The following is a 57460-nucleotide window of genomic DNA, read 5'->3' on the forward strand; positions in this document are numbered from 1 at the left end:
GCTGCTCTGGTGGCGTCTGGTCTGATTCCCTAAAATAACTCTCTGGTGGCAGTTTGGGACAAACTGGAGTGATGGTTTGAAATGTTTCAAACTATAAAACAACTTTTAATTGTTTTTTTGTTTTTTTTCAGCTCAGTGTTACCATGTACACGCTGTGACCTCTGACCTTTTGTCTCAGTAACTGGTCATGAAGCTGATTTCAGGAATGAAAAAAAAACTGTAAAGTTAAGAACAAAACTCTGAGGAATTTGCTGAAAGTATGAAAACAAATCACAATAGAAATACTACCACAGTACCAGTTTTTTTTTTTACTAGTACAATGAATACCAGTGTTACAATAAAATACAGTATTAAAGTATCAATGAGAAGAATAAGTATTTCTGTATATGATACCTGTATGAAGCCAAATACATACAACAAATAAAAGTATCAGTACAAGCATGTAACAACCGCAGTACAACAATTTGTATTTATATATTTCATAGTTGTATGAGACAGAATATTTGTAGTATCAGTACTAATAGTAGTTGTAGCAGCAGGAGTTAAACTAAAACCAGAAGTAGTAGTATCAAGTAGTACTCAAAGTAATGATTGTGTTGTTAATGACAAGTATACGTCTGATACTACTACTGTTGTTGTTGTTAGTAGCAGTATTAGTAGTAATGGATGGAAGGCTGTCAATAGTATTATTCTTATTCTTTAATGTCTTCATTTGTCTTTTCAATAGAAGTAGTCATAACAAAAGTATTAGCATTAGTAGCATTAGTAGTAACAGTAGTAGTACTAGTAGTAGTAGTAATATGCACTTATACAGTACTTATATAATACCTGAGTTGTAATATCAGTACTACTAGTAGATGTACATGTGATAGTAAAATTAAAAGTAACAGTACTATTAGATGTGTATCAATATGAGTAGTACTGATATAGGGAAAAATATGAGTAGCACTAGTACTGTTAGTAGTAGCAGTAGTAACATGTATGTGGTACTTCTGTAAAATGTCATAATAATATGTAAGTACTGGTGGCCAAAACTGATATTCTTTGTATGAGTAGAAGTAGTAGTAAATATAAATATAACACATATAATGTTACCTATACGGCTAAACAATACACACAAATGTATCTACGAGCAAAACTACAAAGTTACGTTTTTAAACACAGCTTAGGAACTGGATGAACGTGTCCTATGATAGAATCAACATTTCTTTCCAAGCAACCTCTTTTTTTGAGCTAGCTACACGCTAACTCTGCCATCACTGTCTTTATGAGCTGTTATCTGAACTAGATTAGATTAGATTAGATTAGATTAGATTAGATTAGATTAGCCAGACCTTTATTGATCCCTTGGGAAGACTCCCTCAGGGAAAGTGAGGTTCCAGCAGCATTGTATAGCAGCACACAGGGTAAGATGCACACAGAGTATCAAAAGTGACTGCTCGCTATTGGTTTACTGCTTACTCCTGTTCCTCTCCTTCCCCTCCTCTGTCTTCCTGTTACTCCTCCTCCCCCTGAGTGAGGAGTTGTCCAGTCTGATGGCCTGAGGGACAAAGGAGTTTTTCAATCTGTTGGTCCTGCACTTTGGAAGGAGCAGTCTGTGGCTGAAGAGGCTCCTCTGGTTGCTGATGACGGTGTGCAGAGGCTGGCTGGCATCGTCCATAATGTCCAGCTGTTTGTCCAGTGTTCTTTTCTCTGCCACATCACCACAGAGCCAGCCCACCTGATCAGTTTGTCCAGCCTGGATGTGTCCTTCCTGGATGTGCTGCGCCCCCCCCAGCACACCGTGGTGTAAATGAGGACCCTGGCTACTAGGGACTGGTAGAACCTCCACAGGAGTTTCCTGCAGATGTTAAACGACTGCAGCCTTCTCAGGAAGTCCAGCCTGCTCTGTCCCTTCCTGTCCAGGTGGTTGGTGTGGGTTGTCCAGCCAAAGCCTGAGGTACTTGTAGGGATCCACAGCCTCCATCTCAGCTCCCTGGATCAGAACTGGTCACGGTCTTGATCTGGACTTCCCAAAGTCAATGATCAGCTCCTTTGTCTTTGAGGTGTTGAGCTGTAGATGGTTTGTGTCCCTCACTAGGCTCCTGTAGTCCTCCTCTCTGTCATCTCTGACTCATCCAACAATGGCTGTATCATCTGTAAACGTCTGAATGTGACACAGCTTAGAGTTGTAGCAGAAGTCTGAGGTGTACAGTGTGAAGAGAAGAGGGGCCAGCACCGTGCCCTGGGGTGCTAGGCAAGCTAGCTCCATTCCTGTTTCAACAATAAGATAATAATTACTGGAAGGGAATTAATTTTGTGTTTCAGCTGACATGTATTAGGAACAACTAGTACTCTGGAAGCTGAGAATTTTATTGCCGAGCTCGGCCCATGTGTGTCACTGTCCACGTGATTACAGTTACACGACATGTTTGTCATATTAAATCTGGAGTGATTAAAGCTGAAGGTTTTAGCCATGCTAATGCTCCCCAGAAGTGTTTACTGAAAAAGAAGTCTGAAGGACCTAAATGAGATGGTGAGATGCTGAGGAGCTTCACTCGTTCATGTCCCTGATATATTTGTATTAATAATAATAATAACTCTCGCCAACATCTTAGTTCTTATTATTATTAACGAGTGGATCTGGATCCAAATCCAGATCATCATCTGAACGGTTTCTCTTATGACGGCAAATATTTCCTGCAGGTTTCATCAAAATGAGATTAATAAATGTTGGAATAATCCGTCTGAAAAACAAAGTGTGGGAAGAAGAATGACAGTTTTAAAACCGAGCAGGGATCAGAGTCAGTGGGGCTGTTTCATTCATTCATTATTTAATATGTCACCAAATAACAACAACAACAGCAATAATAATGATAATATAATAATAATATTTCACTGAGGTTAATATTTCTGCTCTCTCTCTCTCTCTCTCTGTTTCTCTCTCTCTCTCTCTCTCTCTCTCTCTTTCTGTGGGTGTTGAACCTGCCTGTGTTTGGTATTCCGTGCAGAAAGCCTCCCACGCCCCGTGTGTCCGCCCACGCACAGATTTGCGTCACGCAGGGAGCAGCGTGGGCGAGAGAGAGAGACAGAGAGACAGAGAGAGAGAGCGAGAGAGAGAGAAAGAGAGAGAGAGAGAGGCTATCCTACAATATTCTGCAGCTGCGTCAAAGTGCACACACTTCAGCAAAGACGAAGCGGAAATGATGGAGAGGACCTCCAAAATAAATGTTAATTACAGACGTCATTAAAAACATTCTACACATAAAAGGTATTTTCACACTCTGTATAATTGTGTGTGTGTGTGTGTGTGTGTGCGTGCGTGTGTATATAAAAGACAATTTATAAAGTAATGTAAAAGTTTAAAAAGTATTAAAAGTATGAAAACGTGTAACAAATAGCAGTAACTGACATTACAGTGCAATTTACAGAACAAAAGAAAAAAATGTAAAACATTTCTAAAACATTTAAAATCATATGAGAGAGAAATTAGGAGAATTTAAATGTCTATTTTCCTTTGATCCTTTTTTTCCTTTTTGCTCTGACTCATGGTTTCATTTACAGACTTTTATGACATTTTTGTAATTTCTTGTGTTTGCATTTTAATTGAAACTATGAACCTTTAAGTTGGATCTGTGGAAATTTGTTTCCACCAAGGCAAAAAAAAAAAAAATAATAAAAAATATATATATATATATATATATATATATATATATATATATATATATATATATATATATATATATATATATATATATATATATATATATATATTACAGTAGTATCATAAATATAAAGTTAAGTCATTATTTGCAAAGTCATAACAGTAATATTTAAAAATTGAGAAAGCTATCTTATAATCGTATACTACAATTATTTTTGTAATATGACAAACAGCATATCATAATAATTTTGTCTCATAAATGTGTCTATCTCATGAATCTGGACAAGCATATTTCATAGTCATGTCAAAGATGTGATATTTCTTTGAAACTCTGACTTAGATGTCACAATTATGACATTTTTAACATGATTCAACATCCCGTTATAATGTGAAAACACTAAATGGCTTTAATTACTTCGCCCGCGTGGCATTGCTATACTGCGCGTGCTTTTATTTTGACAGGGTCTTCCTGAAGTGTCTTTGCTGTGGTGCGTGTGGTTTGAAAGTGGTGTGAGCGGACCCACACGCACGCTCACACATTCACACGCACGCACAGACTCACAGAGAGGAAAAAAACCCGCACCAAAAGACGCACGAAGGTCAGCGGCTTTTACCGACAAACTGCGCCTTTTTCTCTCTGACGGACAAAGAGAGAACAAGTTTCCAAAAAATAAGCAAAAGAATTTGGTTCTGTTCCGTCCGCGCACAGAACCGAGTGCGTTCCGGCTTTATTTTTTTTTTCATTGAATCCTAGAAATTAGTTATAAAATTGTAATTTGTCACTTTAAATAGAATTTTTCGGTTTGCGCACAGCCGCCGCGGATCTTTGAGGATTTGTGTGATTTTTGCGTTCAGGTTTGTGTGGACACGGAGAACCGGACCGGGACCAGAGGGGGCACAACCTCATCCAGGTAAGACCCAGAACCCGCCTGCTCTCATCCAGATCCGCGTTCCAGTCGAATTTAGTGGGAAAAAGTCAAAGTGACGCCGAGTGCGCGTCACATGTGCGCCGATAACAAACAAACAAACAAATTATTACAGTGAATTAGAGCTTTTACACACGTTAACCATACACGCGCACATGCACGCGCGTTTGCCTTCCTGCTGCTGCCACTAAGTGATGACTACATTATTTATAACATTATTTATTCCGTTTGTTTCTTGTGAATCACAGTGTTTTTGTACTGCTTTATGACGTACTACAGTATTAATACAGCTCGTGTGTATTTATACTGCACGTGGATATACATCTGTTAAAATAATCATCCTCTCAGTTTGTCAAATTAAAAAAGCTTTCAAGTTCTTCTGCAATGCAAAATAACAACTAAATGATCACTTTTACAGCCATTTGTCTTTAGAAATGTCTTTGGAAAGAACAACATCACTGGTTCAAATAATTCAGTCATAAAGAAACGCAGATAAAAGACAGAGCAGGCCTCAAAAGGTCAGTCAGAGTGCACGCAGGACAGCGGCGAGGAAGACATGAGACACCCACCCACAACCCGGACACACCCACAACCCGGAGACATCCACAACCCGGACACACCCACAACCCAGACACACCCACAACCCAGACACACCCACAACCCGGAGACATCCACAACCCGGAGACATCAACAACCCAGACACACCCACAACCCGGAGACATCCACAACCCAGACACACCCACAACCCGGAGACATCCACAACCCGGAGACATCAACAACCCAGACACACCCACAACCCGGAGACATCCACAACCCAGACACACCCACAACCCGGAGACATCCACAACCCGGAGACATCAACAACCCAGACACACCCACAACCCGGAGACATCCACAACCCAGACACACCCACAACCCGGAGACATCCACAACCCGGAGACATCCACAACCCAGACACACCCACAACCCGGAGACATCCACAACCCGGAGACATCAACAACCCAGACACACCCGCAACCCGGAGACATCCACAACCCGGAGACATCCACAACCCAGACATACCCACAACCCGGAGACATCCACAACCCAGACACACCCACAACCCGGAGACATCCACAACCCGGAGACATCCACAACCCAGACACACCCACAACCCGGAGACATCCAATACCCGGAGACATCCACAACCCAGACACACCCACAACCCGGAGACATCCACAACCCGGACACACCCACAACCCGGACACACCCACAACCCAGACACACCCACAACCCGGACACACCCACAACCCAGAGACACCCACAACCCGGGCACACCCACAACCCGGACACACCCACAAACCAGAGACACCCACAACCCGGAGACATCCACAACCCGGACACACCCACAACCCGGACACACCCACAATCCGGAGACATCCACAACCCGGACACACCCACAACCCGGAGACATCTACAACCCGGACACACCCACAAACCAGACACACCCACAAACCAGAGACACCCACAACCCGGGCACACCCACAACCCAGAGACATCCACAACCCGGGCACACCCACAAACCAGAGACATCCACAACCCGGGCACACCCACAAACCAGAGACACCCACAACCCGGGTACACCCACAAACCAGAGACATCCACAACCCAGGCACACCCACAAACCAGAGACATCCACAACCCGGGCACACCCACAAACCAGAGACACCCACAATCCCTGACACACCCACAATCCCTGACACACCCACAATCCCGAGACACCCACAACCCAGTGACACCGACATTCCTGATGCACCCACAACCCAAAGACACCCACAATCCTGAGACACCCACAACCCAAAGACACCCACAACCCAGTGACACCGACATTCCTGATACACTCACAACCCAGAGACACCCACAATCCCCAGACACCCACAACCCAGAAACACCCACAACCCCAACACACCCAAAACCTGAGACACCCACAACCCCAACACAACCACAACCCATAGACAGCTCCAAGCTCCAGTGGCTGTGACTGGAGAGACTGTGCAGATCAATTTTTTTGTGTTTGCAGAATGTATTACAGAAACACTTTATGATGAAAGAGAATAAGATGAGAAATCTACATTAGACTTTGCCAGAAGACACGACAAACAGAGTAAGTAATATCAGTTATCAAGTTGTTCACCAATGAATATGGCTTTATACAACCTGAAGAAAACATACGTGACACCGGTGGGAAATACACACATGGAACAAGAGGTGAAGCTCTTAACAGCCAGTATATTTTACGTCCACTAATGCTTCAGCTGAACTGTGCTGTTTCTTTTTTTTTCTCCCTTGTTTCAGAAGCCATAACTGGCAACTGTCTTCTAGTGTTAGCGGAGGTTAGCCTGTAAGCTCGCCGTTGTGCTGATAATCATTTGAGTACATTTGTTTAATGAAGCTGCTGTAAATGAAGAAATCATCAAAAATTCATCAAAATATCGACGTAAATTGCGAAGGTGTTTTGCTTCCAAGCGCTGTTTTCTAAGTGAGGCAGAAAGAATTGTACGTGACACCTGATTGGCTGATTACTCAGGTCAAATCAAATCAATCAAATCAATTTTATTTATATAGCGCCAAATCACAACAAACAGTTGCCCCAAGGCGCTTTATATTGTAAGGCAAAGCCATACAATAATTACAGAAAAACCCCAACGGTCAAAACGACCCCCTGTGAGCAAGCACTTGGCGACAGTGGGAAGGAAAAACTCCCTTTTAACAGGAAGAAACCTCCAGCAGAACCAGGCTCAGGGAGGGGCAATCTTCTGCTGGGACTGGTTGGGGCTGAGGGAGAGAACCAGGAAAAAGACATGCTGTGGAGGGGAGCAGAGATCAATCACTAATGATTAAATGCAGAGTGGTGCATACAGAGCAAAAAGAGAAAGAAACACTCAGTGCATCATGGGAACCCCCCAGTAGTCTAAGTCTATAGCAGCATAACTAAGGGATGGTTCAGGGTCACCTGATCCAGCCCTAACTATAAGCTTTAGCAAAAAGGAAAGTTTTAAGCCTAATCTTAAAAGTAGAGAGGGTGTCTGTCTGCCTGATCTGAATTGGGAGCTGGTTCCACAGGAGAGGAGCCTGAAAGCTGAAGGCTCTGCCTCCCATTCTACTCTTACAAACCCTAGGAACTACAAGTAAGCCTGCAGTCTGAGAGCGAAGCGCTCTATTGGGGTGATATGGTACTATGAGGTCCCTAAGATAAGATGGGACCTGATTATTCAAAACCTTATAAGTAAGAAGAAGAATTTTAAATTCTATTCTGGAATTAACAGGAAGCCAATGAAGAGAGGCCAATGTGGGTGAGATATGCTCTCTCCTTCTAGTCCCCGTCAGTACTCTAGCTGCAGCATTTTGAATTAACTGAAGGCTTTTCAGGGAACTTTTAGGACAACCTGATAATAATGAATTACAATAGTCCAGCCTAGAGGAAATAAATGCATGAATTAGTTTTTCAGCATCACTCTGAGACAAGACCTTTCTAATTTTAGAGATATTGTGCAAATGCAAAAAAGCAGTCCTACATATTTGTTTAATATTCGCATTGAATGACATATCCTGATCAGAAATGACTCCCAAGATTTCTCACAGTATTACTAGAGGTCAGGGTAATGCCATCCAGAGTAAGGATCTGGTTAGACACCATGTTTCTAAGATTTGTGGGGCCAAGTACAATAACTTCAGTTTTATCTGAGTTTAAAAGCAGGAAATTAGACATCATCCATGTCTTTATGTCTGTAAGACAATCCTGCAGTTTAGCTAATTGGTGTGTGTCCTCTGGCTTCATGGATAGATAAAGCTGGGTATCATCTGCGTAACAATGAAAATTTAAGCAATGCTGTATAATAATACTGCCTAAGGAAAGCATGTATAAAGTGAATAAAATTGGTCCTAGCACAGAACCTTGTGGAACTCCATAATTAACCTTAGTCTGTGAAGAAGATTCCCCATTTACATGAACAAATTGTAATCTATTAGATAAATATGATTCAAACCACCGCAGCGCAGTGCCTTTAATACCTATGGCATGCTCTAATCTCTAATAAAATTTTATGGTCAACAGTATCAAAAGCAGCACTGAGGTCTAACAGAACAAGCACAGAGATGAGTCCACTGTCTGAGGCCATAAGAAGATCATTTGTAACCTTCACTAATGCTGTTTCTGTACTATGATGAATTCTAAAACCTGACTGAAACTCTTCAAATAGACCATTCCTCTGCAGATGATCAGTTAGCTGTTTTACAACTACCCTTTCAAGAATTTTTGAGAGAAAGGAAGGTTGGAGATTGGCCTATAATTAGCTAAGATAGCTGGGTCAAGTGATGGCTTTTTAAGTAATGGTTTAATTACTGCCACCTTAAAAGCCTGTGGTACATAGCCAACTAATAAAGACAGATTGATCATATTTAAGATCGAAGCATTAATTAATGGTAGGGCTTCCTTGAGAAGCCTGGTAGGAATGGGGTCTAATAGACATGTTGATGGTTTGGAGGAAGTAACTAATGAAAATAACTCAGACAGAACAATCGGAGAGAAAGAGTCTAACCAAATACCGGCATCACTGAAAGCAGCCAAAGAGAACGATATGTCTTTGGGGTGGTTATGAGTAATTTTTTCTCTAATAGTTAAAATTTTATTAGCAAAGAAAGTCATGAAGTCATTACTAGTTAAAGTTAAAGGAATACTCGGCTCAATAGAGCTCTGACTCTTTGTCAGCCTGGCTACAGTGCTGAAAAGAAACCTGGAGTTGTTCTTATTTTCTTCAATTAGTGATGAGTAGTAAGATGTCCTAGCTTTACGGAGGGCTTTTTTATAGAGCAACAGACTCTTTTTCCAGGCTAAGTGAAGATCTTCTAAATTAGTGAGACGCCATTTCCTCTCCAACTTACGGGTTATCTGCTTTAAGCTGCGAGTTTGTGAGTTATACCACGGAGTCAGGCACTTCTGATTTAAAGCTCTCTTTTTCAGAGGAGCTACAGCATCCAAAGTTGTCCTCAATGAGGATATAAAACTATTGACGAGATAATCTATCTCACTCACAGAGTTTAGGTAGCTACTCTGCCCTGTGTTGGTATATGGCATTGGAGAACATAAAGAAGGAATCATATCCTTAAACCTAGTTACAGCGCTTTCTGAAAGACTTCTACTGTAATGAAACTTATTCCCCACTGCTGGGTAGTCCATCAGAGTAAATGTAAATGTTATTAAGAAATGATCAGACAGAAGGGGGTTTTCAGGGAATACTGTTAAGTCTTCAATTTCCATACCATAAGTCAGAACAAGATCTAAGGTATGATTAAAGTGGTGGGTGGACTCATTTACATTTGGTAAATGAGTCCACCCACCACCTGGTACAGGTGGTATGAAAAATATTACCCGTCCGCGAAAAGGGTGTATTGCTATTTATTCTTTAGTGTTTTATCCAATCATATTGGCGTATAATTTTAGGTATATGATAATGTGTTCATAATTTATACTGATCAAACTCAGAAATAGTCTTGTTTACATCTTCTGACATAGTTAAACACAACTGGCTGTAAAAGTGATCATTCATTTGTGTTATATTAATGGTGATTAGTGCCAAGGCCAAACATTACATTATAGTTTTTTGACTTTTTATTTATTTGATATGTTGTCAAAGTGAATGAGTTTTTGTCAACATTTATTTATACTGTACTTCTTTTTATGCTATATACACTATAAATGTATACTATATGTGTACACTTTATTTATTATTAATTTTATTTTTGCCACAGCTGCAGACTTTTCATTATCAATGAATCTGTATTTTCATTTTTCAGTTGAAACATCAAGCCTATAACATATCAAAGTCAATGTTTTTTTCAAAACTCAGTTTAACAGTTAAAAAACAAAAACTGTTGAATTATATAAAAGTTAGATTTGGTCTTCAGCAAAATCTTTGTAAACAAGGGCTTTACAAAGGATTCAAAACTCCGTTCCTCGGTGTTTTGAGTATTCTGTCAGTAATTTACAATACAGACAAAAAGATTGATCCATTCATTAATTCTGGTTTTCCTTATCCACATGTATAGTTCGTCATGTGTTTGGCCACGTAATGAGCATCATGTTTCTCCCTGCAGTTGATATCTTGTTAGCTGATGCTAATGTGAAGACAGACACGTCTGTTGCGTTTTTGTTTTTTGGCTGATCTGGTGCATCAAAGTTAGCCAGAGTCTAACCTGTTCATCATCATTATCTGCTCTGTTAATCTGGTGAGTTACAAGATGAAAATCCTTATTGGTTTTGAGTCACTCTTTACACAAAGCTGAAATGGACTCACTCACTCACTCACCCGCTCATCTACATTTCTGCTGCTGCCTCACGCTGTGTCCAGCACTGGAAACATATTGTTAATCATTGGATGTTTGTTTGTTGGTTATTTGTGTTTGTGTGTCGTGTCTGTGTCAGAAAACAAAACTCGTTTAACTGGCTCAGTGAAGCAGGATTCATTTAAGGCCTGTTGTTAAAAAACACAGTTATTTCAGTCAGATAAGATCACAGAAGTGAATCCTGCTTTGATGTCGTCAACAGCAGACTGTAAAACCCCTTAACATAGACTGAATCACACACCGTCCACGCGCCTTCAGTTTCTCTGCATACATGTTGCTAAGTCCACTATTAGCTTCAACACTTTAAGGTTTTTATAAAACTGTTAAACAGTTAAAACTGTTTAACAGTTTTATAAAAACCTGACTGCACAAAGAAAACATTTATTTGTAAGACAAATGTGAACAACAATGATAATTTTTGAAAAACCCATTTTCTTCACCTATTTGTTAATTTCTAATCTGGTTAACAAACTAGCTATATCTGGCTCACAAAGCATTGCTACTTAGCATGAATCATTCGCTAGCACATATTCTTTTCAGCTAACGTGTTTTTCAATTCATGTTAGGCTGATGCTTAATGAGTGATTTTACTACCAAAAAAGAACATTACAGTCACGAGATTAGATATCTGTCATGATTTTCAGATCAGCTACATGCTAATCAGCAAGCTGGTTAGCTAAGTCTTTAGCTCGCCCAGCTGCTACCCAAATAATACAGTACGAGTACTAATACAGTACTAACAGTACTACTGAGACTTGTTTCACAACATTCTATAAATATAAGATCTAATTATGAAACTGTTTGTACTTTGATTGAGCAGGATTTGATAAATCTGGATCATGTGACATGATTCGCTAACATGTAGTCACAACAATATTAAAGGATTATTAACTGAGTGAGAGGTCTGTTGGGGAAACATCAGACGAGGTGTCAGTACGGACCTCGCTGCGCGCCATCTCTGCAAAAAACATCGATGTCTGATATCCCCGTACAGGCCCCGCAAGCGAGGGTCATAATTCATTTATGATATGGCTGTTATACATACAAACACGCAAACTTACAGTATCGCTCAAATATGCTGCTGACGGCGTTGGGCTCGTTCGCTTTCTTCACCTCCATGAAGAACTTGCTAACATATGGTCCGGTCGTTAGCTGGTTAGCTTTTAATCTGTGTGTTTTTTCAGATGCTGTTTAGATACAGTTGTATGTAAAAGTTTGGGCCCCCCTGATGATTTCCATGATTTTCCTTTATAAATCATTAGTTGTTTGGATCAGAACTTTCAGTTAAATATATCATATAGCAGACAAACACACTGATATTTGAGAAGTGAAATGAAGTTTATAGGATTTACAGAAAGTGTTCAATAATTCTTTAAACAAAATTAGGCAGGTGCTTAAATTTGGGCACCCCAACAGAAAAAATACATCAATATTTAGTAGATCCTCCTTTTGCAGAAATAACAGCCTCTAAATGCTTCCTATAGTTTTCCAATGAGAGTCCGGATTCTGGCTGAAGGTATTTTGGACCATTCTTCTTTACAAAACATCTCAGGTTTGTTGGTTTCCGAGCATGGACAGCCCGCTTAAAATCACACCACAGATTTTCAATAATATTCAGGTCTGGGGACTGAGATGGCCATTCCAGAACATTGTACTTGTTCCTCTGCATGAATGAATGCCTTAGTAGATTTTGAGCAGTGTTTAGGGTTGTCGTCTTGTTGAAAGATTGAGCCCCGGTGCAACTTCAACTTTGTCACTGAGTCATGAACATTGTTCTCAAGAATCGGCTGATATTGACTGGAATCCATGTGACCCTCAACTTTAACAAGATTCCCAGTACCTGCACTGGCCACACAGCCCCACAGCATGATGGAACCACCTCCAAATTTTGCTGTAGGTAGCAAGTGTTTTTCTTGGAATGCTGTGTTCTTTTTCAGCTATGCATACCCCCCCTTCTTATGTCCAAATAACTCAATTTTAGTTTCATCAGTCCACAGCACCTTATTCCAAAATGAAGCTGGCTTGTCCAAATGTGCTTTAACATACCTCAAGTGACTCTGTTTGTGGCGTGGGCACAGAAAACGCTTCCTCTGCATTACAGCATCATACAGCATCTCCTTGTGCAAAGTGTGCTGTATAGTTGAACAATGCACAGAGACACTATCTGCAGCAAGATTATGTTGTAGGTCTTTGGAGCAGGTCTGTGGGTTGACTATGACTGTTCTCACCATCCTTCGCTTCAGCTTATCTGAGATTTTTCTTGGCCTGCCACTTCGGGCCTTAACTAGTACTGTCCCTGTGGTCTTCCATTTCTTCACTATGTTCCTCACAGTGGAATCTGACAGCTGAAATCTCTGAGATAGCTTTTTGTATCCTTCCCCTAAACCATGATGTTGAACAATCTTTGTTTTCAGGTCATTTGAGAGTTGTTTAGAGGCTCCCATATTGCCACTCATTAGAAGAGATGCAAAAAAGAGAAACATTTGCAAATAGCCACTTTAATTACCCTTCCTCATGATTGGATTCACCTGTGAAAGGAGGTCAAGGGTCAATGAGCTTACCAAACCAAATTTGTGTTCCAGTAATTAGTGCTAAATGTATTCAAATCTGTAAAATGACAAGGATGCCCAAATTTATGCACTTGCCTAATTTTGTTTAAAGAATTATTGCACACTTTCTGTAGATACTAGAAACTTCATTTCCCTTCTCAAATATCCGTGTGTTTGTCTGCTATAGGATATATTTAACTGAAATTTCTGATCCAGACAACCAATGATTTATAAAGGAAAATCATGAAAATTACCAAAGGTGACCAAACTTTTGCATACAACTGTATTTACGGAGTATCTTCATGTCCGACTTGGATTTTCTAATCGTGTTTTTAGCTTCCTGGTTTGTAAAGAAAATATGCATTGCGGACCGAGTGTCATGGAAACCGGTCTGATATGGCAAAATATCAGACCGGTAGTCAGCCAATCAGAGCGTGCGTAGCATCGCAGTCATATAATAAAAAGGGGTCATGTGTCAAAAACAGACATTATACAAATAACAAATGTTTGTGAGAGGAATGGAAAGAATATTGTTCCATCTTTTAATGAATTAAAAGATTATTTCTGTTGCACAAATGGAAAACATTCATTATTTGTTTTGTATGACACCTGAATAGATCTGTTACTGAAAATTAGACAGGTGTTTCTTCTTGGAACAGGAAGGGGACAGCAGTGGGACAGAGATGTCTATGTCCCCACAGCGGTTGACTTGTCCACTTCACTTGTAAGCTTCAAATTGTCTTACAGTGAACAGGATTTAGCTTCCTTGTATTATGGACACATTTTTACTCAAATGTTGCAGAGTCCTTCCTTGGAGCAAAACGTATGGAACCAAAATGCACGTCAGTCATACAGTGGGTTATTTTTCTATACAACAGGACAAATAATGAATACCATGTCAATCAATCAATCAATCAATTTTTTTATATAGCGCCAAATCACAACAAACAGTTGCCCCAAGGCGCTTTATATTGTAAGGCAAGGTCATACAATCCATGTGACATACAATCCACAGATCAAATGGCAAGGATCTGTTTAGGTGTTCTATAATCACATTTGTAGAAACTGCAGTGACGCATCTTCTAAAAACTATTTTCAGTTTCCCGGAAAGGGTTTTTTTTGTGTGTGTGTGCATGTTGTTTCAAATGGACAGATGCTGCTGCAAGCCACGCCCCCTCTGCCAAGAGAGGAGGAGCAGCAGTGATATCATGGCTGAAGGCTCTCCACTGATTGGACAGGGTTCAGTGCATGAATTGATGTCTGTTACATATGTCACAGAATGTTAAAACGAGCCGTTTCAGGCCTGTTGTTTGTTTATTTTACACAAACAGACTTTGAGGAAATATTCACAGATAAATGAAGATTAAAAACCAGTTTTATACCCTGTGATCACTTCAAACCAGAGATGCTAATTCAGTAGCATTTGTAGCCCAGCTTAGCTCTATTAGCCTTAGTGTCAGAAATCGTAGTTTAGCAAGTATGAAGGAGTTTAAGAGGAGTTGTGTTAATCACGGCCTTCATTCCCAGAGTCAGTCAGTCTGTCTCTGAGGCGCTGTGGACCTATTCTGGGCCAGGCAAGCCCACCTCCTACACATCCTGCAGGGGTGGAGAGCGGCATGTGGTCCTCCTGGCAGCCCGGCCGGCTGACTGACACTCCTCTGTCGGCGGCCCCCACGGGGCCTCATGTCCGAAGGAGCAAAAACAAGCCTCTGTGTCAGCGCGCTGTCATATGTGGTGCAGAAACCATCCTGATGTGATTGTTTACTCACAATCTGGCAACAAATAAAGAACAACAACACCGGTTATGGAATGTAACGACAACATGGATGCACAAACTGAGATTACACATAAAGCATGAAAATCTGTTCATCCGAAAGGCTTTGTGACAAAAAAAATCCACTCTATCTGAAATTCCCCCAAATAAAAATACTTTAAATATAAATTTATAACATGAAATTAATGACGTATGTAAAATTTGGTGTGATGGGTGTGTGTTTTTACAAATGTGTGTTTTTAATTCTTTGGATCCCTACGACAAACACCTTCTCATTTTGCCTGCACTACAACTGTACATACAGTTAAATGACAATAAAGGTTGATTTAATTTGATTTGATAACACTGACAAACATGTTCGAAGTTTGTTCCAAATGATATATATTTAATCCAGTTGCAGTTCATAAATGTTGTCATTGTTGCAGCACTGTTTCCTTATTTTACTAAACTTACAGTCTTGTTATAATCTGTTGTATAATTAGCTTGGTGCTAGCTTGGAAGCCATGCTAGCATGTACATTACACCTAACATGAGCATGACCTGAGTGCCTCCATTGTGAGTAATGCAGTACCACGGGGCTAATGTTAGCATGAAAATTCACTCACATCAAATAATATGATGTAAATGGGGGTCACATAACAAGAAACTAACAGGCTAATAGCATGAAAACATGCGCATATCACATAAGGCAATGCTAATGGGGACTGTATTAGCACAGGCTAGTGTTAGCATGAAATTTTACCAGCATTGCATAATGTGATAGCGTCACATAACGCAATGCTGGCAATACAACAATACAACAAGAGACTAACGGGTTAACATTAGCATGAAAATGTGCTTATTCCCTTACCAAAAAATAGTACTTATAAGTATATAAAAAGTAAACTAGAAGTATACTTGAAACATACTTGCATAGACTACTTTTTGGTGAGGGTTGATTGAGTATATTTTGTAAAATCAATATAAACACAGAGGTGGCTATATCAATGATACACAGATAACTCAATAGAGCATAAATGCTTATTTCCATTGTGGTCCTTGTGACTTGACAACAAAGAGCAGTTTGACTGAACATGTACAAATTGTAAGTCAGACATTAGAATTTCAATAATTAATGCAAGTAGCTATATATATATATATATATATATATATATACACACTCAACAAAAATATAAACGCAACACTTTTGGTTTTGCTCCCATTTCGTATGAGATGAACTCAAAGATCTAAAACTTTTTCCACATACACAATATCACCATTTTCCTCAAATATTGTTCACAAACCAGTCTAAATCTGTGATAGTGAGCACTTCTCCTTTGCTGAGATAATCCATCCCACCTCACAGGTGTGACATATCAAGATGCTGATTAGACACCATGATTAGTGCACAGGTGTGCCTTAGACTGCCCACAATAAAAGGCCACTCTGAAAGGTGCAGTTTTATCACACAGCACAATGCCACAGATGTCGCAAGATTTGAGGGAGCGTGCAATTGGCATGCTGACAGCAGGAATGTCAACCAGAGCTGTTGCCCGTGTATTGAATGTTCATTTCTCTACCATAAGCCATCTCCAAAGGTGTTTCAGAGAATTTGGCAGTACATCCAACCAGCCTCACAACCGCAGACCACGTGTAACCACACCAGCCCAGGACCTCCACATCCAGCATGTTCACCTCCAAGATCGTCTGAGACCAGCCACTCGGACAGCTGCTGAAACAATCGGTTTGCATAACCAAAGAATTTCTGCACAAACTGTCAGAAACCGTCTCAGGGAAGCTCATCTGCATGCTCGTCGTCCTCATCGGGGTCTCGACCTGACTCCAGTTCGTCGTCGTAACCGACTTGAGTGGGCAAATGCTCACATTCGTTGGCATTTGGCACGTTGGAGAGGTTGGCAATGTGGATCGAGTGGCCCATGGTGGCGGTGGGGTTATGGTATGGGCAGGCGTCTGTTATGGACGAAGAACACAGGTGCATTTTATTGATGGCATTTTGAATGCACAGAGATACCGTGACGAGATCCTGAGGCCCATTGTTGTGCCATACATCCAAGAACATCACCTCATGTTGCAGCAGGATAATGCACGGCCCCATGTTGCAAGGATCTGTACACAATTCTTGGAAGCTGAAAATGTCCCAGTTCTTGCATGGCCGGCATACTCACCGGACATGTCACCCATTGAGCATGTTTTGGATGCTCTGGACCGGCGTATACGACAGCGTGTACCAGTTCCTGCCAATATCCAGCAACTTCGCACAGCCATTGAAGAGGAGTGGGCCAACATTCCACAGGCCACAATTGACAACCTGATCAACTCTACGCGAAGGAGATGTGTTGCACTGCATGAGGCAAATGGTGGTCACACCAGATACTGACTGGTATCCCCCCCCCCCAATAAAACAAAACTGCACCTTTCAGAGTGGCCTTTTATTGTGGGCAGTCTAAGGCACACCTGTGCACTAATCATGGTGTCTAATCAGCATCTTGATATGGCACACCTGTGAGGTGGGATGGATTATCTCAGCAAAGGAGAAGTGCTCACTATCACAGATTTAGACTGGTTTGTGAACAATATTTGAGGGAAATGGTGATATTTTGTATGTGGAAAAAGTTTTAGATCTTTGAGTTCATCTCATACAAAATGGGAGCAAAACCAAAAGTGTTGCATTTATATTTTTGTTGTGTGTGTGTGTGTGTATATATATATATATATATATATATATATATATATATATATATATAAAGTAACAGCTGAGTGGATCCTTGTCATTTGATTGGTGAGTTGTATGTCACATGACATGGATTATTCATACTATTTGCCGTTGTGCAATAGTTCTTTTTTTAGCATGCAGTTTGGTACTATATGAAACGTGGTATTGCACGTCCTGACCACCGTGCATGCTCACACTACCGGGGGCGGCGTTTAGCTAAACATAGTGGAGTTTGTTTTGCTGCCAGACAACAATTTGAAGGAGCTGATTGACGCTGCTGATTCTTCTTGTAACAAACAAACAAACAAACAAATCCACGCCGTGAGCTATCTGGAGGCATGAAGAGCTGTTAGGATGAAAAGCTGGATAAATTTCTGATGTGATTTTTTTGCTGGAGTGAGGAAGGCAGACGGCAGTCTGTACACAAAGTCAGTGGACGCCATCACGGACTACTGAGAACAATTTTGGACTTCTATTTAAAGTTCTCTATCTCTGTAGAAGTGTAGACAACAAATTTAGCACTGAGATTTGGACTAGAAAACAAAGGACTAGAACATAGGCTCGTCTTTTAAAACTTACTGCAAAAACAAAAAACGTACTGCACGTCTTAATTTTATGTGTTGCCTAAAACATGAGAATCTAACAATGTGTGGTATTTTATTTTGAAAGGCTGACGCCACACTTTTTATGCTGAATGTTTGACACTTTCTAAATTCTTGTCAATTATTCACTCACTAACTAAAATTGGACCTTTTCTGCTGGAAAACTGAGATTTTCTAATTAGTCGCCAGACAACAATTTTCCAAAAATAATTCAGTAGAAATGTGACACCCTGTTTCAATGCAGAAACAAGCAGATTAATTTAAAAATTCCTACAGTGTTATTATTATTATTATTTATTTTATAATGTATTTCTTTATTTGTCTCAGTGATTTCAGACATCTGAACTGTGTGTGTTGATGAAGGACTTTGTGGTTCTCAGCAGGAATCTTCTCTCCATCAGTCGTCTTGTGACTGAAGCCACTTTTGTGAATCTTAAAATAAAAATGAAATGAAATGAAAATAAGTTTTTATTAGTCAAAGGTTTAAAGTGTTTAAACCCACAGCATGAATGTGTCGAGAGGATTTACAGTTTGTGAAACACTTTCAGTGCGAAGCTGTTTTATGATTTTACACAATAAGAGCTGAAAATAATGAACTGTATTAAAATGATTGAATCCCTTGTTTTGTGTTTATTTGTTTCATCTTTTCATCGTTCTAGACAATGCATGATAAAACGTTTTTTAAACTGCTTGAAACCTGTTTTAAACTGGTTTAAACCAGATACAGTATCCTGCTATTTTTACTGGCTTAAATGTGTTAAACCACTTAATGTGTTTAAATTAGAAGTCATTTGGTTCTGAACGGTTGGATTCCTGATTTTAAAGTGGATTGAGTGCAGCTATTTTAAACTCATTTAAACTGGTTACATTCCAGATTAGTAAGACCCTTCGGCTGCTCCCTTGTTTGCACCCGGGTCACCACAGCAGATCCAAGGTGGATCTGCATGTTGATTTGGCACAAGTTTTATACTGGATGCCCTTGCTGATGCAACTCCATGTTACTTGGAGTTACCTCAAACCACATGAAGTACTTTAAAACATTTAGGACAGCAGTTTAGAGGTTTTATGGTTTTATGATGCATATTATCCAAAATGTCTTAAATGTTTGAAAGTACTTCATGTGGTTTGAGGTAATCTGGTTTGAAATACTGGCACACTGAAGTCCAGCTTAAAGTGCTTTACACTGCAGGTGTTTTCAAGTGGTTTTGAGACTGGAACACAGTAGGTCAGATGATCTAATCCCAGGTGCTGAAGTGCCGTTTAGCAGAACACTTAGGCCTTGTCCACACGGAAACTGAGCTGTCCCTATAAGACCTTTTTCTTTTTTGTTTTCAAAAAGCGTTCCATAAACACGGTACGGTTTCAAGAAATATCTACATCCACACGAAAATGCTCAAACTGCCTAAAAACGCTGTAATATATATGCCAGACATGTATGTGGTGCTGTAGCTCTTCCACAAAAAATGGATAAGACGACGTGGAGTGTGCACATAACCGGCGTAAGGAGCTAATCCGTGTAGCAGCAGAAGCAAGAACTGTGGCACACAGAGTAAATATGAAGACTTTTAATCTGACCTTTTGCATATTTTCTTGTGGATTCCTCATCATAGCCGAAAACTGCTGGAAAAGAACTAATTCCTAATTGTGGAGTTGCTTGTGAGTAAATAAAGAAGTCCCTCTGTGTTTGTCTGCTCCAGGTGCATTTCTCAACCTGAGCTGGAGGACGCTAATGCTTTGTCCCACCAACAAGAAGAAAAATGAACTTATTTTAAAAGGCGAAAGTCCTTTCTGCAATTATTGTGTTCATGTCACAATGGTTCGGGCATTTACCACAGCCATCCTTTGTCTCTTCAGCATTCTGCTAGCGACAAAAATAAATCCCATGAAGGATCCACCAAACAAACAAAAAAACAAAAACAAAATGACACTGTTAACAACAACAACAACATGTCAGTAATTATGAGCAGCTGAGCGTAGAGAGGTGGGGCTATGACATCATTATTTTAAAAAAGTTTCAGATAGGCTGTTCACACAAATATGCAAATCTGGCGTTTTCCCATGTGGCTGAAACACCAATATGATACGTTTTGTGGATATGCCTGAACTCGTCCCCGTGTGGGCGGGGCATTAATCTGCAGTTGAGTCTGCAGACCTCCCCAGCAGAAACCTCCACATGAGGCTGCTATGTGGATTATCACTCCAGCCCCCTTCCAGTGTGGAGCTGTGGCGGCGCTACAGTGTCCATGAGGACGCAGTAACACACCGCTAGGAGTGTGTTCCTGAGAACAGGTTTTGATTGGTCATGTTTTTAACCGTTCTCTGTTGTTTTTGGAGGTGACTGACTACACGTAAAGATAATAATGAAAGCTGATGTTGGTTTTCTCGCCTGTCGTCATCCTGCAGGGATGGCGGCGGTCTTACCGAGGACCCTGGGGGAGCTGCAGCTCTACCGGATCCTGCAGCGGGCCAACCTGCTCTACTACTACGAAGCCTTTATCCAGCAGGGCGGCGATGATGTGCAGCAGTTATGTGAAGCCGGGGAGGAGGAGTTCCTGGAGATCATGGCCCTTGTGGGCATGGCCAGCAAACCACTGCATGTGCGCCGCCTCCAGAAGGCGCTGCGTGACTGGGTGACTAACCCGGCGATCTTCAACCAGCCACTCACCTCACTGCCCGTGTGCAGCATTCCCGTCTACAAGCTGCCCGAGGGCTCACCCACGCTGCTCACTGCTCAGGACCGCGCCAATACCGCCAGTGTCAAGATACCCAAAGCCATTGCGGCAGCATGTTCTGACCCGGGGAAGCTGGAGGTGGCGCGGGACAAAGTATCCGCCGGGTCACCTCTGCAAGGCAGCAGCGAGGCTCGTTTCTGGTCGGGCCACAGCAACGACAGTGAGCACAGCCTGTCGCCCTCTGAACTCGGCTCCCCCTCCTCGCCTCGAGACGGGCTGGAGGCTCTGGACACGGCGGCTGTGCAGTCCGTTCTGGAGTGCGTGGACAGGATGGCGCCGAGTCTTCCAAAGACAGACCTGGCTGAGGTGAAAGAGCAGCTGAAGACCAACAAGAAACTGGCCAAAATGATCAGTCACATCTTTGAAATGAGTGACGATGACCCACGGAGGGAGGAGGAGATTCGCAAATACAGCGCCATCTATGGGCGATTTGATTCAAAGAGGCGGGACGGCAAACACCTGACACTTCACGAGGTTAACGATAATCCTTTCACACAACAGGAATGTAAAACCTTCACATGTATTCAGAGTTTTTACAAACACGCTCCTATAGAACGTAACTCCGCCTCCCGGTGTCCAAGGGAGCGTCGAAGGTTCTACATAAGTTTTGTGCAGAATTGTAGTTATAGTGCACAAATACTAAAATTATCACAGTAGTTTCATTTGTGTGTGCGAGTAAAGTTGTGAAATGCTAAGTTTCTGATTAAAAAAAAAAGCAGTAATAATCAAAGATTTGCTGAATGGCAGATTTGAGGGCGGAGCCCCCCTTCTGGAGCCGCCTCTGAGTGTGAGCCTGTTGTGCTTGTTGTTGTTTATGTTTTGATTGTTCTGTTTATGTTTGTGCAGCTGACGGTAAACGAGGCGGCGGCCCAGCTGTGTATGAGGGACGTGGCTTTGCTGACCCGCCGAGACGAGCTCTTTGGACTCGCTCGCCAGATTTCCAGAGAGGTCACCTACAAATACACGTACCGCACCAGCAAGTAAGACCTCGGCACCGCAACAGTTTTAGTTCCGCATCTAATGACACGCACACAAAAACCTGGGACAAACCCCCCTGGACCCGTCAAACCAAACCCAGTCTGGGTCGGACTGAACCACGATGTCTTAAAACTTCCTGTTTGTTTCTTATTGTGTCATTAATAGAAAATAAGGGTTTAGTGGATCAAAACCTGAACCGGATCCAAGTAGTATTTTTGAAAAACATCTGATTGTCAATTCTGGTCTCCAAGCTTTCCTTTGTTTAGAAATATATTAAAGTTTAACAAGTTCAAAAACAAATTTTGGAATAGGATGTAAAGCGTTTTCCTAAAACATTATTTCTATTATTGTTATTACAGACATAACCGGAATAAGATGATTTAAATGGTAAATGGGCTGCATTTATATAGCGCTTTTCCATCTGCTCAAAAGCGCTTTACAATAATGCCTCACATTCACCCTGATGTGAGGCTGCTGCCATCCAAGGTGCTCACTACACAGCAGGAGCAACTAGGGGATTAAGGACCTTGCTCAAGGGCCCTTAGTGATTTTCCAGTCAGGCTGGGATTTGAACTGAGGATCCTCTGGTCTCAAGCCCAACGCTTTAACTAAAAGACCATCACCTCCCCTTTAGAAAATAAATGAATGAATGATTTGTAGCAGCAGCAGCAGTAGTAGTAGTAGTACTACTACTAGTACCAGTAGTAGTGGTATTATTGGTACTGCTATTACTTTGTAATTTCACACAACCATTTTGTATTTGTGACATCAGACATTTTTGTTTGATGTGTTTTGATGATGTCACCAAGTCAATAACCTTTTAGTCCCGCCCTTTGTCAGACAGTGAAGATTTAATAATTATCATTTTTTTCAGCAGTTAGCATTAAGTATACAAAGTTCTTCAATTTCAGAAAAAAACCTGAAACTGGAAGATTATTGATTTTTTTTAAATCTGAGATTTCCAGGGTTTCCCCAGTTTAATATTATATATACATCTAAATTTTCTGTTGTTGGTCGGGTGTTTGTTTTTCTGTTTGTTTGATCTCATGTTTATTTGTTTGAATTGATGTTTGTTTGTTTGGTCTGATGTTTGTTCTGATGTTTGTTTTTGTTTGGTCTGATGTTTGTTTATTGTTTGTTCTGATGTTTGCTGTTTTTTGTTTGATCTGATGTTTGTTTGTTCTGATGTTTGTTTGATCTGATTTGATCTGTTTGTTTGATCTGATGTTTGTTTGTTGTTTGATCTGATGTCTGTTAGTTCTGATGTTTGATCTGATGTTTGTTTGTTTGATCTGATGTTTGTTTGTTTGGTCTGATGTTTGTTTGTTTGTTCTGATGTCTGTTTGATCTGATGTCTGTTAGTTCGGATGTTTGTTTGTTTGGTCTGATGTTTGTTTGTTTGTTGTTTGATCTGATGTCTGTTAGTTCTGATGTTTGTTTGTTTGGGCTGATGTTTGTTTGTTTGGTCTGATGTCTGTTTGTTCTGATTTTTGTTTGTTGTTTGATCTGATGTCTGTTAGTTCTGATGTTTGTTTGATCTGATGTCTATTTATTTGATCTGATGTTTGTTTGTTGGATCTGATGTTTGTTTGTTTGGTCTGATGTTTGTTTGTTCTGATGTTTGTTTGTTTGATCTGATGTTTGTTTGTTCTGATGTTTGTTTGTTTGCTTTGGTGTTTGTTGTTTGTTCTGATGTCTATTTGTTTGATCTGATGTCTGTTTGTTCTGATGTTTGTTGTTTGATCTGATGTTTGTTTGTTGTTTGATCTGATGTTTGTTTGTTTGATCTGATGTTTGTTGTTTGATCTGATGTTTGTTTCTTCGTTCTGATGTTTGTTTGTTGTTTGATCCGATGTCTCTTTGTTTGTTCTGATGTCTGTTTGTTTGTTCTGATGTTTGTTTGTTTGTTCTGATGTTTGTTTGTTGTTTGATCTGATGTCTATTTGTTTGTTCTGATGTTTGTTTGGTCTGATGTTTGTTGTTTGATCTAATGTTTGTTTGTTTGATCTGATGTTTGTTTGTTTGGTCTGATGTTTGTTTGTTTGATCTGATGTTTGTTTGTTGTTTGATCTGATGTCTATTTGTTTGATCTGATGTTTGTTTGTTTGGTCTGATGTTTGTTTGTTCTGATGTCTGTTTGTTTGGTCTGATGTTTGTTTGTTTGTTCTGATGTCTGTTTGTTTGATCTGATGTTTTGTTTGTTGTTTGATCTGATGTCTATTTGTTTGATCTGATGTTTGTTTGATCTGATGTCTATTTGTTTGATCTGATGTTTGTTTGTTCTGATGTCTATTTGTTTGATCTGATGTTTGTTTGATCTGATGTTTGTTTGTTGTTTGATCTGATGTCTATTTGTTTGATCTGATGTTTGTTTGATCTGATGTTTGTTTGTTGTTTGATCTGATGTCTATTTGTTTGATCTGATGTTTGTTTGATCTGATGTTTGTTTGATCTGATGTTTGTTTGGTCTGATGTTTGTTTGTTTGTTCTGATGTCTGTTTGTTTGATCTGATGTTTGTTTGTTTGATCTGATGTTTGTTTGTTCTGATGTTTGTTTGTTTGCTTTGGTGTTTGTTCTGATGTCTATTTGTTTGATCTGATGTCTGTTTGTTCTGATGTTTGTTGTTTGATCTGATGTTTGTTTGTTGTTTGATCTGATGTTTGTTTGTTTGATCTGATGTTTGTTGTTTGATCTGATGTTTGTTTCTTCGTTCTGATGTCTGTTTGTTTGTTCTGATGTTTGTTTGTTGTTTGATCTGATGTCTATTTGTTTGTTCTGATGTTTGTTTGGTCTGATGTTTGTTGTTTGATCTAATGTTTGTTTGTTTGATCTGATGTTTGTTTGTTTGTTTGGTCTGATGTTTGTTTGTTTGATCTGATGTTTGTTTGTTGTTTGATCTGATGTCTGTTTGATCTGATGTTTGTTTGTTTGGTCTAATGTTTGTTTGTTCTGATGTCTGTTTGTTTGGTCTGATGTTTGTTTGTTCTGATGTCTGTTTGTTTGATCTGATGTTTTGTTTGTTGTTTGATCTGATGTCTATTTGTTTGATCTGATGTTTGTTTGATCTGATGTCTATTTGTTTGATCTGATGTTTGTTTGTTCTGATGTCTATTTGTTTGATCTGATGTTTGTTTGATCTGATGTTTGTTTGTTGTTTGATCTGATGTCTATTTGTTTGATCTGATGTTTGTTTGATCTGATGTTTGTTTGTTGTTTGATCTGATGTCTATTTGTTTGATCTGATGTTTGTTTGATCTGATGTTTGTTTGTTTGATCTGATGTTTGTTTGGTCTGATGTTTGTTTGTTTGTTCTGATGTCTGTTTGTTTGATCTGATGTTTGTTTGTTGTTTGATCTGATGTTTGTTTGTTGTGCTGTTTGTTTGTTTGCTTTGATGTTTGTTGTTTGATCTGATGTCTATTTGTTTGTTCTGGTTTGTTTGTTTGGTCTGATGTTTGTTTGTTTGATCTGATGTTTGTTTGTTCTGATGTTTGTTTGTTTGCTTTGATGTTTGTTGTTTGTTCTGATGTCTATTTGTTTGATCTGATGTCTGTTTGTTCTGATGTTTGGTGTTTGATCTGATGTTTGTTTGTTGCTTGATCTGATGTTTGTTGTTTGATCTGATGTTTGTTTGTTTGTTCTGATGTTTGTTTGGTGTTTGATCTGATGTTTGTTTGTTCTGATGTTTGTTTGCTTTGATGTTTGTTGTTTGATCTGATGTCTATTTGTTTGATCTGATGTCTGTTTGTTCTGATGTTTGTTTGATCTGATGTTTGTTGTTTGGTCTGATGTTTGTTTGTTTGTTCTGATGTTTGTTTATTTGTTCTGATGTTTGTTTCTTGTTTGATCTGATGTCTGTTTGTTCTGATGTTTGTTTGATCTGATGTTTGTTTGTTTGTTCTGATGTTTGCTTGATCTGATGTTTGTTTGTTGTTTGATCTGGTGTCTATTTGTTTGATCTGATGTTTGTTTGTTTGATCTGATGTTGTTTGTTTGGTCTGATGTTTGTTTGTTCTGATGTCTGTTTGTTCTGATGTTTGTTTGTTTGCTTTGATGTTTGTTGTTTGTTCTGATGTCTATTTGTTTGATCTGATGTCTGTTTGTTCTGATGTTTGTTTGTTTAGTCTGATGTTTGTTTGTTGTTTGGTCTGATGTTTGTTTGTTTGTTCTGATGTTTATTTGTTCTGATGTTTGTTTGTTGTTTGATCTGATGTCTGTTTGTTCTGATGTTTGTTTGATCTGATGTTTGTTTGTTTGATCTGATGTTTGTTTGTTGTTTGATCTGATGTCTATTTGTTTGATCTGATGTTTGTTTGTTTGATCTGATGTTGTTTGTTTGGTCTGATGTTTGTTTGTTTGTTCTGATGTTTGTTTGTTTGCTTTGATGTTTGTTGTTTGTTCTGATGTCTATTTGTTTGATCTGATGTCTGTTCTGATGTTTGTTGTTTGTTCTGATGTTTGTTGTTTGATCTGATGTTTGTTGTTTGATCTGATGTTTGTTTGTTTGTTATGATGTTTGTTTGTTGTTTGATCTGATGTTTGTTTGTTTGTTCTGATGTTTGTTTGTTGTTTGATCTGATGTTTGTTGTTTGATCTGATGTTTGTTTGTTTGTTCTGATGTCTGTTTGTTTGTTATGATGTTTGTTTGTTTGTTTGTTTCCAGGTCTCGCTGTGGAGACAGGGACGAGCCATCTCCAAAACGGATTAAAACTGAGGTTTGTTATTCTGATGTTTGTGTGACTGTGATACGTCAACTGTTTGAATCTCTGCAGAAGTTCAGAGCTGCACCTGTTCCGGTGTCGAAGACTGAACGGTCCCCCCTAAAAATCAGCCCTCCCTGCCTTCACTGCTCGTGCGTCATTAGCTGCGGTTCACTGATTATCACCTTGTTTCTGCTTTAAACGGCCTCCAGTCATCATCTGTCTCAGCGACAGATATCTGAAGCCTTTCTACAACAATCATTTACACATAGATTCAGCATTATTTCATCATAAAAGATGGAGGAAGCGATCAGAGCGTCACAGCTACACGAGCTGCTAGCTGATGCGTTCACTGGGTGTCCATCATTTCAAAGTGTCACAGAATTTTGCCTCATTTCCGCTTCAAACTGACTTTAGAATGATTTAAGAGGTTTTACCTTTGTTATCTGATGGTTAATAATCACATTAATCCATTTGATCACTTTGGGTGAAGAGACTCCGTCCCAGATGACGCATGTGCAGTGGAGGCAGGGCGGACCTTTTTAGGGGCGGACCGTACACTGGGGAAACTCGACCAAAACCCACCTGACGCTCTGACATGAGCACACCAACACGTGTCAACAAAATAATTCAAAGAGTTCCGAAGGTCATCTGAGGACAATGTGATTTGATTTGGTGGGGAGGGGGAGGTTAAAGGTCGAGATCACAGGTCAAAGTCTGGATGAAGAATGGCTCATTCCAGGAACTAGTTAAGGATAAACTGCTGGTTACTGTGAACCACTTATATGAAATCATACCTCATCTTTCTTTGAGTCACGTGGCCTGTGACCTTGTAAGGTCAAACTCAAGGTCATTAATGTTTTTCTCAAACAGTGTTGAGCCCATGTGGACTAAACGTGGTGGAGGACTTGTCTGAGTTCAGGTTTTAGAGGTTCAGGTTTGGACAAAAGAGACCTGAGAGCCACGTCACGCAGAACCACACAAAACCACACAAAGAACTCATCAGCATGACGTGGAGCCGCGACTCCGCCGCCATCCGAGTCTGCAGCTTTTTATAGTTTCACATTCAGAGTTTTGTAGTTTCTTTACAAATTAACACATTACTAACAAACCCACAGTTATGATATAACAAAATGAGTCCAAAAATAAAATGCACAAGTGAATGAAAGTAAAAATATTATTACAAAATCTATTAATTCACATAAAGTGCCACAAAATACAAACAAATAAGTAAAAAAATATATTATTCTAGTTTTTATATTTTTAAATTAGATAGAAAATGAATATAAATGGAAAATCCTGTAAGTAACATATATAAAGATATTATTCATAATGTGTAAAAATAGATAAAAGTATGAAATATAAAAAACATGTATCACACAGTATAAAAGTAACAGGACAAAATATATAAAATGTAAAATTGTAAATGTCCAAGAAAATAAATCTGCTTTAAAAAACAAACACTCATTTGTCATCTTTGATGTCTTTCAGATTTCTGAGATTTGAATCAAAGTCAAACAACAACAAATGAGCAAAAATAAAAATAAATAAATAAAAAATAATCGAACATTTGAAACAAAACTATGTGAACAATTATTTAAAATGATCTTTTCAAACCCAAGTGAAGCTGCAGAATCAGAATCATTTTATGATAAAAAATAATTATTTAAATTTTCAACAGATCCATTCTTATTGATGATAAAATATTTTATTGATTAATTTCTCAGCAGCGTCCGGCAGGAAACGTTACAAATTCATCATCTGACTTTTCTGATGCTTCAGGAGAACTTCTTTGACATCCAGGAGGCGCTGCAGGCCATCCACATGCGGCAGGAGATGCTGAGGGAGCAGCTGGCCTGCGCCAAGTCTAAAGGAGAGGAAACCGTCGGGCGCAACCTGCAGGTGGGCAGCAAACCCGGTCACCTGGGCAACCGCAAACGGGCGCAAAGATGCCTGAGGGAAACCAGGAAAAGTCCTCAAAGTTCTCACCCTTATGACCCAGTTTTCATTGGTGATTTGGAAAACGTGACCAATCAGTACACAAGGAATTCTAACGCCTTTTTTCTTTCATGCTCCAGATGCAGCTGGAGCGTCTGCTGGCGAGGCAGATGGAGATTCTGCAGGACGCCGCCGTCCAGGAGCGGCTCCACGCTCTGGACTGGAGGATCCCACCCGCCGCTTTAAAGTACCTCAGTGATGTTCAGAACACCAACGGAACCACCAGCAACGCCGGCAGAGACCATCACGGTACTTCACTCAAAAAAACATTATCAAAGCAGACTCATTTGTGATCAATACGTCCACCAAAACAATGATCCACCAGATCACAAGGATCTGGATAAAGGGGCGGAGCCAGGACATTTGGAAAAGGATTTTGTAACAAAAGAAGAAAAATTTAATTTTTATGGAGCTTGATGAAAATGTGGGTGTGGTCTCTATTAGACACCACTGTGTTTTGCTGCAGAACATATTGTGAAACTTTTTTTTCCAGATTGTAATATAGGGGGCGCTATCAGAACTCATTCACAAAATGTGGTGAAACGGTTGGACTAGAACGGGTACTATGGATGGGGGTCCAGGTGGCGTGCGGGGGGGGGTCTACTATATTTTGAGTTGGCTCTGGACTAAGGGGCGGAGCCAGGGCATTATAAAAGGATTTTATAACATTAAAATAAAGCCTGTTTTCCCAAAAATAGATTTTTTTTTTTTTTTTATGAATGCTGGTGTAAATGTGGGTGTGGCCTTTATTAAAACGTCACTGTGTTCATTCGGTTGTTAAGTGTGATGTAACGCATCACTTGATTTTCAACTTCCGGGTCCAAACAAAAAAAAAAAGCGCACTTTGTCAGCTGTTTGTGGTCATTGGTCGTCTGCATCAGCTGAGCTTCTTTTGAAGGTCCCCGATGTGCGAGCGAGTCAGTACGTCGGAAACATCACCGGAGCCATTGTTTTATAGATTCCCAGCTGATGACGAACAGAAACAGACGTGGCTACAACTGCTCAGGTCGTCCTCCTACCCTGGACATTTTGTTTTGGTTGCTGACGCTGTAGCTGCTGTATCGACCATTTACGAAAAGAAGCTCGTCAATTTACATAACCATGTGTTCTGTTTGGACCCGGAAACAGATTTATCACGTGATGTGTTACATCAGAGCTTAACAGTCCCATTGTGTGACCAGTGTTGTATAGTAATGAAGTAAAAATACTTCACTACTGTACTTAAGTACGTTTTGGGAGACTTTGTACTTTACTTGAGTTTTTTTAATTCAGCTTACTTTCACTTTTACTTCACTACATTTCCGATGTTAATTGCATACTTCTACTCCGATACATTTTCTATGCGCCATGCTGTTACTCGATACAAAAAAAACCACACACACAAACACACACACGAAGAAAAGTCGTGTTTTCAGCCAGAGACACCACTGATTACTAGTGACTGCAACGAAGTCAGGCCTATTTGTCATGAGGCATGTCCGGTAGGCTTTTTTTTGCAGTTGCGCACTTGTTTGTCAGGAAAATGATCATTTCTCTGCAGCTTTTCTGCAGCGCGGCTTTGCTTTGAACCTTGTACCAATCGAAGCAGTGATTCGCAGGTTGAAGCAGTGCTTCGATCTACGATTCGTGGATTTTGTTTCGCTTTATCCTATTTTTTTTCCCGCTAAAACTCTGAAGAGCATATGTCTGTGAGTAATATTTAATATTTTTATGTTAAACCGACCTGTTATGGTCTTCTGAAACAGTTGATAGATGTATTTTATAACTTAAAAACACGTTATCATGTCTTTGGCGTTTTCAATGTTAAAGTTAGCATTAAGCTGTTCGTGTCAGCACGTTTGTGTTGTTTTCTGTATAATTAATGGCTCAGCGTTCGTTGTCGTAAAAGAGTCAAATTGTAATTTTTTTAATTTATTTTTATTCATATATTATAGCAACGACAATAATAGTCCACATAATAGACAATAATGGTCAATAAGACTAATAATGTTACAATACAATTTTAGAGAAAGAGACAAAAAGAACCTAATGAAACAAAACACAACAGAAAAGATAAAACCATGTAATAATGAAAATAAATAAATACATATAGAAATAAATAAGTGTTTCCTGTGAACACCTAGTGAGTAGCCTCCTCTCGTTTAGGTTTTGAAACCTTGTTTCTGAAGTGTTTTTGTGTGATGTGCACAATTTTCAGTATTTTGACTAATACTACCAGTCATTTACAAGCCTAGATAAACTTTTATTAAAAACTCAGTCCGTTTTTGATTATTAACATTTACTTGTACTTTTACTTTCAATACTTGAGTACATTTAGTTGTACATTACTTGTCATACTTAAGTACAATAAATACTAGATACTTTAAGACTTTTGAGTAGCATTTCAATCAGTGACTTGAACTTCTACCAAAGTCATTTTTTTAATGGGAATCTGTACTTTTACTTAAGTGTGATTTTCCGGTACTTTATACAACACTGTGTGTGACAACATGAGTGGGTGGGGCCAGAACATTTACAAGAATTTATTTATTTATTTTTAATAGTGCATCACGCTACAAGTATGATATATGATGAAATATTTGGATGTGAACTGGAGTAGAACCTGTTCCATTCTGGAGCACATCCACAAAAACGGGCAGGGCCAGGAATTTAGTGATCCTTTGTAGGTTTTACACATTCTGATAAATGCTCCTCCCCAACGAAATAAACTTCCAAAATACGCAGTTTGCAGCGTTTGGTGCCACAGTCACTCAGATTCCTGGCAGACGTTTCATCTGCGTGATGGAAACATCAGCCTGGTTTGCACAACCTCTCCTCCCACTTTTTCAGAAATGACAGGCAGGATGGCGTGAAGCAGGACGGCGTTTGCCCAGAGGGAGAGTTGAGTGATGTGCCTGGTGCACGTGGGCGTGGGGATGTGCACGGTGTGCAGCGCGGCTGCTTCGTGTGTAACACGGGGTGTTACTGTGGTTGACGGGCCGCGTGCACCTCCACCGTGGACCCTGAACACCTCACGAGGCCCGTGGCTCTGGTGGATTTGGTGTTGTCGATGCCACAGGACACGAGGACGCCGACGCCATGTTTCCACGCCCCGACAGCAGCCGTCACCTTCATCTCCATTTTCATACTTTTCTTTCTTCTCCTTCAGGCCTCGTCTCATTTTCCTCCCTCACCCACTCCTGACAGCTCATTATATCGCTGTTCCCACAAATCCCACAATGCACCTGTAATTATCACGCCCACGCCTGTTTACCTCCAGCCAGTTGCCCGGAGGGGGGCGTGTCTCTCTCTCTCTCTCTTCCCCTTTTCCTCCCACATATTTCTTTTCTCTCTTTCATTTTTTCATTTTTACATTCTTCTTTTCCTCTGTATCATTCCACCTCTCTCCATCTTTTCTTTCACTCTTGCTCTTATCCCCCATTTTTAACCTCTCATCCCGCCATTTCTGCCTCCTTTTTCTTTAATTCTCTCTTTCCTTTGAATGACTTTATTTTAGACAATTACTTTCTTCAGGCAGCAGCTAATAATGAGGAATAATTAATAATGATTGAAACCAATAAACTGTCCACAGAAATGAATCAAACCCACAGCTTTCTTCACCGTGCTAACCGCTGCACCAAATGTCACTGATGCCTGTTCATAATTTTCCACAGCCGCGATAATAAGATATGAAGTTCTGATATTTTATTTTGCTTTTTCAAGAAGAACGACCAATCAACCTGCGAGTTGTCAGTCAGACCATGCAAGAAGGTGAACTCCCATTGGGCAAGCAGCTAGCCAATGAACTGAAGCGTCATCACAACCACAACAACAACCACAACAACAACAACACAGAGGAGACCAAAACACCAGCAACAGGTTAGTGACGGCAAACTCTTTCTACAATCATGGACGAGGCTCATACTGTGGCCATGAGGTGCAAAACACTGCAGCATGATCAACACGAGAGCAAAACACAAAGACCTATTAGAATCAAACAGAAAACACCAGATCTGTCGAGTTATCATCAGTAAATTTCAGTGTTTAAATCATATTTATTACAGCAGCAGAACATAGTTTCAGTTTGTTGTCCAGGTTCTGACCTCATCACTCCCTGCACATGCTTGTTTGTAATATTGGGGATCGATGACGATGAGATATAGACATTTCCCCATCGGAGCCCACCGGTGGATACTGTGGCGGAGCAGACGCAGCAGTTGGCTGGCAGAGTGAGAGCTGGGAAATTGGCACCTTAAAAAGCCCACCCAGTTTGGAGGGAGCGTTTAGTGGATCATGTCTTTTAGTTGGAAGTATGTCCAGGTGAGCCCTGTTAATTCATGCATGCGTAAGTTGCGATTTGGCTTTACTCATGGTCAAGTTGTGGACCCCAAAATTTTAGACTACCTATAAAAGTCAGTTTTGATTTCACTGTTTTTTGGAGGGATCGTCAGTGTGGACGATTGTGGATGATGATTTCTTCATCTGGAATGGGTTCGGGATCTTTTTCTTACTCCTCCAGCTGCTGCGCGTCCGCGATGGCGGCTTTGTCTGTGTGGATGATTCCTGTCGATTCAAAGTTTTTGGATGTGACTTTTTAGATCCTTACTGCTGGTCAGATTGGGCCACGTGTGTGCCGTGTATAAACCCACATGTATAAACCGTAATTTTAAGTTTTCTGGTCGACTTGACCTTACCGCTGTCACCTGTGTTCTTGCTCTGGGGGTTGGTAAGATTAGACCTTACTTGTGTGAAGCACCTCGAGGCAACTGTGTCGTGATTTGGTGCTATATAAATGAAAATAAATTGAAACTGACTTCGTTAACTCGCAGTTTCAGAAAACTCGTGGTCCATTTTTGTGGACCCCAACTCGCGCGAGTTAACGGGGCTCACCTGTAGGTGCACGGAGGCACGTCAGTTAGTAACTTGCTATCGAGTTCTTACAACAACGCTGTGAATATTTAACTGATTCCTCTTTGTTTAAAATTCTGTTTTGTCTTTGTGTTTCCTGAAACATGATGTATATGAAAAACATAGCAAAACGTCTTTGCAATTTTGAAAATCCATTTGTTGTTTTGTTTGCTCTAGCATTTGTCAAATGTTTGTCTTTGAGTTTGTAAAATGTTTTCTGTTTTGTTAATTTTTCTACAAAATATCTTAACATTTTGTGAAATGTTGCTCACTATTTGATGGTGTTTCTTTCTTTGTGTTCTGCTTTCTATTTCACAGATTTACTCAAAATTACTGAAATGTGACTTTTTTATAGCTTTTACGAGGTCTCTTAGATAATAAACCAACCCTTTTATTATTTTTTTTAACTATATGGATTTGAATGACATGCGATTACACCAATCATGCTTGAACCCTCGTGCGCATGCGTGAGTTTTTTCACGCGTGTCGGTGACGTCATTTCCCTGTGGGCAGGCCTTGAGTGAGATGTGGTCCCGCCCTCTCGGCTGAATTCCTTTGTTTCACACGCTGCTCGAGACGGCGCGCGTTGCTTTATCAAAAATTTTTCTGGACCTGTGAGGAATATCCGAGTGGACACTATTCGAGAAATTAAGCTGGTTTTCTGTGAAAAGTTTAACGGCTGATGAGAGATTATGGGGTGTTTCTGTCGGTGTAAGGACTTCCCACGGAGCGGGACGTCCTGCAGCGCTTCCAGGCGCTGTCGTCGGCCTGTTTCGAGCTGAAAACATCCTAATTTAAGGCTTAATTCACCCAGGACATCGTGAGAGAACAGAGAAGATTCAGAAGAGGCCGGCATGAGGAATTTATGCGGACATTCCACTGTTTAAGGACATTTTTTTAATGAAAGACGTACGCGCAAATTCGCCGAGTCGTTTCCGTGACGACTCGGCAAATCTGTGTGCGCCGCGACAGGAAAAACACCTCCGTGTTGAAAACCATTTGTAGAATTCAGGCGGCTTTTAATGGCTTTCAACAAGTGAGTAACTGAGAAATTGTTTAACAGCTTGGGCATGTTCCAACTTGCCCGTTAAGATTTCCAACGGAGGTGTTTTTCCTGCCGCGACCTCCCGCGGTCGGGTCCAGCCCGACATGCGACTCTGCCCGCACGTTCTTTCATTACAAAATGACCGTTAACAATGGAATGTCTGAATAAACTCCTCATGCCGACTTCTTCTGAAAGTTCTCTGTTCTCTGACGACTTACTGCGTCAACAGAGCCTGAAATGTGGAAGTTTTCAACTTGAAACGGCGAGACGCTGCCGCCTCGAAGCGCAGATCGCCGTCAGGCGCCGTGGGCCGTCCTTAAAGCGACACTTACAGACCAAAATCTCTCATCAGCCGTTAAAATTTTTACCGAAAACCAGCTGAATTTATTGAATGGTGTCCACTCAGTTGTGCCTCTGAGCACAGTCTCTGAGCCATTCCTAAACAATGAAAAAAATCGACGAGCGGGTGGACGACTCCTCACTCAAAGACTGCCCACAGGCGAATGACGTAACCGACAGGCGTGAAAAAACTCTCGCATGCCCACGAGGGTTCAAGCATGTCTGATGTAATCACACGTGATTCAAATCCATATGGTTTTTGAAAAAAATAATAAGGTCGGATACTTTTCTAATAAACCTCGTACATTTTATGATTTGGTCATTTGCTGCCAGAATTGTCTCATTTCATGAAACATTTGTTTCGTGAAATGTGTGTAAAATAGTTTTGTTGCATGTTGCCATTTTAGTCTCCACAACATTTTCCTAATATGTTTTTGTTTGTTTTGTGTTTTACACAAAGCTTTTTTCTTACAGTTTCTGATGTTTTGTAAATTTTGCCTTTACTTTGTTTTCCGTAATATTACTATTTCTGGTTATTTCTGATCTGTCTTATTTTCTGTTTGGACTTTGGGATTTTGAAAATGTGTTTTTTGCTGTTTTGCTAATTTATTCTTCAAAAATGTTGTTGTGTAATTTTGTTTTTTAAAATTAAACTTAACATTAATTAGTAGTTAGTTCGGCTACTCCCTTGTTTGCACTCTGGGTCGCCACAGCAAATCCAAGGTGGATCTGTATGTTGAATTGGCACAAGTTTTACACCGGATTCCCTTCCTGATGCAGCTCCACATGGAGAAATGTGGCAGGGGTGGGGTTTGAACTGGAACTTTCTGCACTGAAACCAAGCATACTAACCACTTGGTCACCACCCCTGCAGTAATTATACTTAATATGTTTAATTTTCCAAACTGTTCTTGCATTTTTTTTTTAAATTTTAATTTTCTTTTTTGTCTTTGCTTACTTACAGTTTTACAAATTTTATTTTATTGAGTTTTTGTTTTCTGACTGTTTTTAAACAAAGTTTTGTGATTTGTTTTGTGATGTTTTCTTTGTTGTATTTGTTATATATTTGAAATGTTTGTCCTTTTATGGAAGACAAGTATTTTCAAATATATTGTTTCCTTTCATTGTGCTTTCTGACTTGCTGTTTCCTGTGTTCATTTTTGTTTTAACATTTAGTGAAATATTTTCAGTGTTTGTTAAAATTGTCTGATTTACTCATTTGTTTTGATGTTTGTTGACTTCTGTTTTGTTGCCGCTGTGTTTTCTATCATTGGTTTATGGTTCTTTATAAAAACCATTTGCTGATGACGCCCTCGTTTCTCTTTGTTTTTGCCCTCAGAAAATGGGACGTCGCAGAGGTCGCCTAATAATGTAGAAAAGAAAACCATCAAGTCAGAGCCGGAAGATTCCACATAGTGCCTCCCTGTCACTCCCCGAACACACTCGAATCACATTTGACAGTATGCAGTTATTATTACCCATCAATAGATACTAAGCAAGCACAGCCACAGTAGAGCCTTAACAACCAATGTTGCCTCATAAAGAGCATTTATTTTTCTTTGATTTAGCTTTTTTTGGAGGTATTTGCCAAAGCACCTGGCGAGCTGAGTGAGAATCTGAGCGACGCTCCGCGGGTCTTTGTTATTAACTGTACGTGTCATTGCATTTCTGTTCCAGCTGTTGTTTTTGTTGCCTTCATGAAACGGGGCTGAATCACAACTCAAAAGCACATTTTTTTGCTGTTGACTCAATCTCAATAAAAAAAAAAAATCCAAAAATTTAGTATTTGGATTCAAACAAAACCTGTGATAATTAACTCCTCATTAAGCATAAAAATCTGGATCATCACTTTTTTTGTTTTAAACAAATTTTGCAAATTTTATGCCATAAATTATTTTTTCCTTTTTTACGAACAAACAGTTCTAGGTGAGTTTACAGAAAACCAGTGCAGAGATTGTTTGTGTTTTTTTGTTTTCTCCCTGTAAGTCACAGTTCTGTAAATAAGAAATACAACTTAAATATTTAGAATTTTTACTTGTTCCATGAGAAGATTATTTTTATTTGTTACAAATTAAAAACATCTTGTTTTCATAATTAATAAATAATAATAACAATAAATGTACTCATGGAACAAGTAAAAATTCTAAATATTTAAATTGCACCATCTAAAAACAAAACTCATACAGTATCTCTGTGAAATTTAAAATTTTCAGATGAATGTGTCCTTCCAATCAATCAGTCCATCAGTTCATGTCACCACAATGTTCATAGAATTAATAAAATAAAATAAGAAATAAAGTAAGATAAATAATTATTATGATTAATGTTATATATTAAGTGTAATTAGATATTTTGACCCATAATTAGGCAAATATTTGGTGATTGATGAGATTTTGCGTTTTTGGAGTTTACATTCTCATTTTGAGTGAATTTCTAGTTTGTAGGTTTTTTTTTAACTCAGCGAGAATGAGTGAAGAACCAGAAAATTTTATGTGTTGAAGAAAAACGTTTTCATTCGCCCTATTGACATATCCCATAATCCCTTGCGCACAAAAGAGGCACTGCAGTCAAAACAACATGGAGAAACACTGTCCTGAGTTTTAGGCACAACATACACAGAGTTTTACCGTGCCATGTTAATGCCGTGGTCTGTGTGCAGCGGTTAAATTGCATCGTTATCTGAGCGTCTCAGCGCATTTATCAATGTTACTGGCATTTCGCAGAACGGACAGCGCTACAGGGCTTCTCAACGCGTTTCCTTATTTTGAGAAAATTTTAATCATTAGGAGAACTGTGGCTGGTCACCATGGCAACGGTCAAAACAAACTAGTTTAAAGAATTCAGTTCTGCTGATTTCCTGTTTAATTTCTCCGGTTGCAGCTAAATCAAAGAATTCAGATTTGTACTGCAAACAATGGCATTGTGGGAAATTTTGAGTTTGTGTTCAGCCCCTCGAACAATTTAGTTTTTTTTGTTGTTCATCTCAAACGGACGAGGTTGAGTCCTCGCTCTTATGTATTTATGGGAGGTCACTGATTATAGAGCTGTTGAGGAATCACATGACACTTCTGTCATGCGTTAGCGAGATGGCTAGCGCGCCCGAGGCTGAGCTAAGCGCTTCATTTCACTTTGTAATTTAGTGAAACACTGCTGCAGAACCAAAAACCACACATCTGCAAACAAGGTAGAACACAACAGTTTGCGTTGCAGTGGCGCGGTTTTTGACAAATGCAGCAAAAATCACTTTTCCTGTTTGTGGCTGCTGCTGGAGACGCGTCGGTCTGGAGTCTGTAAATAGTAAAATAGTGTTAGCCTAATCTCTCAAAGCAGGGTTTTCTTCTGTCAAGTGTAACTTTGCTGTAGATTTTGGTGTCGATACAATGTTTATATATGTAGAGCAAAAAGAAAAAGAAATCTTAAGTGTCACCGCGGAAAAAATACAACATGAAAATTCTTAAGAAAAAAGAAAGAAGCAAGTTTTACTGTTGATTAGCCCGAGCTCTTAAAATGTTTAAAGCACCTGTGATGTCAGTGATTATTTGCTTGTTTAGAGTTACCCAACATAAACGTGTTGTGTTGTTTATGTGTAAATATGTTTGTTTACTCTGTCAGTCTGATAAACGTTTTCACTCAATTTGGGCTAAAAGTTCATCATGCTCACAATTTATGAAGCTAATTTTAAATTTTGACTCATTGTTCAGTCTGCTGACAGGAATAAGATGAGCATAATCCAGTTTTATAAAATAAAATTTAAAAAATGACCATCACAGTCTAAATTTTCCAAAAACACATCTGTAGTTTGCATACAGTTGTAGTTTGTACAAATACATTCATTTTTGATTATATGATTTATTTTCTTTAATTGAAATGACTTGCCAAAGTCAACTAGCTTGAACTTGTTTAAAGCAAATTCCCATGTAATTGTTTCTGAGGCAACATTAAGCTGCTGAGCAGTTAGACAGATTACTAATAACTTACTACAGGGGTAACAAGCTTTTAGCTCGCCAAGCATGGATGGAAATATGTTGCCAAACCGTAGCAAGTCAGCATATTGTTAAACTGGCACAAACATGAACTAACGAGCAAATCAGGTAAAGTTAGGCAGCTACTCAGTAACTATTTAACTTTGGAGTTATGATATTAGTTATGTGTAATGATTAGTCTGGTGTTATTTTTCTTACAAGCTAATTTTTGAACCAGCTACACACTTATTAGCCAGAGTATCTGACTCAGTCACAATTAGCAACTGGGTTTGCCTAGCTAACCTGCTAAGTAGCGTAGTCATCACCTTGCTAAGAAGTTAACAGTAAAGTGAAGGAAATGCAGTACATCTGAATTTCAGTTCGAAACTGGATGGATGTATTTAGTCAAACAGGATTTTCTAAAACTGGATCATGTGAGCAGGTTAGCTAACACATTGGTTACCATCATTCCTTTGAATTAGTTGTTCTTATGAATTTGTGGCTGATGTAAACCAATGTAGAACTCAAACCAAATAAAGACTTTGATGCAATGACATAAAGTGAAATGCGCTCAAAGTGTCAGCGTGACGACCCAGAATTTAGCCTCATTCAAAAGTAACGACTGAACAATGCAATATTTATGTAAGTAATAAGTCTATTTGCCGACTTTATGATTGAATCATTTTGTCATGTGACCAGTACGTGTATGTCGATTATCAGGTTGTTTCACTTTAAGCGCTCAGAGCGCCGCGTGTTTGGAAAAGACAAAAATACATCAGGACATTTTGTGTCACGTAGCTGTTACGGGGGAAAAGAAAAACTAACAGTGACATGGAGTCGTGGTGTGAAACGCTAGGTGGCTAACACAAGCGTTACTGGTCTGTTCGGGGATTTCACTTCTGTTAGCGTAGAGTTGATAAAGTATAGCGCATGTCTGAGCTGCCGTGTCACTGATCACTGTTTATTGTAAAGTAATAGATTAGGCTTCACCTAGTTATGCACCTGTTTTTTAAACACTAATATATTTTATTTGTTATACAGCACATAAACATTAAACTTTATTTTTTGAACTCTATTGTGACGTGATCAATCTCACTGATGTCCTCTGCAAACATTTCTTAGCGGTTTGTGATGTGTGATGATGACAGCTGCTGCAGCCTTTTTGAAAATAAGACAACTCACTGTCTTCTGTTTACAGAGTGTACAATGCGCACAGTGTAACACAAACACCACTCCTAGGGTCTAACAAACACAGAGGTCTTTTTTTTTTTTTTTGCTTAGCGCCCACGTTCTTGAAATTATGAGTCCACTTTGGCACATTTGTGTGACACTGGCATGTTGCAGGTGCAGCGCTGTTGTGCTCACATTATCTGGCTTTTTTTTTGGGGGGGGGCTCTCGTCGTAGACCAGCAAAAATTTGGTCTAAAGTCCAGCGCAAATGTTCTGCTATTCAGTGACAATAATCACATAGGCGGGTTCACGACACGCCAACACAGACGCACATTAGCACATCATAGAATCACAAAACTCTATTGAAAATTTAATTTAACAATGAAACTGAATAAGTAACAAGAAAACCACAAACATTAATAATACTTTACACCGGTTCGCTTCCTACCCGGTTAGCTGGTGGACCCTTCAGGAGGGTTAAGAGGTTTCCACAGGAGATTTGGCCATTAAACAGGGTTTGAAGTCAGAATTTTGTAATACAAACACAAAAATATCACAAACAGTAATCTCAGTCCAACAGAAAAATCCACCCACAGTACACCACAGAGTAAGAGTGAACAGTTTTTACCTTACCGTTAACAGTGCTGCAAGTGATGCATGTCGAAATGGACGTCTTCAGTCAGTTCCATGAATGTCTCCTGGTCAGTGAACAATCTTCACACATGGAGGCAATCAGAGTTATTTCAGCTTTCATTGCTATCAATGCACTGTCAGCATTTTGTGGTGCTTTTGTTTGCTGCATTTTCCACTTTGCAGAATCATTCCCTCACTAGAAAACCTCTCATTTCTCTGTGCGTTTTCTCAATAGCAACGTGCAACATTGTGGTGCCCCCTGGATGGTTGATTACATGTTATGACCACAATACGTGCATGATGATTGACATGAACTAATCCAGCCGCTTAGCATCCAATGTGCAGGTTCATGCTGAAAGTGTGCAAACTCTAGCTAGCACTGTGTGGAGCCATGCCCCTAAATGAATTTTCACTATGCATTTTAGACTGTGTGCTACAAATCATCAAGACAGAACCGGCACTTGAAGCAGATCATCAGTTCAGTAACATCAGGATCCTGAACTGGAACGGAACAACCCCCAGTTTGTTGGGCTGTAGACCTCAGATCTGGAAGTCAAAGAGAGTGAAAAACAAGCTCATTTCAAGATGCTTGTAGCTTCAAAACCACAATCATGCTGCATGTGATGACAGGATTATTCTCTGCAACCATCCCAGACATGTCCAGCAGATGGCAGACAGGTTTACATTATCTGTTGATCTCCTGCAGCGATGTTAATCAAATTTAATCGCTTTATCTGTCTTAAATGCCCTTTTAATTCAGATGACATCATTTCACCAAAGTTTAGTAATAATCAGAAGAGGCTCCAAAATAAAAGATTGAAGACTGACTAAAACGCGAGCCTGATGTGGCCCACGGGCCGCTACTTTGCCACCTGTACTTTGAAGGAGCCTCCTGTGTGCCTTGTCTTTCTTGTTTTCTTTCTCTTTTTTCTGTGGATATTTGCATCAGCGTCACGTCCACACATTGTGAAACTGGACGGTGACTCACTCTGACGCACACCGCTCTCACCAAAACTCCCAGCATCCTCTGCTGCTCTGGAGAATTTCAGCTCGCAAACGCCCACGCGCTCGGCCCTCCCCGCCCCGCCCCTCCCTGCCCTCCTCCGCGCTGATGTTGTGTTGCCGTGGCAACGTGCCGGCGGTGGGCGGCTCCGCGGGCGGAAGCCAGCCGCGGCGCCGCGTGGGCGGGCGGTGCATTTTGTGTGAAAGCAGCAGTGGGCGTTGGTGAATTATCACCTCTCCTCCCGGCGGTTTGTCTCCGCACAGGATTTACTGCACTTAAAAAAACAAAAAACTAAATCAACTTTGACAACAGATTTTGCAGAACCAGACGTTTTCTGCTGCTCGACAGAAAAACAGCAGATTAATCAACGGAAAGAATAATTTTAACATCCAATCAAACCCGCGCCAGAAGCCCTTTGAACCATAAAAAAGGCACAAAAATAAACCTGATTTAAACAGTTTTGAACACTTTAGAACCAAAGTGGAAAAATAAACTCTTAAATCAGATTCAAACAGTTTGAAATACTTTAGAACCAAATTGGAAAAATTAACTCTTAAACGAGTTTGAAACACTTTAGAACCAAAGTGGAAAAATAAACTCTTAAACCTGATTTAAACAGTTTGAAACACTTTAGAACCAAAGTGGAAAAATAAACTCTTAAATGAGTTTTAAACACTTTAGAACCAAAGTGGAAAAAATAAACGTTTAAACCTGATTTAAACAGTTTTAAACACTTTAGAACCAAAGTGGAAAAAATAAACGTTTAAACCTGATTTAAACAGTTTTGAACACTTTAGAACCAAAGTGGAAAAAATAAACTCTTAAACCTGATTTAAACAGTTTGAAACACTTTAGAACCAAAGTGGAAAAATAAACTCTTAAACAAGTTTGAAACACTTTAGAACCAAAGTGGAAAAAATAAACATTTAAACCTGATTTAAACAGTTTGAAACACTTTAGAACCGAAGTGGAAAAAATAAACATTTAAACCTGATTTAAACAGTTTTGAACACTTTAGAACCAAAGTGGAAAAAATAAACTCTTAAACATGATTTAAACAGTTTGAAACACTTTAGAACCGAAGTGGAAAAATAAACTCTTAAATGAGTTTTAAACACTTTAGAACCAAAGTGGGAAAAATAAACGTTTAAACCTGATTTAAACAGTTTTGAACACTTTAGAACCAAAGTGGAAAAAATAAACTCTTAAACCTGATTTAAACAGTTTGAAACACTTTAGAACCAAAGTGGAAAAATAAACTCTTGAACCTGATTTAAACAGTTTGAAACACTTTAGAACCAAAGTGGAAAAAATTAAACGTTTAAACCTGATTTACACAGTTTTGAACACTTTAGACCCAAAGTGGAAAAAATAAACTCTTAAACCTGATTTAAACAGTTTGAAACACTTTAGAACCAAAGTGGAAAAATAAACTCTTAAATCAGATTTAAACAATTTTTAACACTTTAGAACCAAAGTGAAAAAATAAACTCTTAAACCTGATTTAAACCGTTTTTAACACTTTAGAACCAAAGTGGAAAAATAAACTCTTGAACCTGATTTAAACAATTTGAAACACTTTAGAACCAAAGTGGAAAAAATTAAACGTTTAAACCTGATTTACACAGTTTTGAACACTTTAGAACCAAAGTGGAAAAAATAAACACTTAAACCTGATTTAAACAGTTTGAAACACTTTAGAACCAAAGTGGAAAAATAAACTCTTAAATCAGAATGAAACAATTTTTAACACTTTAGAACCAAAGTGAAAAAATAAACTCTTAAACCTGATTTAAACCGTTTTTAACACTTTAGAACCAAAGTGGAAAAATAAACTCTTGAACCTGATTTAAACAATTTGAAACACTTTAGAACCAAAGTGGAAAAAATTAAACGTTTAAACCTGATTTACACAGTTTTGAACACTTTAGAACCAAAGTGGAAAAAATAAACACTTAAACCTGATTTAAACAGTTTGAAACACTTTAGAACCAAAGTGGAAAAATAAACTCTTAAATCAGAATGAAACAATTTTTAACACTTTAGAACCAAAGTGAAAAAATAAACTCTTAAACCTGATTTAAACCGTTTTTAACACTTTAGAACCAAAATGGAAAAAATAAACTCTTAAACCTGATTTAAACCGTTTTTAACACTTTAGAACCAAAATGGAAAAAATAAACTCTTAAACCTGATTTAAACCGTTTTTAACACTTTAGAACCAAAATGGAAAAAATAAACTCTTAAACCTGATTTAAACAGTTTTATAATAACGGCTGAGTGGACCCTTGTCGTTTGACCGGTGCTTTGTATGTCACGTCACGTGACATGGATTATTCGTCCCATTTATGTTGCATTGCATTTAACGTGCAAATTTGGTTCCATACTTTTGGTACCATTGCACTGTGCGCACACATGCGCACACACAAAACAAATCCACCGCGCTGAAGAGCTGTTAGGAGGAAGTTAGAATGAAAAGCTGGACTAATTTCTGACGTGATTTTTTTTTTTCACTGCTCTGAGGAAGTACACAGTCTTGTGTGTGTGTGTGTGTGTGTGTGTGTGTGTGTGTGTGTGTGTGTGTGTGTGTGTGTGTGTGTGTGTGTGTGTGTGTGTGTGTGTGTGTGTGTGTGTGTGTGTGTTCCAGCTTTCACCTCATGAAATATTCATGCCATTGAACTCATGAACATTCATTATTTGTATATTAAACACTTTAGAACCAATGTGGAAAAATAAACCTGATTTAAACAGTTTTAAACACTTAATCATGATTTAAACAGTTTTAAAAACCTTAGAACCAAAGCCTAATTTTACAGTTTTAAACACTAGAACCAAAGTGGAAAACTAAACTCTTAAACCTGATAACCTCCGCCAACAAAGGTTTTTGCCGCTGTCTGATTGTAAACAGCCTGTAACCCACAATTGTTCATATATCGTTATCAAATTTTTACAGAGTATTCATATCCTGATAGGCAAGAACTGACTCAATTTTCAAGGTCATAGGTCAAAGGTCAAAGTCAGGAAAAATCTTAATTGGAATATCCCATCTTTAACATTGAACAAATTTTTAAAAAATTCATAACTGTCAAAGATCACATTTCTTTCATATTTGAGATAGTCATGTAGGGTGGCATCCTTTATTGACTGACAAAGTTTGATCTGGATCTGATCCAGATTACAGATTTTGTGGTCATTTAAATTTGAAAATGAAAACACCATTTAATGTATATTTTACATTTGATCTTAGTCAAACGTGTCCCAATCACTCTCATTTTTGACAGTGAGGTGCAGACTGACACTCACTATCACCTGACAAAGTTTGATCCAGATCTGATCCAGATTGTGGATTTTGTGGATATGGATTTAATATTGAAAAGTCCATTTGGTGTATATTTTGCATTATATCTCAATCAAAAGTGCCTCAGTCACTCTCATTTGTGACAATGAGGTGGAAACTGACACACTGAATGAACAGACTAAGTTTGATCTGCATCTGATTCATGTTGTGGATTTAGCGGATATTTGATTTTAACATTGAAAAGCCCTTTTGATCTATATTTTGTTAAATTTTAGCTTATGAAAAGCCACTTCTAACAGGACTTTGACCTTAAAATTTTGTGGAATTGGAAACTTTTAGCGGAGGTTTGTGCTCTATGAGTGCAGTGCTCCACTTTAAACTGTATCAAACATCTCAGAACCCACATGGAAAAATACACTTTTAGCAGTTTTAAACACTTTAAAACCAAAGTGGAAAACTAAACTTTTAAACCTGATTTAAATAGTTTTTAAACACATCAGGACCCATGTGAAAAAAACTTAAACCTGATTAAATCGTTTTAAAGACTCCAGAACCCATGTGAAAAAAATACATTTTTAAATATTTAAAACACTTAAGAACCAAAGCATGAAATAAACTCTTAAACTTGATTTAAACAGTTTTAAACCCCCTCAGAAGCCATGTGAAACAAGAGCAATCTGAGAGTTTTGACATTCACCAAGGGTTGATGAAGACTCAAAATAAAAGATATGTGATTGACATTGCGACCCGGACTTTACCTGGATCCAGATTCCACAACACAATGCAATAACTACACACTGATCCAGAATGATCCAACTGATTGAGATGTTGCAATCTGATATTTAATTCCTTAGACGTCTACAAAGTGAAATCCTGATCCAGGATCTGGATGCAAATCACCTCCAAAATGTAATAGAGTCTTCCATGGCCTAATATCTATCTGTGGTGAAAGTTTCATCAAAATCCGTGCAGCAGTTTTGACGTAATCCTGTTAACAGACAGACAAATAAATAAACGCAGATGATTTTATTACGTCTTTGGTGGACGTAATAAAATCATGATCACATTATAATAGAATTTCAAACAGGTAAAGTTGTCTGGAGAGACATCTGGAGAGACATCTGCAGAGTTACCGACATGTTCGTCGAAGCATCTGGAAAATTTGTTGAAGCAAACAAAGAGAAAAGTTCAAATTTAAAGTCTGACAAAATGTCAGGAGACATCAAACATGTCCTTCTGTCTTCTGTCAGAACCCTGTGGACAAACAAACAAATAAACAAACAAATTAACAGAGCAAAGTCCACATCACAAACAGGTATAAAGAGTCACTTTAAACTCCCGTGTGAACGCGCCCACAGTAAACTGTAGCTGAATCAGAAAACTGTTGGGTTTGGATGTTTTTATTTTCTTATATGACCGAGGACGTCACTGGATATATGAAAATAACAAAAGTAGGCGGGTATTCATTGACGTGCACAAATTTTCTGACATCATGCATTTAAAATAATTCCTGGCTCCTCCCCTTCTCGCAGATCTGCTCCAAAATGCGCTGGTTTGTGTTTCTGATGGGATATAACCCATAACCTTCTCAACTATCTGTTTTCTATAAAATGCAGCAGATAACAGAATATTTCAGGAGGGACCCTTCAAATGGTGATGGAAGCAGCAAATTCTACTACTCCGTAGACATTAACTTAAAAAAAAAACAAAAAAAAAAAAACGACTGGCCACTTGAAGTTTCAATCGGTGACCAGGTCAGGGTCAGGGACGAATTACACTGGGGTCAAGATTTAAAAATGTTCCAATCATAAGGAAAACTACACCTAATTATTTATCTGATCATAAAGATTCCTAAAAGGTCTAGTTTGGACAGTCTGACTGAATGTTCTGTGGAATAAACAGTAAGAATGGTGACAAAGGTCAATTTCAGTTTGTACAGGGTCAAAGGTTATGGTTGCTTCAGCACATACACCTGGGCAGAGCAGTGTAGGTGCTGTACACGGACGAGCCACATGGGGGCACTGCAGCACCGTAAATCACACCAGCAGCGCCACAGTAACTTTTCATTCTCTTCTTACTATTTCCGGCTTTTTTAATTGATGAAAAATTACATCAGATTTGGAGGTAAAGTAACGAAGACAAATGAACAAATAAGTTAAAGCCAGATACAATGAGTGACAGCACCCTCAGCCAATCAGATACAAGTATGAGTCCCCGACATCCAATGAGGATACAAGAAGACGGTCAGGAATTTTTATTTATTAAACCGTGTGACCAACCGGAGAAATAGGTAATAGGCTTTATTGTCATTGTACAAGTAATACAACGAAATTACCAGAGACTCATCACAGTGGCATATCAACACACACACATACCCATCGCAGACACACACACACGTGATGACACACACCCACAGACACGCAACACAATAATAACAGTCGCAATAAATAATACAGCCGGTTAATACAGGAACCGGAGAAACGGACGGTCAGACGAGGAATCTGATTGTTTTGTGCTGTTGAAGGCAGACAGACAGGCAGGCAGAGAGACAGGTAGACAGACAGGCAGGTAGGTAGAAAGACAGGCAGGTAGACAGATAGACATACAGGTAGGCAGACAAGCAAGCAGGCAGACAGACAGGCAGACAGACAAGCAGACAGACAGGCAGGCAGAGACAAGCAAGCAGACAGGCAGGTAGGTAGAAAGACAGGCAGGTAGACAGATAGACATACAGGTAGGCAGACAAGCAAGCAGGCAGACAGACAGGCAGGTAGACAGACAGGCAGGTAGAGAGACAAGCAAGCAGACAGACAGGCAGGTAGGTAGAAAGACAGGCAGGTAGACAGATAGACATACAGGTAGGCAGGCAGACAGACAGACAGGCAGGTAGACAGACAGGCAGGTAGAGAGACAAGCAAGCAGACAGACAGGCAGGTAGGCAGAAAGACAGGCAGGTAGACAGATAGACATACAGGTAGGCAGACAAGCAGGCAGACAGACAGGCAGGCAGGCAGAGAGACAAGCAAGCAGACAGACAGGCAGGTAGGTAGAAAGACAGGCAGGTAGACAGGTAGGCAGACAAGCAAGCAGACAGACAGACAGGTAGGTAGAAAGACAGGCAGACAGGCAGGTAGGCAGACAAGCAAGCAGACAGACAAGCAGACAGGCAGACAGACAGGCAGGTAGACAGACAGGCAGGCAGAGAGACAAGCAAGCTGGTTGTGTGCAGCTCGGCACGGACGGTGCCAGGTGGCTGCTCGTTGTTGGTTGCTCCGGTGGAGTGTTGATTGGTGTGTTGGCTGGGACCGACGGAGTAGTATGTATGGTGGCCTGGCTGGCTTCCGCCTCCAGACATTTGTGCATCACTTATGTTTATGCTGTTAAAGTTACAGGTTCACGATGGAAAGGAGTGAGCTCTGCAGATGTCACTGCTGCTTTGCCTGGAGTTGAGTTGGTTGCTCCACCCTGATGTCTGCTGCTACCTGTCTGGATGTGTCCCCAGCCTGGAGATTATGCTGACGCGAACTGTTCACAACGTTGCCCTCTGGTGTTCAGAGAGGCCACCTGCAGATGGGGACTGTAATTTACAGTAGTGTTCAGAATAATAGTAGTGCTATGTGACTAAAAATATTAATCCAGGTTTTGAGTATATTTCTTATTGTTACATGGGAAACAAGGTACCAGTAGATTCAGTAGATTCTCACAAATCCAACAAGACCAAGCATTCATGATATACCCACTCTTAAGGCTATGAAATTGGGCTATTAGTAAAAAAAAAGTAGAAAAGGGGGTGTTCACAATAATAGTAGTGTGGCATTCAGTCAGTGAGTTCATCAATTTTGTGGAACAAACAGGTGTGAATCAGGTGTCCCCTATTTAAGGATGAAGCCAGCACCTGTTGAACATGCGTTTCTCTTTGAAAGCCTGAGGAAAATGGGACGTTCAAGACATTGTTCAGAAGAATCAATCAATCAATCAATCAATTTTATTTATATAGCGCCAAATCACAACAAACAGTTGCCCCAAGTTGGCATCAACAAATAACAACATAAACTTCAGGGTCTCTGCAAGTAAAAAAGAAACATAAGTGATTAAGTTTGTAGCATTTAGGGGTGAAACCGAGTGTTTTAAATGTTGTATATTTTTTTGGGACACCCTACATATATATATATATATATATATATATATATATATATATATATATATATATATATATATATATATATATATATATATATATATATATATATATATGCTTGCTGATGATTACACAAAACTTGTATAATCTTTGTTTAAAGAATCATAATTTTTAGAACTAGTATTTGTCCCAGTGAGATGTGAGTAAGTGAGAATAGAAGGGGAGAAAGCGTCAAAGTACTAAAAGAAAGAAACGAAATAAAGCAAATACATAATCATGGCAGATATAGATTAGGAGAGATAAAGGTTACATTATCTGCAAAGCAAAAAGAAGGAAATGAGAGAATCAGCTCAGTTATTACTCTAAATGGTTGACATTCTAATAAGTCGTCTATGTGCGGGTCGCAGAACTTGGAAGTGGTAAGATGGCGCCAGTTTGCTTCAGCGGTTTGTACAGTGTGTGTGGGCCAATGAGCGATCCAGTGTTATATACAGATCAAATCAAATCAATTTTATTTATATAGGGCCAAATCACAACAAACAGTTGTCCCAAGGCGCTTTATATTGTAAGGCAAAGCCATACAATAATTACGTAAAAACCCCAACGGTCAAAACGACCCCCTGTGAGCAAGCACTTGGTGACAGTGGGAAGGAAAAACTCCCTTTTAACAGGAAGAAACCTCCAGCAGAACCAGGCTCAGGGAGGGGCAGTCTTCTGCTGGGACTGGTTGGGGCTGAGGGAGAGAACCAGGAAAAAGACATGCTGTGGAGGGGAGCAGAGATCAATCACTAATGATTAAATGCAGAGTGGTGCATACAGAGCAAAAAGAGAAAGAAACAGTGCATCATGGGAACCCCCCAGCAGTCTACGTCTATAGCAGCATAACTAAGGGATGGTTCAGGGTCACCTGATCCAGCCCTAACTATAAGCTTTAGCAAAAAGGAAAGTTTTAAGCCTAATCTTAAAAGTAGAGAGGGTGTCTGTCTCACCGATCTGAATTGGGAGCTGGTTCCACAGGAGAGGAGCCTGAAAGCTGAAGGCTCTGCCTCCCATTCTACTCTTACAAACCCTAGGAACTACAAGTAAGCCTGCAGTCTGAGAGCGAAGCGCTCTATTGGTGTGATATGGTACTATGAGGTCCCTAAGATAAGATGGGACCTGATTATTCAAAACCTTATAAGTAAGAAGAAGAATTTTAAATTCTATTCTAGAATTAACAGGAAGCCAATGAAGAGAGGCCAATATGGGTGAGATATGCTCTCTCCTTCTAGTCCCCGTCAGTACTCTAGCTGCAGCATTTTGAATTAACTGAAGGCTTTTCAGGGAACTTTTAGGACAAACTGATAATAATGAATTACAATAGTCCAGCCTAGAGGAAATAAATGCATGAATTAGTTTTTCAGCATCACTCTGAGACAAGACCTTTCTAATTTTAGAGATATTGCGTAAATGCAAAAAAACAGCGTAGTTTGATTAAAACGTTGATTGGAGAGGGGAAAACCTATACGCAGGTGTAAAAAATTATAGGCTGTTCATCTACAATGATCTCCAGTGCTTTAAAATGGACAAAAAAACAACAACAAAAAAAAACAGAGATGCGTGGAAGAAAATGGAAAACAACCATCAAAATGGATAGAAGAATAACCAGAATGGCAAAGGCTCACCCATTGATCAGCTCCAGGATGATCAAAGACAGTCTGGAGTTACCTGTAAGTGCTGTGACAGTTAGAAGATGCCTGTGTGAAGCTAATTTATTTGCAAGAATCCCCCGCAAAGTCCCTCTGTTAAATAAAAGACATGTGCAGAAGAGGTTACGATTTGCCAAAGAACACATCAACTGGCCTAAAGAGAAATGGAGGAATATTTTGTGGACTGATGAGAGTAAAATTGTTCTTTTTGGGTCCAAGGGCCGCAGACAGTTTGTGAGACGACCCCAAACTCTGAATTCAAGCCACAGTTCACAGTGAAGACAGTGAAGCATGGTGGTGCAAGCATCATGATATGGGCATGTTTCTCCTACTATGGTGTTGGGCCTATATATCACATACCAGGTATCATGGATCAGTTTGGATATGTCAAAATACTTGAAGAGGTCATGTTGCCTTATGCTGAAGAGGACATGCCCTTGAAATGGGTGTTTCAACAAGACAATGACCCCAAGCACACTAGTAAACCAGCAAAATCTTGGTTCCAAACCAACAAAATTAATGCCTCGCAGATGTGAAGAAATCATGAAAAACTGTGGTTATACAACTAAATACTAGTTTAGTGACTCACAGGATTGCTAAAAAAGCAGTTTGAACATAATAGTTTTGAGTTTGTAGCGTCAAACAGCAGATGCTACTATTATTGTGAAGTCCATGACAATCTCCTTTGTCTTCTCCACGTTCAGGTAGAGACTTGTCCGTGCACCACGTGGCCAGGCAGCTCACCTCACTCCTGTAGCTTGTCTCATTGTTGTTGAAGAGACCCACCACAGTCATGTCGTCTGCGATCTTGATGAAGAGGTTGGAGCTGGATGTAGGTGTGCAGTCGTGGGTCAGCAGAGTGAAGAGGAGGGGGTTCAGCACACATCCTTGGGGGGCTCCTGTGTTCAGTGTGATGGTGCTGGAGATGTTGCTGCCAACCCGAACTGCCTGTGGTCTCCCCGTCAGAAAGTCCAGCAGCCAGTTGCAAAGGGAGGTGTTGAGTCCCAGCTGGACTAGTTTGTGGATGAGCTGCCGGGGGATGATTGTATTGAATGCTGAGCTGATGTTGATGAACAGCATTCTGACATGTGAGTCCTTGGTCTCCAGGTGAGGTAGGGCTGAGTGGAGGGCAGTGGAGATAGCATTGTCAGTCAAGCGGTTGGACCGATATGCAAACTGGTAGGGGTCCAGTGTGGGGGGGAGGGCAGATTCGATGTGGTCTATGACTAGCCGCTTGAAGCGCTTCATAATGATGGGAGTGAGTGCGACCGGGCGGTAGTCATTGTTGCAGGAGGGAGACGACTTCTTTGGGACCGGGATGATGGTGGTGGCTTTGAGGCATGTCGGGACAACAGGTTGTCTCAGCGAGATGTTGAAGATGTCCGTGAGGACATCCATGAGCTCCTCAGCACAGTCTCTCAGGACCCGACCAGGAATATCATCAGGACTAGGGGCTTTCCTCACGTTGATCCTTCTGAGCGTTTGTCTCACGCTATCTGAAGGTAGTGACAGCAACTGGTCGTCAGAAGGCAGAGGGATCTTCTGTGCTGGAATGTTGTTGTCTGCCTCAAAGCGAGCGAAGAAGTCGTTCAGCTGATTCAGCAGAGAGGGGGAGTTGTCGCAGGTCTGCAGGGTGGGCTTATAGTCCGTGATGGTCTGAATAGATTCCTGGAGTCTCTGCTGTCCTTGAAGTGGTCAGCGATTCTCCTGGAGTACTGTCTCTTAGCCTCTCTAATTCCTTGTGACAGGTTGGCCCTGGCTGTCCTTAGGCCCACCTCGTCCCCAGCTCTGAAGGCAGCGTTTCGAGCTTTCAGGAGCCTGTGGACTTCCCCTGTCAGCCATGATTTCTGATTGGCCCGAATGGAGATGGTTCTAGAGACCGTGACATCCATGCACTTCCGCATGTAGGCAGTGATGGTCTCCGTGTACTCCTGGAGGTCTGTGGTGTTATTGTAGGTGGCTGCCTGTCTGAACATGCTCCAGTCAGTAGTGGAAAAACAGTCTTGGAGCGCTTCTAATGCCCCCTCTGGCCACACCCAGATCACCTTTTTGGCTGGTTTTGTGACTTTAACCAGCGGTCTGTATGCAGGCATTAGCATAACAGTGGAGTGGTCAGAGGTCCCAAGGTGGGGGTGGGAGGAAGCTTTGTAGGATTCCTTGTGTGTGGTGTAAACATTGTTCAAGATATTGATGCCTCTAGGGAGAAAGCTGACATGTCCATGGAGTTGTGGAAACACGGTCTTGGGGTTGGCATGGTTGAAATCCCCAGCCAGGATGAGGAAGGCATCAGGGTGGGCTGTCAGCTGTTCACTGATGTGCTGGTGGAGTTCGTTCAGTGCCTCACTCCTGTTGTTGTTGGAGCTGGGAGGGATGTATATAGCTGCCAGCAGAATAGCAGTATATTCCCTCAGCAGGTAGAATGGCCGGCACTTAATAATCATTAACTCCCCCAGCGGTGAGCAGTGCTTTAAAACAACAACAGCATTGTGGCACCAGGCATCGCTGATGTAAACACAGAGTCCTCCGCCGTGGGACTTTCCCCCCTCGATGAGCGCTCTGTCCACCCGGTACCATGTCAGCCTCTTCCTCCCTCCCTTCCCAGTCCTGAGATGTTGACTGTGGGACCTTGAGACTCTGGCGGACTAATTCAGGACTGGGATCCCCCCCAGGATGGACAGATAAGGCCTGTCGATGGCGCCTCACGCGGCCTTCCGGGCTGTCTGTCTGGACACTGGACCAATCTCTACCCCTCCCTCCCTGCGGCAGGCCTCGTCCTCTCTCAAGCTGGTCTTGGTGGCGCGACTTACAGTTGCAGCGGCCTTCACCCATTTTACCTCAATTCGGATGACGGACTGCTTCAAGTTTAGTGCACATAAACAATGTCAAATGTATATGTGTTGTCTTTAATTTTGATGTGTGCCATTATTACGGTAAAGAAGTAGTAATTGTGGATTAATTGCTGTATCTTGTCTGAGGTAATTGGAGTGTAAACATAATTGCCCTTTTTTGGGATCAATAAAGTTGTCTGAAGTCTGACACTTTGAAAACACTGCAGGTGACCAAACAAGAACCAGCAAAGAGACAAACTCACGGAGGACGGACGCGTCCAAAGTCAGGAAGTCTTCTGAAACCTTGGACTCGTGTGTGAACCGTTTGAACTTGCAAACCTGTCTGAGCAACTCCAGGCCTGGTCTGAGAGTGGAGCAGCTTCTGAAGTGCACTGTCAGAGAGCTCATCATTCACATTCACAGACGACAGAGAAAACAGAGGGAGCACATTTTGGATCCATCTCCCCGGAACCAAATGAGAAGCTCACACCAGACGACATGAAGCACCAGCAGCTTGGAGACGTGCCTCTCATCAGAGGGTGAAATGCTTCATGATCTGAGCGTTCTGGATACCAAAGCTGGCCGTCAGCACCTGACACACGGCCCGGTGAGGCACAGGTCAAAGGGCAGAGCGGGCTGAGTGAAGAGCGGTTACGGGTGTGAGGCAGTGAGTCTGAACACCGGCGCTTGGACAAAGCACAAAGAGCCACTGGATGTCAAAGGGGCTTCAGTCTCTGAGTCGATGATGACGTGTGCCACTTCTTCAGCCAATGAAGTACGTCACGGCCCCACAGTCAAGTTTGTTTAATATTTGGTTTTGTCTTTTAAGCCGGTTTTAGATGTTTTCTTGTTCATTCAAAATATGACGAGCCAAAGTTATTATTATTGTTCATTCTTTGACTGTTTAAAGTATCGTGTTGCGTACAATTATTGAACACAGCAGTAAGTACGACTTTATTAATCCCCAAATGGAAATTTGTCTGTGAGCTCATTGACTGTTTGCAGAAGAATTAAAGCGTCTCACAGCAGCAGGTGTCCTCTGTGTCTGTCCCTCCTGAGAGGAGAGAGACAAGTCGTCCACCACTGCTGGGGTTTTGGTCCATTATGGAGTTATGATGTGGATGATCTAACTTCAGAAAAGCCTCGAACATCTCCAGGGTGCACATCTCCACCTCCCCCGGTGTGTTTGACTGGGATCTAATAACAGAGCCAGCTCTCCTAATGTGTCCTGTCTCCTTGCATCCTTGTGTCTGATGCTGCCTCCTAACATGTTGGTAACCTCACCAGTCTTTCAAGATGTTTTCAAGACGTTGTCTGGAGGCTGGGCATCAGTGAAAGATTCAGATTTCAGATTCAGAGGTTTTCTCTGTACTTGAAAAACCCTTTGAATCTGAAATCTGAATCCCTTTCACTGATGCCCAGCCTCCAGACAACATCTTGAAAGACTGGTGAGGTGACCAACATGTCAGGAGGCAGCATTAATGTGGTGATGGTGCTTATGAGGTGTTGTTCTGGGACAGCTGACTGACTGTAGACTGTATCGGCAGCACGGTGGCTTAGTAGTTAGCACTGTTGTCTCACAGCAAGGTCATGGGATCGCTTCCCACCTGTGTGCAGTTTGCATGTTCTCCCCATGTTTCTGTGGGTTTCCTCCCATATTTATCTTGCAGGATAGATGGACTGGAAACTTTATAATTGTCCAGGTTTCTCTGATAAAAAAAGGTCTCGATCTCAATGAGACTAACTTGGTTAAATAATAATAATAAAAAAAGACAGTATACCCACCCCCAAAAATAAATAAAAAAACAGGCTACACCACTGGATGCTTCCATGAATATTTTAGAATTGGCATTTGCCATTTTATTTAGCATGTAAAACTATATGGGCTTATTTTCATGCTGAGAGTTAATTTAAAACCCCAATTCCAATGAAGTTGGGACGTTGTGTGAAATGTAAATAAAAACAGAATACGATTTGCAAATCCTGGATGGCTTTTCATCTCTGCTGCTGTTGCTGGATCTTAGTTCAGCTTTTGACCAGGTGGATCACAGGATTCTGCCGGATCAATTCTTTAAAGCTTTAGGTATTTCTGGTCGGCCGTCAGTCACAAAATGTTTTACTAATGTGCCCTCCTGATTGGGGTTCCTCAGGGGCCGGGTCTTGGTCCATCTTTATTTCCTTTGTGTGAACCTGACAGGAGGTACCGTCGCTTCATACCAAACTATTACGTTACAAATGATTAAAGATTTAAAGTTTGTGATTCGCACTGTAAGATAAACACATAATCAAATATCATCTTTTATCTTTTGAATAGTTTTTCCTGATCATTTTAACATGAATCTCAAATGTCAGATTTTGAATTAACCATCTTTAACTAATCTTTACTGCCTCCGACTTTATACACACACACACACACACACACATATATAAAACAGTCAATTCATGTTTCAGTTAATTTACATAATACTTAAATCACTTATTTTTAGATTTTCGCTGTGATCTGGCAGTAAAATATTAAGTTTTATTTTATGGCTGTGACACTACACGTGCTCTGACTGGTGGTCGGATATTTTCCCATATCCGGACCGGTTACCATGGCAATAGGTCCGCAATGCACATTTTCTTTACGAACCAGGAAGTAAAAACACAATTAGAAAATCATATATATAGATATATACATATATATATACATACACATATACATATACACATATATATACATATACATACATATATATATATATATATATATATATATATATATACATATATATATATATATATATATATATATATATATATATATATATACATATATACATACACATATACATATACACATATATACATATACATATATACATACATATATATACATACATATATACATATATATACTCAACAAAAATATAAACGCAACACTTTTGGTTTTGCTCCCATTTTGTATGAGACGAACTCAAAGATCTAAAACTTTTTCCACATACACAATATCACCATTTCCCTCAAATATTGTTCACAAACCAGTCAAAATCTGTGATAGTGAGCACTTCTCCTTCGCTGAGATAGTCCATCCCACCTCACAGGTGTGCCATATCAAGATGCTGATTAGACACCATGATTAGTGCACAGGTGTGCCTTAGACTGCCCACAATAAAAGGCCACTCTGAAAGGTGCAGTTTTGTTTTATTGGGGGGGGGGGGGATACCAGTCAGTATCTGGTGTGACCACCATTTGCCTCATGCAGTGCAACACATCTCCTTCGCATCATCCGTGAACACCTCTCCAACGTGCCAAACGCCAGCGAATGTGAGCATTTGCCTACTCAAGTCGGTTACGACGACGAACTGGAGTCAGGTCGAGACCCTGATGAGGATGACGAGCATGCAGATGAGCTTCCCTGAGACAGTTGCTGACAGTTTGTGCAGAAATTCTTTGGTTATGCAAACCGATTGTTTCAGCAGCTGTCCGAGTGG

General features: G+C 40.1%; 2 protein-coding genes across 4 annotated transcripts; both read left to right on the forward strand.

Moving 5' to 3' along the window:
• Positions 1-4231: 4231 nt before the first annotated feature.
• On the forward strand, positions 4232-37122 carry nab1b (NGFI-A binding protein 1b (EGR1 binding protein 1)). 3 transcript variants are annotated; one of them, XM_034179196.1, is made up of 8 exons: positions 4232-4554; positions 20992-21794; positions 22167-22300; positions 26962-27013; positions 28781-28900; positions 29077-29245; positions 32699-32854; positions 36607-37122. In XM_034179196.1, the coding sequence occupies exons 2-8, from the start codon at positions 20994-20996 to the stop codon at positions 36681-36683; spliced, it is 1509 nt and encodes a 502-aa protein (XP_034035087.1). In that variant the 5' UTR covers positions 4232-4554; positions 20992-20993; the 3' UTR covers positions 36684-37122. The 3 variants fall into 3 exon arrangements, with proteins under 3 accessions (XP_034035087.1, XP_034035093.1, XP_034035081.1); XM_034179202.1 differs by having other exon boundaries at positions 32702-32854; XM_034179190.1 differs by having other exon boundaries at positions 4233-4554; positions 29077-29239; positions 32693-32854.
• On the forward strand, positions 5126-6589 carry LOC117519454 (proline-rich extensin-like protein EPR1). Its single transcript, XM_034180823.1, has one exon. It carries the CDS (start codon positions 5126-5128, stop codon positions 6587-6589), a length of 1464 nt encoding a protein of 487 aa, XP_034036714.1.
• Positions 37123-57460: the final 20338 nt, after the last annotated feature.

Source organism: Thalassophryne amazonica, chromosome 1 (assembly GCF_902500255.1).
Source record: "Thalassophryne amazonica chromosome 1, fThaAma1.1, whole genome shotgun sequence".
Taxonomy (NCBI): domain Eukaryota; kingdom Metazoa; phylum Chordata; class Actinopteri; order Batrachoidiformes; family Batrachoididae; genus Thalassophryne; species Thalassophryne amazonica.

Bases quoted from the DNA above. Each gene is read 5' to 3' on its own strand.
- LOC117519454 (XM_034180823.1), top strand. From the start codon at position 5,126: ATGAGACACCCACCCACAACCCGGACACACCCACAACCCGGAGACATC.
- nab1b (XM_034179196.1), top strand. From the start codon at position 20,994: ATGGCGGCGGTCTTACCGAGGACCCTGGGGGAGCTGCAGCTCTACCGG. The intron at 22,301-26,961 runs GTAAGACCTCGG...GTTTGTTTCCAG, and splicing joins TACACGTACCGCACCAGCAA to GTCTCGCTGTGGAGACAGGG. The intron at 32,855-36,606 runs GTTAGTGACGGC...TTTTGCCCTCAG, and splicing joins GACCAAAACACCAGCAACAG to AAAATGGGACGTCGCAGAGG.